Genomic DNA, 72089 nt, shown 5'->3' on the forward strand with positions numbered 1-72089 from the left:
GTCTGTTTTCAAAGTGGGTTTTGATAGGCGAGAGAAGGGGCTCTGAGAGTTGATTAGGGCCATGCCTGAGAAGGGGTCTCAGTCAACTGATGCCATTGTGGTCATTCCTGTCCCAAGCGGAAGGCTTTAGGTCACAATATGTCCAATACATCTCCCACCTATGATCCACTGGATCCCACCTATGATCCACTGGTCCCAATAAACCTTGGGACCCCCCAAATCACGAAGCCACATGGAAAAGTCAAGCTGGGAACTGCATTGGGCAAACCTTCCTCCCATTCTATTCCTAAATAAGATAGTTTTTCTAAGCTATAAGAAACCTTTTTTAAGCTTTAAAAAGGTTTTAAAAAGCTACATTCCTCACAATTTGCCCACGAGGAAATTCCTTGTGGAAAGAGGACAGGCAGAAGTCAGAGTCACCCCTCTGCTGACATGAGACAAGCGGGTATCTGATTGCTTCATTTGCCATGTTGTTTCACGGAGCCAGGCTAAGGCATGAGTGACTGTTCTTGTAAATTGCATATTTGGTGAAGGGCTAATCGGAAACTCGAAAAAATGCACCTGTTGTCTCTTATCTACCTATGACCTGGAAGCCCCCTTCCCTTCTTCTAGTTGTCCCACCTTTTCAGACCAAACCAATGTACATCTCACATAGATTGATTGAGGTCTTATGTCTCCCTAAAATGTATAAAATCAGGCTGGGCCCTGACCACTTCGGACACATGTCATCAGGACCTCAGGAGGCTATGTCATAGGCACATCCTTATCCTTGGCAAAATAAACTTTCTAAATTGATTGAGACCTGTCTCAGATACTTTTTGGTTTATAATCCTAACTTCTGACTTGTACTTGGGTTTCTGCAGACTAACTTCCAGATTCTTCCCAAGACTTTGTCTAGTTATTCCTGATTTTCATCAGGTGTCAAATATTCAAAAACCATTCATTTCACTGAAAAACAATTAGGATAAAAATAGTTGATATCAGAATTTTAAACTGCAATGCATTAGTTGAAAATAATTTTTAAAGAATATCTAGGTCAGTTTAAAAGAAAGGTCTATTTAATCTCAAAGAGTTTCTATGTAGTCAAGACTTTTATTCTAGGCCGGGCACGGTGGCTCACGCCTGTAATTCCAGCACTTGGGAGGCCGAGGCAGGTGGATCGCTTGTGCCCAGGCATTCCAGACCAGCTTGGGCAACACGGCAAAACCCTGTCTCTACAAAAAGTACAAAAATTAGCCATGCGGGGTGATGTGCAGCTGTAGTCCTAGCTGCTCAGGAGGCTGAGGTGGGAGGATCACCTGGTGGCTGCGGTGAGTTGAGATCACACCACTGTACTCCCATCTGGGTGACAGGAGTGAAGCCTTGTCTAAAACAAAACAAAACAAAACAAAACAAAAACTCTTATTCTACTTTTATCTAAATAGACACAAATTTTTTGAATCCTGATACTATTTCAAAGACCTTAAAGATTTCACTAACTAGCTAAATCAAACTTAGGAAAATATTATTTGGTTTTCCAATGAACATTTCTCTTATTTAGACCCTTTCTGTTTCTCTCAATAGGGTTGAAGAGTTATCCTTATCTTTTTTTTATTGGGGCTTCAGAAGAGAGATGAGGTTTCATGGAGTAAACAATACAAGGATATAAGGACCTCATATAATCTCACATATCTGTTCTCCATGAAAGCCATTCTTAGCATGAATTTGCCATTCTATGTTTGAGCCTCATAAAAGGCAATGCATCATAAATATGCACTTTTTGGGCAGCTGGAATGTACTTAACTTTAAATGGGAAACTCAAGAAAACAGCTAGGAACTCTTTATGCCAGGATAGGTCAAATGTACTGGCAATAGATCAAATAAAAATATCTGAGTAAATGCCTTCCAGATAGAACATCACCCTAGTTCTTCAGCACTTTACAAAGTAAAGACCTGTTCTCAGTTCACATTCCCTTAATTCCCTGTCATTTCTCCCCTGGTCTTCCAAATATGTTTTTTTAAATTATGATTCCATTTATAAACACAAGATCGTATTTTGCTTCTCTAGGAAAAATTGAGAGCCTTCTCTGAACCATAAAATTATCTTTCTCCAAAATGTATTCAAATCAGGCATATTGAAAACTGTTTTGTGCTCATGTTGTGAGGTTTTTTAGGGAACCGCACAGAAACTCTGAGCACTAGTTGGTGCCTTATGTTCTAAATGAGGAAACTGAAGCCAAGGGCCTGCAGGTGGCTGGTGACAGTGCACAGGGGTTCCGCTCAAGTCACATGACTCGTCAGCCAGTGAGTAGGTCTGGGTGACAGTGAGTAGGTCTGCGTGACAGTGAGTAGGTCTGGGTGACAGTGAGTAGGTCTGGGTGACAGTGAGTAGGTCTGCGTGACAGTGAGTAGGTCTGGGTGACAGTGAGTAGGTCTGCGTGACAGTGAGTAGGTCTGGGTGACAGTGAGTAGGTCTGGGTGACAGTGAGTAGGTCTGCGTGACAGTGAGTAGGTCTGGGTAACAGTGAGTAGGTCTGGGTGACACTGAGTAGGTCTGGGTGACACTGAGTAGGTCTGGGTGACAGCAGGCAGGGATGAACATGCCCTCCATAAGCTTTCAGACCTTCTTCAAGGCCAGAGGGAAAGCATTCATGGAAATATAATTATGTGACACCCCCCAAAATTTTTTCACAAACTTTCCTGCCTATAAGCGACAGGTCCTACCACTGGAAGGCTCCCTCCAGACAAAACCACGCTTTCCTTCCGGGATGTGACCTGCTCTGCTTTTGCTGACTGTCATGCAGCCGCTAGACATGTCACTTCCTAGCTCTCCATTTGGGTCTGTGTCCCAGGATCTAAAGAAAGCTAAAAAGAGGCTGGGCGTGGTGGCTCATGCCTGTAATCCCAGCATTTGGGAGGCCGAGGCTGGCGTATCATTTGAGGTCAGGAGTTTGAGACCAGTCTGACCAACATGGTGAAACCCTGTCTCTACTAAAAATACAAAAATAAATAAACAAATAAATATAAATTAGCCAGGCATGGTGGCACGTGCCTGTAGTCCCAGCTACTCAGGAGGCTGACGCAGGAGAATCGCTTGAACCCGAGAGGTGGAGGTTGCAGTGAGCCGAGATCACGCCACTGCATTCATGCCTGCATCACGAGAGACTCCGTCTTAAGAAAGAAAGAAAGAAAGAAAGAAAGAAAGAAAGAAAGAAAGAAAGAAAGAAAGAAAGAAAGAAAGAAAGAAAGAAAGAAAGAAAAAAGAGAAAGCTAAAAGAGCTTATTTTTTTTTTGTTTTAAAAAATAGACTTTTAGTGTTCACAAGTGAGGAAAAAAAAAAAAGCTTGGCCTTAGCAGGAATCCTGTCTGCATAGGCCTCTGAGAGCAGCCTTACCTGAAAGGAAACTGACTCCACAGGAGCCAGGCACTTCGGAGCGGTCTGTACTTTGCTTCCCACCCATCCTGTCTCCCCCAGCAGCCAAAGTCTCCTCCCCCCACTATATTGCAAATCAATGAATCCATTAGACTTTCCATGTTTTCTTTTTAGACTTTGGGATTCAAGGTAAGCTGGAATTAATGGTTAACAGCCGACAGGTGAAAGTGTGGTTAAATGCAGCTTTGGCTAGCAGGCACGTTGTGTGACCGCTAAGGCACACAGACAAAATCAAGCTCTACAGCTGTCTGTGTGTATGTCACTTGTTTGAATATGAATTAAAATTAAAATATAAATTCAATGTATTGAGAAAGCAAGCAATTCTCTCAAGGTATATTTCTGACATACTAAGATTTTATTTATTTATTTATTTATTATTTTTTTTATTTTTTATTTTTTTGAGACGGAGTCTCGCTCTGTCGCCCAGGCTGGAGTGAGTGGCGCGATCTCGGCTCACTGCAAGCTCCGCCTCCCGGGTTCCCGCCATTCTCCTGCCTCAGCCTCCCAAGTAGCTGGGACTACAGGCGCCCGCCACCGCGCCCGGCTAATTTTTTGTATTTTTAGTAGAGACGGGGTTTCACTGTGGTCTCGATCTCCTGACCTTGTGATCCGCCCGCCTCGGCCTCCCAAATTGCTGGGATTACAGGCTTGAGCCACCGCGCCCGGCCTGATTTTAACGACTTTCACAAATATGCTGCACCGAGAGACAATGTTACACAACACTGAGAACCAGTACAAGTAAATATTAAAGTTAAGTGACCATTTCCTACACACGCTCATTCAGAGGAGGATGAGGATCAATTTGGAAGAAGAAAAACACCCTTATTAAGAATTGCAGCAAATAAGCAAACAAGGTCTTTTCAGGTACAGTTTCAGAACTTATTATTTAACATTCCTCTCAAGCAAATATGCCTTGAAATGCTTTTTGTAAATCATAGGAATTTAAAAACACTTTACAATAGAGAATGACGGATTTTTAAAATGTGTCTGATTGAGCTTTGTAGTGATGTTCAGCTAATATCCATAACTAATTTGAGAGGAAATGGGGAACGAAAGAAGAGCAACAGTGTCTACTCAGTGACAAGTGTTTTATGAGTTAAAAAGGCATCCAAATGCAATACTGAAAAATCGGAAGTCTTGATTTGTCTCACTGATGACTCCGTCTTTCCTAGAGCCTGTTCAATGCTTAGTGGGGATAAATAGATTCATAGGTGACCAAGACAATCTATTAATGTATTAGCCACAGATTTTTTTAAAGAGAAAATTTTCTAAGTAGGAAATCATTCATAGCTCTTTGAAAGATATAGGGAGAGGCCTCAAGGAAAGAAAGGAAGGAAAAAAATTGGGAAAGGAAACAAAGACGAAAAATTGGGGTGGGGAGAGCGGCCAGATGGTGGCGGTGGGAAGGATCTGATCCTAGCAAGCAGCGGGGCGACTGGGAAGGAGGGAGGAGGGGAGGGCCTGCTTCCCTGTGGGTTCAGCTTCTGCAGAAGCTAGTGTTGAACGATACACACACAGCCACACTAAGGAATGCTCCAGGATTGGGAAAGATAACATTCAACATTAAGTTAACTACTCCCCTCTCTCCCTATTTCTTGTAAATCTTAGTGTCAGTAAACTAATTCTAAATTTACATTTTATATTCTAAAAGCATGCACCTTTTTCTCATTGTAGGATGATTTTCTTATATCAAATGGTACATTTCATTCTATTTACGTCAGTTTCTGGTGGTAAGTAGAGTGTTATCTTAACTAGGGGCTGGGAGAGGGAAACCGCACTACAGTCTCCACACATGTGGGAGAATCCCACACTGATTATGCCAGGGAAGGAAATAAAATGGTTTTCTTTACTTCCTGATTAAGGCTCCAGAGGTTTTCAAAGCAGGGTAGGAATTGAGGTGGAAAAATTGTTTGTACTGGTAGGAATCTGTGTCTTTATGTATACCGTATCTATATCCATGCCTACGTACATCATTCATTTAAATGATATTTAAAAGCAATATTAAAAAGAAGAAATCTTGACTTGCCTCACTAATTGGTTGGTTTTTCATAAAGCAGTCAGTTCAATGGAACATACACACACACATAAAATAGGAATTTTGTACTGAAAAATGTTATGTAAATATTCATACATAGTTTATGCATTTCAATAATTTAACTACCCTGTTAATTCTCCACCATATGTCACATCTGCTAAATCTGTTTATAAATTACTTAGCCAATATTAAGTAGAATATATCAGTACAAGTATTGTTTAGTTCCACGACCATTCTTTACTTAAAATGAAAGCTGAAGCATTCTTTTAGAAAAATAGCTTATGTATACATGTTATATTTAATTTCTGATACTATTGCTAGCATTTTAAGCACAGCAAATTCTTCTTTTTCTGGCATATGTGAAAAAAGGCAAATCTAGGTGAAGATATTAAAGATAAATTCCACTTAATATATTAAATTACACAGTTCATAAGTTCAATGTTCTCTGTGACAAGATTACTGCTCAAGTTATACTATTCCTTTGTTATAATTATCCGGAAATTGTATTGTTATTTCATTGATAAACATGTCAGCGCTAAATAATTGGATATATTTTGAACACTGGACCCAATAACTGCATGAACAATTGGCCCCCGAATCATGAGTTCTACATCCATGGGTTCAAACAACCTTGGAGTGAAATATTTTTTAAAAAATTGTACTCAACATGTGTAGACATTTTTCTTGTCATTGTTCCCTAAACAACACAGTATAACAACAATTTACATAACATTTACATTGTACTAGGTATTATAAGTAATCTTAAGATGATTTAAAGTACACAGGAGGCTGTGAGTAGGTTATATGTAAATACTATGCCATTTTATATCAGGGACTTGAGCGTTCATGGATTTTGGTATCTGCAGGAGGTCTTGCAGCCAATTCCTCACAGATATCAAGGAATGATAGTGTACATATATAGGTCCTTTATACATGCATACGGAACATTTACAGATATTGACCACACACAAGCCTCTGAAACAAGTCTCAACAGATTTTAAAGGGTTAAAATTATACTGAACATGTTATTCAATCACTGTGAATGGGAGCTAAAATAATAATAAGGGAACTGAAAATCCCCAAATGTTTGAAAATTGAGTATACCTTTTTAAATTAATATGAGTCAGAGATGAAATCACAATGGTAATTACAAAAAGAATTGTACAATAATGAAAATACAGTATATCAGAACTTGGAGATGTAACTGAATCAGTGTTGAGATCAAATGTATAGATTTACATGTATACATTAGAATACAGAAAAGGTAAAAATTAATGATATAAGATGACCAGAAGATAGAGAATAGTGACCTAAGTTCTAAGAAACTAGAAGGCAGAAAGAATAAATCGCAGAAATTAATTAAATGGAAGACAAACATATTTGAGAGATCAACATAATCCCTTTCCAATCCATTTTATAAGGTCAGTGTAATCTTAACACCAAAATCTCATAGGAAAATTCTGAGGGGAAAAAAAAATCACAGGTCTTTTATCTTATGAACATATGTAAATATCCTTAACAAAATATTATCCAACTTAACCCAGTGAAATGTTAAACAAATTAAAGGATGATTACAGTGTGACATTGTGACAACATTAGGCTTATTCCAGGAATGAAAAGTTGATTTAACATTCAAAATCAATAGATGTGTGACTTTGGGGTATATACCAAAAAAAAAAAAGAAGGGAAAACAGGACTCACACAGATATACCTGTACACCCATCTTCATAGCAGCGTTATTCACACTAATCCAAAGGCGGAAGCAGCCCATGGCTTTATTGACAGGTGGCTGCATAAACAAAGTGTGGTACATACAGACAATGGAATATTACTCAGCCCTAAAAAGAAAGGAAATTCTGACACATGCTACCACATGGATAAACCTTGAAGACATTATGCTAAGTGAAATAAGCCAGTCACGAAAGAACAAATACTGTGGGATCCCATTGATATGAGGTACCTAAGGTAGTCAATTTCATCAAGATGGAAACTAGAACAGAGGTTGCCAGGGGCCGAGGGGTGAGGGAAGGGGTGAGAGTTGGTGTTTAATGGGCACAGAGCATCTGCTGGGGAAGTTGGAAAGTTCTGGAGGCGGATGGTGCTGATGGTTACGCAGCAATGTAAATGCACTTAGTGCCACAGAACTGTACACTCAAAATGGCTACGTGGCACATGGTATGTTATCTGTCACAATAAAAAATAAAAATAATTTTAAATATTAATATGTGCAGAAAAAGGCTACGTGGCACATGGTATGTTATCTGTCACAATAAAAAATAAAAATAATTTTAAATATTAATATGTGCAGAAAAAGGCTTGCTAAAATTCTGTTGTTGATCAAAACTCTTAGTAAGCTGAAAATGGAAGCGAACTTTCATCAACCATTAAAGGGCATTTTAAACAAAAGCAAACAAAAATCCAAACCAAAAGTTTTCAAAAAACATAATACATAATAGTCGAATATTGAAAGCTTTCCCAAGGGATTGAGAATAAGACAAGAATACTTCCCATTGTTTCCATTTTATATTATAAGGAGGTACTAGTTGGTGCAGTAGGGATAGGAAATAAAAGGAAAATGATTAGGAGGAGCATAAGCTCTCATTTTACACAGATGATATGATCGTGTACCCAGAAAAATCCAAAATTAACCATCACATAAATTATTTGAGCCAATTAATTAAATTAGTAAGAAGTCTAGATACAACGTCAATATACAATAGCAAGCCCTTGCTAGTTCGCAAAACAGATTAACTAGTTTTTACTGACACTAGAAGCTGCATGTGGATTTTCCAAAATTTTTAAAATGTTTATATGTTTAGGAGCTGTAAGTGCAGATTTCTTACATACATATGTTATGCAGTGGTGAAGTGCTGGCTTTTAGTGTACCCATCACCCAAGTAGTGAACCAACAGGTAATTTTTCAATGCTCACCCACTCCCATCCTCCCACCAGGTGGCATATTGAAAATCAATTTGTCTTGTAAAATTAAATAATCCAATTAGGAGGGGGATATATTCTAAGAAAATCAGTGCATGGTGCACACACACACAGAGCACGTGTGTGTGCACGCGTGCACGCACGTGTGAGAGAGAAGGACAGAGAGAGAAACTGAGTCTTGCTCTGTCGCCCAGGCTGGAGTGCAGTGGTGCAAACACAGCTCACTGCAGCCTCAAACTCCCAGGCTCAGGAGATCCTCCTACCTCAGCCTCCCGAGTAGCTGGGATTACAGGTGGAAACCACCATGCCCAGCTAATTTTTTTTTTGTATTTTTTATAGAGACAGGGTCTTGCCACGTTGCCCAGGCTGGTCTTGAGCTCCTCAGCTCAAGCAATCTGCCTACCTTAGCCTCCCAAAGTGCTGGGATTACAAGCACGAGCTACTGCGCCCACGCCACATGATTAAATATAGAACATTTACTTGATTCGTCAATTAATATTCTTCTTAAAAGTAGTATTTTAAAGTAGCAAGATTGCTTTCCCCCCAAAGATGGGGATTTCCATGGTGGGGTTTCCAGATTATTCTCAGTGGGGTGAGGATGTATGTTATCACACTCCCGGGCCATCAGATGCTGTCAGAAACTGATCACTCTGGAGCCTTCATTTCAAACAAGCACAGGGTTTGGACGAAGAGACGCAGTTAGGAAAGCAAAAAGCAGAAGGCTCATTCCAAACCGGGATGAGATCCTGAAAAGCAGCAGCTTTTGCCAGTAAAGATCCTTGAAACGATTCAATCACTCTCAAAGCACTCCTCGTCTCCAAGACAATGACTCATAAGCACAATTCCATTGAAGCCAATGTACCATTTTGTGATTTTCGTTTCCAGCTGAGGCTGTTCATTCAGAAAACTCACATAAGTGTTCCTTGCCTTGATTTCCAAATTCAGGTGTATTTCCTGTTAAGTAGAGCTACTTGCCTTGCCTGTATGAGATTATTACCTAATTAGATATATGCCCAGTAAAATCCAAAATAAAGCATGCCATGTGTTACATCACAGAATGTGTGACTCGGTTGTTCAAGGACATCCACTTTGAAGGAGGGGACATTGCTACGGTTTTCACACCAAGCGCCAAGCACTGCCAGGTGGTCTGCACTCACCACCCACGATGTCTGCTCTTCACTTTCACGGGGGAATCTGCATCTGAGGATCCTACCCAGTGGTAAGTGCTTCTGTTTCCACATCGAGGAGACGGATTTTTACAGGGAGACTGCTGTTCTTAACACATCTCCATCTACCGTTTTACACAATTTAACATTGACAACTGGAAGATCAATTGTCTTTCAGTAGAAATATTATTACAGAAAGAAGGGATGGTGGTTAGGCAGTTCAGAAAAGAATAAATATGCCTCCAAGTGTAGGCTTTCCAGCCTCTCTTATAGTCTCAGTATTAATGGTATGTTTCTTCTGTTTGTCTCAATTTTTATGCTTCTTAAACATTTCACACTTTGCTTTTCTATCAATTATTAATTTTTGTTGTGCTTTAAACTGGAACTTCTCCCAACTATTTTATTAGAAAAAAAATTAAATATTTAAAAAGATAATTTGAAGAAATAGTACAGTACCATGATCCCTTGCCACCACCAAGACTGCAATGTTTGCTATATTTGTATAGCAATATACAATACACAATATAATATATAATACAATACACAATACCTATATTTGTACACATGCTTAACCATTTGAAATAATTTTAAAACATGACACTTTACCCCAAATACTTCACCATGCATTATCCTACACAAAAGACATACGAAATTTAACAAGAATTCCTTTATATTACTTCAGTTTTCCCTCAAATGTAATTTATAGTAATTAACCAGAATCTTACCAAGAGTTACACATTGCACTGGGTTGTTTGTCAGGTTGAAAATATTTTGAACAGTCCGCCAACCATTTGTGTTCCCATCCTGAGCTTGAAAGTGTAATAATAAACCTTTCTGTAGAATTAAGTTTTCAACATCTTTGTGTATTATTGCTGCATTCACAAGCATTTATATAACACCCTGAACTTATAACATTTACTACTCCAGAATCTAGAACAGGGTTTGGAAAATGCCTTCTTAATAAAGCAGAGTAAATATATTAGGCTTTGTGGGCAAAACCCGCAGTAAAGCCAAGGATATTATATAAGTATTTATGTCACCACTTAAAATGTAACCATTTGAAAATATAAAAATCATTTTGTAGAGCTAACAGGCTAAACAAAAACACAGATTTTTGGTTGCATTTTACCAACAGGCCATAGTTCACCCACTCCTGTTTGTTCCTGTTAGGAAGGAGTATTACACGTAGTCTCTTAAGTGTAGGGATGTTGAAGTAAAAAGCAAACTCAGAATCTTGCTCAGAAAATATTTGTTTTGGCATGAGATAAAGTAGTTTGTTTCCTTCTCTTTGGCTTTCTGTGTGCTGACTTTTAAGACCCATTATTTTAAAAACATAAATTCCTATTCAGTAATACGTATTTTTTAAAAAACAGGTTTACTTGTGTCCTGAAGGACAGTGTTACAGAAACACTGCCAAGAGTGAATAGGACAGGAGCGATTTCTGGGTATTCTTTCAAGCAATGCTCACACCAAATAAGCGGTAAGATATGTTGTTAGAACCGACAAATACCAGTTGTGATGTATACATATCAGATATGGTTTTATGGCAATGAAATAAAACACTGCTATGTGGAAATAAACCCCCTTAACGAAGTTATTTCAATGTAGAGTATAAACTAGCATACATGCATGCCTGCCCTCCAACACACTAAAAATTTCCTTACCTCATAGAAAGACATATCTTACTACCTCACTTCTCATCATTTATTTATATTGTTTCTACTTCCCAGCCTAAAATCTTAAATGAAAGGTTTTTTTTTTTTTTTTTTTTTTTTTTTTTTGCGACAAGGTCTCACTCTGTTGTCCAGGCTGGAGTGTAGTGGTGCAATCACAGCTCACTGCAGCCTCAACCACCTGGGTTCAAGTGATCCTCCTGCCTTAGCCTCTGGAGTAGCTGGGACCAGAAGCATGCACCACCATTCCCAGCTAATTTGTTAATTGTTCCTAGAGACAGAGTCTCACTGTATTGCCCAGGCTGGTCTCAAACTCCTGGCCTCAAGTGATCCACCCGCCTCGGCCTTCCAGAGTGCTGGGATTCCATGGTGCCCAGTTGAAATTCATTATTAAACATATTAATCCAAATCAAAAGGAGCAAATATAAAAGTTGAAGTGACACTTGTCTTAATAGTGAGCAGATACTTGAATGAGTTAATTAGTGAAATAATCAGTGCAGTTAAGGAGAAGAGAGGCAAGGTCAGAAAATCAAAATGTGAATTTATGAGTCTAAAATTGTTACAATACAAGAAGGACATTGGCATTCTTTTACTGCTTTCATTCAAGAATAAGAATTTTGTAGATTAATGTAACAAAAGACTTCTGAGGAAAGGTGGGTGAAAAAGTTCAGGGTGAGTCAGGAGGGACAGTTGCTGAGGTCAGCGCTTCTGGATCTGGAAGGTACTCACGTTGTCTGCTTTTATTTCCAGCTTGCAACAAAGACATTTATGTGGACCTAGACATGAAGGGCATAAACTATAACAGCTCACTTGCCAAGAGTGCTCAAGAATGCCAAGAAAGATGCACGGATGACGTCCACTGCCACTTTTTCACGTATGCCACAAGGCAGTTTCCCAGTCTGGAGCATCGGTGAGTGAGCCTCGGCATTCGAGTGGCCAGTGACAAACAGAATGGTGATTTACTAAAAAGTTTTTGTCATCAACTTTATGCCAGAATTAATTTTGAATCCCTAGAAGGCATTTCAATAAAAGTACTCCTGGTTTTCTTCACGAAAAACACACTTAAAGCCTAATTTGGATGCATTTCATTTGTGGTAAGGAGTTTATCTTTTAATAACACTGTCAGAAAAATATATACACTTAGCTAATTTCAAAAGTGCTACACTTTTAAATTGGCAATTTTGAAACAGCTACAATTGGTCTGATTGTCAGTGCCCTTCCCAGTCTAAAAAATGTTACAGTCTAACAGAATAAAAATAAAAACCTACTCCTCTCTCTCTCTCTCTCCCTCTAAATAACAGTTCCTTACCTAAGACAAAATACTCATGTAAAAAGTATTATCCTGCTGCATACTGGATTTTGAAATATTTCAAGGATAAATCTATTGTGTAAGGATTTAAAAATGATCTGATCTCTAATGACCAAATCTGTGTCCTCATCTTTAAAAATTTCCATGGGAAATAGATTATTTTGTATATTCAGAAATATACATTATACAATATACAATATTATGCAATATTGTATACAATATACAACATTATGCAATATTGTATACAATATACAACATTATACAATATTAATTTGTATATTCAGAAATATACTGAGATAATTTAGATTTTCATAGTAAACTGCATTTATCTGGAATCAACAGAAAAGTGAAAAACATTCTAATTACTAATATTTGTGGGTTTCTTTCTTTTTTTTTTTTGACAAAGTTTCGCTCTTTGTTGCACAGGCTGGAGTGCAATGGCGCGATCTCGGCTCACTGCAACCTTAGCCTCCTGGGTTCAAGTGAATCTCCTGTCTCAGCCTCCTGAGTAGCTGGAATTATAGGTGCCCACCACCATGCCTGGCTAATTTTTGTATTTTTAGTAGAGATGGGGTGTCACCATGTTGGCCAGGCTGGTCTCGAACTACTGACCTCAGATAATCCTCCCGCCTTGGCCTCCCAAAGTGCTGGGATTGCAGGTGTGAGCCACCGCACCCGGCCTAATATTTCTGTTTTAACATTGGATTTTAACATTCTGCCCGCCACATTAACAAAGAGGAGTAAACGGAAAGCAAACAAAGCATCAATGAGTTATTTCAAAAACAACAGTGATTACACACACACACACACACACACACACCCCAAACCCCTAACTTAGTCATTTGACTTGCAACGCTTGTCTCTAGCTCAGCTCAGATGACAGCTTTTATGTCTAAGACTTAACGGAATGTGAACTGCAAGCCAAGAAAGTGGAGGCTTCTAAGCAAGATAAAAAAAAGTAAAATCATTAAAAGTAAGAAGGACTTGGCCAGGTGCAGTGGCTCACTTTGCGAGGCTGAGGTGGGCAGATCACCTGAGGTCAGGAGTTCGACACCAGCCTGACCAATATGATGAAACCCCATCTCTACTAAAAAAGAATACAAAAATTAGCCAGGCGTGGTGGTGGGCGCCTGTAATCCCAGCTACTCGGGAGGCTGAGACAGGAGAATCGCTTGAACCTGGGAGGCAGAGGTTGCAGTGAGCCGAGATCGCGCCATTGCGCTCCAGCCTGGGCAACAAGAGCCAAACTCCGTCTCAAAAAAAAAAAAAAAGTGAGAAGGGCTTGAGAAGTCATTCACTCATGCAGTCTCCTTCTTCATGTGGCCACTCTCTCAAGCTGTCACTGTACTGAAGAAGAAATAAAGTTACACGGTTCACAGGTGCTTAGTGGCACTGCTAGGACCACGCCCAGCCACTCAGCCTCCCAGATGGATGCTTCAGGGTCTCGCAGGTCCTCTCTCCAAAGGGGACTTTCTTCTCGTCTCATGTTTTCTCCTCCTTGCACTTGGAAGAATAAGACACTTTTCCTTTTTCTTTTTATTCAGTAACATTTGTCTACTGAAGCACACCCAAACGGGGACACCAACCGGAATAATGAAGCTCGATAAAGTGGTGACTGGATTTTCACTGAAATCCTGTGCACTTTCTAATCTGGGTAACTATTGACTTCTTGATGACGTAGTGCAACCATTAAACATGCTGATGATCAGGACAATAGATCTCACTCAGGATACCAGCTTATGCTCACAATGGAACGGACCCAAAGACCTTTACCTTCTTCATGTGATAGATTTCATCATGTCTTGTACAGTTAGATCCTCTATTTAAATTTCAAGTTTAAAATAATCATGTCATTTTCTTCTAAATAAAAAAAATTTAAAAGATCTTGGGATACACTTACATTTTTTAATATGGAATTTACAAATGCTGTGACTGGAATTTTCCTGATAGCGGGTGAACTGAGTTCCTAACACAGTTCTTCTGTTGCGCAGCTTGTATCAGGGACGTTTTCCCCAACACGGTGTTTGCGGACAGCAACATCGATAGTGTCATGGCTCCAGATGCCTTTGTCTGTCGCCGGATCTGCACTCATCATCCCGGTTGCTTGTTTTTTACCTTCTTTTCCCAGGAATGGCCCAAAGAATCTCAAAGGTAAGGAGTTAACAAGTAAGGATAATTTGTTATCTTTTAAAAATAGCTGATCAAAATCCATCATTAAAAACTCCAAGTAACTAAAAATTTACTCTAAATGTTAGTATAGGATAAAAATTGCAAAGAATTTCTAGCCGCTCTCCCATTCTATTCCCCACCTACTTAGCACAAACCCGACATTACCGAGGACTCTTTTTTTTTTGAGACGGAGTCTCGCTGTACTGCCCAGGCTGGAGTACAATGGTGTGATCTCAGCTCACTGCAACCTTTGCCTCCCGAGTTCAAGTGATTCTCCTGCCTCCGCCTCCTGAGTAGCTGGGATTATAGGCATGGGCCACCATGCCCAGCTAATTTTTTTTTTTTTTTTTTTGTATTTTTAGTAGAGACAGGGTTTCACCATGTTGGCCAGGCTGGTCTCGAACTCCTGACCTCAGGCGATCCGCCTGCCTCGGCCTCCCGAAGTGCTGAGATTATAGGGTTGAGCCACCATGCCTGGTCAATAAATTTTAAAATAAATATTATTTTACCTAAATAAATTTTAGGTACAGGTACAGTTTTGTTACATGAATATACTGTGTAGTGTGAAGTTTGGGCTTTTGCTGCTCCACCCTCCCCTATCCTTCCAACTGTCTGAGTCTCCAATAGCTTTCATTCCACTCTCTCTGTGCCTGTGTACATTTTATTTAGCTCCCACTTATAAGTGACAACATGGAATATTTGACTTTCTGTTTCTGAGTTGTTTCACTTGAGATAATAGCCTCCAGTTCTATCCATGTTGCTGCAAAAGACATGATTTTATGATTTTTTATGGCTAAGTAACATTCTATAGTATATTCTATACACCACATTTTCTTTATCCATTCATTTGTTGATAGACTCTTAGGTTGATCCATATCTTTGTTATTATGAATAGTGCTGCAGTAAACATGTGAGTGTAGGTATCTTTGAGAAATAATGATTTTTTTTCTTTCTTTTCCTTTGGACATGTACCCAGTAGTGGGATTGCTGGAGGTCTCCACCTTGGCAAAGGGAGAGTTGTCTAATTCTAAATGAAATGAAGAGATTCCATTTCCATTTCATGACCACTAAAAGACAATTCAGTCCAATGCTTTGTTTAAAATAATTGAACCAGGAGCAGAAAGAGCTGAAAATGTCAGTGAAATGTCAAACCCAAAGTGGAGAGAGAGAGGTGGAAATGAATGTCTCCATCAAGTGGGTTAGGATGGTGGTGGAGGGAGATTTGAGAATTGAGTTCCTGTTTCCTTACCAATGGAAATTAACACAGGACATCAGAAACAGCATGAAAAAATTCTTTGATTATCAAAAGGACATTAGCTAAGGTTGCTGTCCCTCTTTTATTTATTTATTTGAGACAGGGTCTTGCTCTGTCACTCAGATTTGGGTGCACTGGGTGTGATCTCAGCCCGCTGCAGCCTCCACTTCCTAGGTTCAAACAATCCACCTGTCTCATCCTCCCAAGTTGCTGGGACCACAGGTGTGCACCACCATGCCCAGCTAATGTTTGTATTTTTGTAGCGACAGGGTTTCGCCACGTTGGTCAGGCTGGTCTAGAACTGCTGGCCTCAAGCAATCCATCGGCCGTGGCCTCCCACAGTGCAGGGATTACAAGCCTGAGCCACCATGCCCAGCTTGCTATTCTTCATTGACAACATTCACTTAAACAAACAAACATCCATAAAATTAAGTCAGTTTTAAAACCTAGCTTGTATATATCTTTGAATTGGAACTCTCAGAGCCTTCAGCACTTGCTTGATTGGCCTCCTGTTGATGAAAATATGTCCTCCAGACAATTCAGCCAAGGGGAGCCCCGTGTGCCTTGCCCATCACACAAACCTCGCTTTCCACTGAGTGAGGCTGTAATTTCAGAAGTGCCAGGTTTGTCACATGAAAATATATCTGTTACCATCACCTACTGAACAAATTTAGTAGAATTTGTTTGGTGCCTATTATGTATCAGGCATTGTTCTGAAGACTGGGGATACCATTTAGTGAACTAAATAGATGAAAACCTTGCTGATTGGACCAGAGTGGAGATGAGAGAGAAGTGACCAGATTGATATGTGTTACAGCAGAGAGCCAATAAGATTTACTGATGGATTGGATCATGGATTGTGAAGTAGTCAGTGATAGCACCGAGACTTTTGGCCCAAGAAACTGGAAAGATGGAAATGCTGATGACAGAGATGTGGAAAGTTTCACAAGCAGCAGAGTGTAGGAGAAGCAATGCCCATGACACATCTAGAGGAAAGGGTTGAACCGACAGCTGGAAATAGAAGTCACATTCAGGAGAGAGGTTTATGTGTACATCTGTGTTTATGTGTCGCCAATATACAACTGATATTTTTTTTAAATCTGGTGAAATTATCAAAGAATTAAATGCAGACAGGGAAGAAAGTAGGTCCAAAGATGGAGCCTTGGGGTGTTATAAAGTTCAGAAATAAGAAAGATGCCATTGTCACTTGTAATTTTGTGTTCGTCACTGCTCTTTTTCTTTGTCTTATTCCCTTACTGACCAATTCCTAGACTAGGAATAACACATTTGATCTTTAATACAGAATGTGATAGGAATATGGCTTCTATAAGCCAAAGCTTGGCAATTTAAACTTAAATTTATTAAAATTAAATAAAACTGGCTGGGTGCAGTGCCTCATGCCTGTAATCCCAGTACTTTGGGAGGCAGAGGCAGGTGGATCACTTGAGGTCAGGAGTTCGAGACCATCCTGGCCAACATGGCGAAACCCCGTCTCTACCAAAAATACAAAACTTAGCCTGATATGGTGGCGTATGCCTGTAATCCCAGCTACTCAGGAGGCTGAGGCAGGAGAATCACTTGAACCCGGGACGTGGAGGTTACAGTGAGCCGAGATCGGGACACTGCACTCCAGCCTGGATTACAAGAGAAAGACTCTGTCTCAAATAAATAAATAAATAAATAAATAAATAAATAAATAAATAAAACTAAAAATTCACCTTCCCAGCTGTATTGGCCACATTCCAAGTGCCCAGCAGCCACATGTGGTTGGCGGTTACTGTATTGGATGGCATAGACATAGAATATTTCCATCACTGCAGAAAGTTCTAGGGACAGCCTTGCTCTAGACTGTGGTTTTGTCTACTTAGGAAAAGTCACTCTTTTCCAGGAAGATGCTTCCAGGGTGTAGAGTCAACGATGTACTTCACTCATCTCCTTATAAACCTGTTGCAATCCTGGATAGGAGGTTTCTAGATAGCATGAAGACTCTTGAACCTTTAAGACAGGCTGGGAGTTTTGAAAGGAAGAAAATGGAAAGAGAAGATACTGGGAAGACTGACAATAGAGTAAGCTCAGAAAATTGTTATGGAGCCAGGTGATTTAGTTAGAAAATGTGTCTGCAACCTAAGGGTCATGGAGTGTGACTCTGTGGTTTATGAGTGTGACTCTGTGGTTCATGGGTGTGACTCTGTGGTTTATGAGTGTGACTCCGTGGTTCATGGGTGTGACTCTGTGGTTTATGGGTGTGACTCTATGGTTTGAGTGTGACTCCGTGGTTTATGAGTGTGACTCTGTGGTTCATGTGATTCTGTGGTTTATGAGTGTGACTCTGTGGTTTATGGGTGTGACTCCACGGTTTGGGTGTGACTCTGTGGTTTATGAGTGTGACTCTGTGGTTTATGGGTGTGACTCCATGGTTTGAGTGTGACTCCGTGGTTTATGGGTGTGACTCCATGGTTTATGGGTGTGACTCTGCAGTTTATGAGTGTGACTCTGTGGTTTATGGGTGTGACTCCATGGTTTATGGGTGTGACTCTGTGGTTTATGAGTGTGACTCCATGGTTTATGAGTGTGACTCTGTGGTTTATGGGTGTGACTCCATGGTTTGGGTGTGACTCTGTGGTTTATGAGTGTGACTCTGTGGTTTATGGGTGTGACTCTGTGGTTTATGAGTGTGACTCTGTGGTTTATGGGTGTGACTCTGTGGTTTATGAGTGTGACTCTGTGGTTTATGGGTGTGACTCCGTGGTTTGAGTGTGACTTTGTGGTTTGAGTGTGACTCCGTGGTTTATGGGTGTGACTCCGTGGTTTATGAGTGTGACTCCATGATTTATGAGTGTGACTCCATGGTTTATGAGTGTGACTCCGTGGTTTATGGGTGTGACTCCATGGTTTGAGTATGACTTTGTGGTTTGAATGTGACTCCGTGGTTTATGGGTGTGACTCCGTGGTTTATGAGTGTGACTCCGTGGTTTATGAGTGTGACTCCATGGTTTATGGGTGTGACTCCGTGGTTTATGGGTGTGACTCCATGGTTTGAGTATGACTTTGTGGTTTGAATGTGACTCTGTGGTTTATGGGTGTGACTCCGTGGTTTATGAGTGTGACTCCATGGTTTATGGGTGTGACTCCATGGTTTATGAGTGTGACTCCATGGTTTATGAGTGTGACTCCATGGTTTATGGGTGTGACTCTGTGGTTTATGAGTGTGACTCCATGGTTTATGGGTGTGACTCCATGGTTTATGGGTGTGACTCCATGATTTATGAGTGTGACTCCATGGTTTATGAGTGTGACTCCGTGGTTTATGGGTGTGACTCCATGGTTTGAGTATGACTTCGTGGTTTGAATGTGACTCTGTGGTTTATGGGTATGACTCCATGGTTTATGCGTGTGACTCTGTGGTTTATGAGTGTGACTCCATGGTTTATGGGTGTGACTCTGTGGTTTATGAGTGTGACTCTGTGGTTTATGGGTGTGACTCCATGGTTTATGAGTGTGACTCCATGATTTATGTGTGTGACTCCATGGTTTATGGGTGTGACTCCATGGTTTATGAGTGTGACTCCGTGGTTTATGAGTGTGACTCTGTGGTTTATGGGTGTGACTCCATGGTTTATGAGTGTGACTCCGTGGTTTATGGGTGTGACTCCATGGTTTATGAGTGTGACTCCGTGGTTTATGGGTGTGACTCCGTGGTTTATGAGTGTGACTCCATGGTTTATGGGTGTGACTCCATGGTTTATGGGTGTGACTCCATGGTTTATGAGTGTGACTCCATGGTTTATGGGTGTGACTCCGTGGTTTATGAGTGTGACTCCGTGGTTTATGGGTGTGACTCCATGGTTTATGGGTGTGACTCCGTGGTTTATGAGTGTGACTCCGTGGTTTATGGGTGTGACTCCGTGGTTTATGAGTGTGACTCCATGGTTTATGAGTGTGACTCCATGGTTTATGAGTGTGACTCTGTGGTTTATGAGTGTGACTCCATGGTTTATGGGTGTGACTCCGTGGTTTATGGGTGTGACTCCATGGTTTATGTGTGTGACTCCATGGTTTATGGGTGTGACTCCATGGTTTATGAGTGTGACTCCGTGGTTTATGAGTGTGACTCCATGGTTTATGGGTGTGACTCCGTGGTTTATGGGTGTGACTCCGTGGTTTATGAGTGTGACTCCATGGTTTATGGGTGTGACTCCGTGGTTTATGGGTGTGACTCCATGGTTTATGAGTGTGACTCCATGATTTATGAGTGTGACTCCATGGTTTACAAATAGTACTTTCAAAATAGGAAAATCTTCACAATTAAGTGCCAGCATGAGCTGACTTTACTTTCTCTAGGTGCTGTAAAAATGTTTTTACGTGTCTGATATATTTCTACTTCCCTTTTGTTTTTGTTAGAAATCTTTGTCTCCTTAAAACATCTGAGAGTGGATTACCCAGTACACGCATTAAAAAGAGCAAAGCTCTTTCTGGTTTCAGTCTCCAAAGCTGCAGGCACAGCATCCCAGGTAAACTGAGTTCTGCATTCTGGCTGAGAGTGACCAGCCCCGAGGAGGCTGATGCATGCTGAGGGAGGGTCTCGCTCTGACATGTGGTCTGCTGTCTAGTGTTCTGCCATTCTTCATTTTACCATGACACTGATTTCTTGGGAGAAGAACTGGATATTGTTGCTGTGAAAGGTCACGAGGCCTGCCAGAAACTGTGCACCAATGCCGTCCGCTGCCAGTTTTTTACCTATGCCCCAGCTCAAGCATCTTGCAACGAAGGGAAGTAAGCCATGTGAAGCGCTATGCAGATACCCTTGTCTCGTCTGCCTGTGAGGCGCATTACGTTTATACCATTTTGTTTCCAACTGCAGGGGCAAATGTTACTTAAAGCTTTCTTCAAATGGATCTCCAACTAAAATACTTCGCGGGACAGGAGGCATCTCTGGATACACATTAAGGCTGTGTAAAATGGATAATGGTGAGTATAATGTCACTTGAAAAAATACAGCTGAAGGAATTATTCCATACGGAATCCATCACAACCAAGACTATCAGGTCCAGCCGCAGAGGGGAGAACGTTCATGAAATAAACACATTTTGCCATTTTCCGTTGTTTTCACTCCTACCACCCAAGCTGACCATGTTTTAAACATAAATACTGGGGCTTGACCAAACTGTACATTGCCTAGTATTAACCAAATATATGTTTTAATTTGACACATTTATACACCTGGCATTTCTGTTTTCTTTCTTTTTTTTTTTTTTTTTTTTTTTGGAGACGGAGTCTCGCTCTGCCGCCCATGCTGGAGTGCAGTGGCCGGATCTTAGCTCACTGCAAGCTCCGCCTCCTGGGTTTACGCCATTCTCCTGCCTCAGCCTCCCCAGTAGCTGGGACTACAGGCGCCCGCCACCTCGCCCGGCTAGTTTTTTGTATTTTTTAGTAGAGACGGGGTTTCACCATGTTAGCCAGGATGGTCTCGATCTCCCGACCTCGTGATCCGCCCATCTCGGCCTCCCAAAGTGCTGGGATTACAGGCTTGAGCCACCGCGCCCAGCCTTCTGTTTTCTTTCTTTCTTTCTTTCTTTTTTTTGAGACAGAGTCTCACTCTGTTGTCCAGGCTGGAGTGCAGTGATGTGGTCAGTGTTTACTGCAGCCTCTGCCTTGAACTCCTGGACTCCAACAATCCTCCCACCTTAGCTCCCTGAGTAGCTGGGGCTACAGGCGTGCGCCACAACACCCGGCTAATTTTTTGTAGAGATGGGGTCTTGCCATGTTGCCCAGGATGCTCTTGAACTCCTGGGCTCAAGCGATCCTCCCGCTTTGGCTTCCCAAAGTTCTGGGATTATAGGTTTGAACCACTGTACCCAGCCACAACTGGCATTTCATAATGAGACCCAGACTCTGCCAACACTCCTGTGATCAAGGCCAGTAATCTTTCCTATTATCCTTTGTAAGGGAAATATCGATCAATACTTTGGTTAGTCAAATTACTCATTTTCTTCTAAAAAATGTGTATCTGTTCAAGAAATACTGGCACACCTCCTTTTTAGAGGTCTTTATTCAGATTCCATGCAGGGTTCCAGAGACTTAGGAATTGGCATAGGTTAAGGTAAAACTTTACTAACAACAATGAGTGTGGTAGGGTGGAAATAAGAGTGTTTAGATTATACAAGACCTATGGTAACATAAAAGTTGCAAGAAAAATCCAACCAGCAGTGTTTCCATCCCAGTGGCCAGTTTCTGAGTATAGTCGCAAGAGATGGTTTGTAGGCAAATAGAATTGTCCCAAGGGACAAAATCCCCAACAGGAAAGAATGCACCACAAGCACTCCTGCCTAAATTACTGTCATAACTTAGGATGGCTTTACTATATACTGATTTACAGAAGCTGTATGTTCTTAGACTGTTTACTGCTAAATGTCCAATATTCCAATACACTGTAAGATGCAACTGAGATTTAATGAATGAAATGCAAGTGATAATCATGCTTTGTCATAGTTTTAGAAGCACAAAAACCTTTTGTGTCAGATTATCTGCTGTACTGAGAAGGCGAGTCAATCCTTCATTTCTGAGAACTTGTTTTGTAGAACATAAAGATGTCATATTGGCCGGGCGCGGTGGCTCAAGCCTGTAATCCCAGCACTTTGGGAGGCCGAGACGGGTGGATCACGAGGTCAGGAGATCGAGACCATCCTGGCTAACCCGGTGAAACCCCGTCTCTACTAAAAAACTAGCCAGGCGGGGTGGCGGCGCCTGTGGTCCCAGCTACTTGGGAGGCTGAGCCAGGAGAATGGCGTAAACCCGGGAGGCGGAGCTTGCAGTGAGCTGAGATCCGGCCACCGCGCTCCAGCCTGGGCCACAGAGCGAGACTCCGTCTCAAAAAAAAAAAAAAAAGGAAAAAAGATGTCATATTGCCTCCAACACTGATATCCTAACTAGTAAACTGCGCCCTCCTAGAGCTCAGAGGCGCTCCGATGAGAATCTTTGGATGGCTCAAGCCTCCTTAAAAAGCAAGTCGATTAAGTCGTATCCCATACATTGTTTTCCTCACCATAAATTTCCCTAAGACAAGAAGGAGCATTCAGCACCATTCTGCTGTCTTTCTTCTACTTCTGAGCATTAGAAGGGACGCTTAGCGGATGTTGTTGTTAAGTAATGTTGACATGATTTAAAAAATGGGAACGAGCACGTATACCTTAATACATTGCAGACTGCGTTTCCCCCTTCCTTCTTCATTATGGTTTTCTCATTGGATTTACAGACTCTGGCCTGTAGAAGTTACAGAATATACCAGATAAAGATTGATAGCTGCAGGAGAAAATGTAAGATAAAGGAAAATAAACTTATGTCTTTTCAGTGCACCTTTGGAGGGAGTGAATTAGATAACTAGGTTTTTGCTGCACTGTATTTGATGAAATAACTCCCTAATGTGAAAGGGAATAGCTACGTGAGATGTTGATGGTGTCTTGTCTGCCATTGGTCTACAATGTAACTTAACTTTCTGAAGATAGATAGCAGCACCATTAAAACAAACATTTCTTAACACAAAATATGATTCTAAACACGTATTTTCAGCCTTTCGTTTAAACTGAGAATCAAAATAGGATGAACATCAAGGCCTCTCACCTGTACTTAATAGGGTCTTGATTGAGTTATTTCTAACATACACTAGTTACTGCTTACCTATTAATTTTCCTAAAATTTACCTTTATGACACTTCCCACCTTGCGAACTATAAAGGCTTCCGAGAAATTCCAGAATAGAGGGCCCTCCAAAACAAATTTTCACCCTACCAGCTCTAAAATGAGAGCCTCTGTTCAGGCTTCCAAAGACACAGCCTGCTCGTTCTCACCTCAGTTGCTGTTAGCTGCTGTTTCCTTCCAAACTCCTTCTCTCTTCCTCTCCTTCTATTTGAAATCCACGCCAGAATTATACGCTCATTTTCCTACCATGGAAAAAAAGGCCTAGAAAGGTTATTTTATACCCACAAAACTAGTGAGTGGATCTTCTAGGATCCGGCTTCTCATCAGTGATTCTTCTGTTAACTTAGACTCCTCCCTTAGCTTGGGACACGGAGCCTCTCTGAGCACCTGAGCCTGGTTATTCTAAGTGTGATCTGGGCACGGCACATTGGCATCGCCCAGGAGGTTATTAGAATTTCAGGACCCACACAGACGTTACGGAGTCAGGATCTGCAATTTAAAGGCTATGCAGGCGACCCATAGGCACATAAAAGTATGAGTCGCATAGGTGTGTGCGTGTGTGTGCATGTGTCTAGAATACTGCTGTCTACGAACCCCCACTCCCATGCCATCTGTGTTCCATGTGTGCGTGTGTGTGCGTGCGTGTGTGTGCATGTGTGTGTTCGTGCATGTGTCTAGAATACTGCTGTCTACGAACCCCGACTCCCATGCCATCTGTGTTCCATGTGTGCGTGTGTGTGCGTGCGTGTGTGTGCATGTGTGTGTTCGTGTGTGTGTCTAGAATACTGCTGTCTACGAACCCCCACTCCCATGCCATCTGTATTCCGTGTGTGCGTGTGTGTGCATGTGTGTGTGTGCATGTGTGTATGTGTATGTGCATGTGTGTGTCTAGAATACTGCTGTCTACAAACACCCATCTCCCATGCCATCTGTGTTCTGTGTGTGTGTGTGTACGTGTGTGTGTGCATGTGTGCATGTGTGTGTGCATGTGCATGTGTAAGTCTAGAATACTGCTGTCTACGAATACCCCACTCCCATGCCATCTCTTTTCCTTGTGTGTGTGGGTACGTGCATGTGTGTGCACGTGTGTGTGTGCATGTGTGTGCACGTGTGCGTGTGTGTGTCTAGAATACTGCTGTCTACAAACACCCCATTCCCATGCCATCTCTGTTCCTTGTGTGTGCGTGTGTGTGTGTGTGCATGTGTGTGCATTTGCGTGTACACACGTGGGTGTGCATGTGTATGTGTGTGTACGTGTATGTGTGTGTCTAGAATACTCTTTACTAACACCCCACTCCCATGCCATCTGTGTTCCATGTGTGCGTGTGTGTGCATGTGTCTAGAATACTCTTTAACACCCCACTCCCATGCCATCTGTGTTCCGTGTGTGTGTGTGAGTGTGTGTGCATGTGTGTGCACATGAGTGTGCATGTGTGCGATTGTGTGCATGCACGTGTGTGCGATTGTGTGCATGTGTGTGCGTGTGTGTGTGCGTGTGTGTGTCTAGAATACTGCTGTCTATGAACACCCCACTCCCATGCCATCTGGGTTCCGTGTGTGTGTGTGTGTGTGTGTGTGTCTAGAGTATGAACACCCCACTCCCATGCCATCTGGGTTCCATGGCAGGCTGGGTCAAGGTTCCAGCCTGGAGGATGGGTTCTTGTGTTGGGCATCCAGTAAGTAGAAAGAGAAGGAACTGTTGTTTCTAGGCAGCCCCAAGAGTAAAGAAACACAGGATGAACCTATGTCAAAGTCCCTGAAAAGTACCAAGGACCCCAGAGAATCCCAAACTGTCAACAAGGCCAAAGGTCAGAGGAAGTTCGCAGATCAGTCTTACTTTGGACGTGGATGGAGCAGGAGTGACTGGGAGTCATGGTCAGCAGAGTCAGGGGAACAGGGCAGGAACTAGATAATGGCTGCAGCCTGAGGGCAAGGTGCTCGCCTTTTCTTTCTAAGAGTAGTTCTCAAACGCCAGCAGGGCTGGTTTAAACACAGAGGGCTGAGCTTCCAGGCTGGAGTTTCTCATTCACTGGATCTGAGGTGAGGCTGAAGAATGTGCATTTCTGACAAGTTCCCAGGTGACACTGTTGGTCTGGAGACTGCACTCGACAACCACTGGTTTAAAAGAACCATTCGCGTTATCATTTGAAGAAGGATAAGACAGCCTCGTAGTACCACACAAGAGGGCCACATCCTTTGGGGTGTGTAATTACAAGATGAATTAGTTACTTCCATTTTTCATGTGCATGTTTTGCTTTGGCAACTTGATTATAAAGTCTCTGGAACTCAGGGTCATGATAAACTGTTGACTTGAGGGAAGGTTTTCTTCTTCTTGTTCCTGAAAGAGCACAATTACTGGTGGAAAGGAAGATGTAGGAAGCTGCTCATCGCAATGCTTCTGTTGCAGAGTGTACCACCAAAATCAAGCCCAGGATCGTTGGAGGAACTGCATCTGTTCGTGGTGAGTGGCCATGGCAGGTGACTCTGCACACCACCTCACCCACTCAGAGACACCTGTGTGGAGGCTCCATCATTGGAAACCAGTGGATATTAACGGCCGCTCACTGTTTCTATGGGTCAGTACCACGGCTGCTTTTATTAGTTCATCTTCTTCACGCATTTATAAAAAATATTACTAGCATATCAGGAAATACTTTAATCAATTAAATTGTCTTATTTGCAAAATTAATTCCTTCAGTGGTAAAAAAGGCAGAAAGGAAGAGTCCCTCATGGTCTCCCAGCATCAGAACAGGTGCAGGTACACGGCCGCTTGACTGCCTGCAATTCTGCTTCCCGTTTAACCACATCCACATCCCCAGGGGCCTTCATGTTATTCCCTGCAAGAGCATACCTCCTCCCTGTGTGCCTCGCTCTGTGCGCTGCGCCCAGAACTAAACTCACAGAGGATTTACCACTCTCGGAATCAAATTTCTAATATGTGTGTGTGCGTGTGTGCGTGTGTGTGTGTGTGTTTAAATACAGAAAAAGGCCAGGTGTGGTGGTTCATGCCTGTAATCCCAGCACTTTGGGTGGCTGAGGAGGGAGGATCACTTGATGCCAGGAGTCTGAGGTCAGCCTGGGCAACACAGTGAGACCCTGTCTCTAAAAATTATTTAAAAACGAGTCAGGCCTGGTGGTTTGTGCACCTGTAGCACCAGCTGCTCAGAAGGCTGAGGTAGGAGGATTGCTTGAGCCCAAGAGTTCAAGGGTTCAGTGAGTTACTACAGTGCCACTGCGCTCCAGCGTGAGCAACAGAGCGAGACCCTATCTCTAAGTAAATAAATAAAATACAGGAAGAGTTCAGTAGGCATCCTCAAACTGGGTTCCTTACTTAGGTCACTTTCTGCACTGGCCAAACATAAAGGCTCCAGCTGGGGGTATATATATTCCAGGGAAGTTAAGTCAGCCAAACTTTCTGTTTGCTACTTTAGTATCCTCCGAGTTGTTTCCAGACACAGTTTTGTGTGCTTTTTAGTTTTAGTTTTCTTTTTTAATCAGTCTGCAGCACACTCATATTAAACTCAAGAACACATGTGAAATCAAGAGTCCCCGTTACCTGTCACATATGGGAATGGAGTAGCAGAGAGGCCGCCTGAGTTTCTCAGTGTCACAGCTAGTCACTGGCGAGGGTGAGACTAAGTCCAGTGATCTTCGTGTGTGTGTGTGCTTGTGTGTGTGTGTGTGTGTGTGCCTCTGTGTGCCTGTGTGTGTGTGTGTTGGAGCATGGAGGGGGTGCTCATTCATTTTTTGTGTATAATGGATTTTCTTTATAGGGTGAATATGTTTTTTATCCTGAAAAATCTTAGGAAAAAAATCACTTTTTTCCACCTAAATGTCCGTCATTGGCAGAAAATATTAGTAATAGTTAAATAGTCACACACTTCACAATGTCTGGGAATTATTTTCAGTAAAGGAAATTTCTTTTCCTCTGCTGTTTGCTCCTTAGGGTAGAGTCACCTAAGATTTTGCGTGTCTACATTGGCATTTTAAATCAATCTGAAATAAAAGAGGATACATCTTTCTTTGGGGTTCAAGAAATAATAATCCATGATCAATATAAAATGGCAGAAAGTGGGTATGATATTGCCTTGTTGAAACTGGAAACCACAGTGAATTACACAGGTATGGAGAATTTTATCTGGAAAGTTATCTCCAATGGTGAACTGGATAAAATGTTTAACGCTGCTAGATTTACGACCTGAGCCTGCCAGTCTCTCTGTGTGTTATCATCATGGAAGCGAGAGGGCCTGGAACACGAGCTTCATTCTGTTAAGGCTGACACACGTTCCTGGCGATTGAAACTTATTTGGGGAATGTGGGTGAAGAGATACGTTTTCCTGAGGCTTCTTCAGGTGCATAGAATGACACAATTTCATAATACATTGGAATAGTAAAGATAATTTAGTCTAAAGATAATTTAGTAAAGGTAATTTAGGGATGAAGGATTGAAGGTTAGGACAATTAAGCAACTTGTGCAGGATCACAAACTGAGTTGGATGAGGAGTTAGTGGCCAGGGTGGGGCTTGTCTCTCTCTCGCCCCCTCATCCTGGCGCTTGTGCGATATTATGCTGAACCTGAGGGAGGAAAATATACGAAAACAAGGCAAAAAAAGAATATAGTAAACAAAGAAAACACAGATAATGTACAGTGGAAGAAGAGTCTCTTCTGGAAAAGAGGATCTATTTTGCATCTCATATTTAAACCATGATTTTTTACATTTAGATTCTCAACGACCCATATGCCTGCCTTCAAAAGGAGATAGAAATGTGATATACACTGACTGCTGGGTGACTGGATGGGGGTACAGAAAATTAAGAGGTAAAAATGATGTTGTTATATGTGCTCCAGCCTAGAAAGGAAGAACGGAAACCTTTCTGCCCTGTCAAGTCATGTAGCTGAAGCACAAGTCGAGTCACACTACTCAGCTGCAGGAAGCGGATTAATACCGATGGAGAGGCAAAAGTCACCCAAGTGAGGCTGGTGCCTCGTCTGTTTGATTGGAAATTTTAAATGTGACTACATCTCTTTAAAGACTAATTATATTTAATGAAGTTTAATGTGAAGCCTAGCACTTTTCAGTAAATGTTCTAGCCTGCTATCCAATTACTTTCTCTGGGAAGTCATTCCAGTTAGAGTCATAATTAATTTTGGAACTTAATTAACATTAACAAAATGGTACATGCAATAGTGGGAATAATGTTTTCTTCATACTTGCAATTATAAAAGGTCCGTGAAGTAAATCTAACATTTTTTCCTTCTAGATTTTTATATAGGCATGATTGTTGTTGTTGTTGTTGTTGTTGTTGTTGTTGTTGTTGTTTTTGAGGTGGAGTCTCGCTCTGTCGCCCAGGCTGGAGTGCAGTGGCGCAATCTCGGCTCACTGCAAGCTCTGCCTCCCGGGTTCAAGCAATTCTCCTGCCTCAGCCTCCCAAGTAGCTGGGATTACAGGTGCCCACCACCACCCCAAGCTAAGTTTTGGTATTTTTAGTAGAGACAGGGTTTCACCGTGTTAGCCAGGATGATCTCCATCTCCTGACCCTGTGATCTGCCTGCCTCGGCCTCCCAAAGCGCTGGGATTACAGGTGTAAGTCACTGCGCCCGGCTGTGATTTTTATTTTAAATATATGCGGCCGGGCGCGGGGGCTCACGCCTGTAATCCCAGTGCTTTGAGAAGCCAAGATGGGTGGATCACTTGAGGTCAGGAGTTCAAGACCGACCTGCCCAACACGGTGAAACTCCATCTCAACTAAAAATACAGACATTAGCCGGGCATAATGGCAGGTGCCTGTACATCCCATGTACTCCGGAGGCTGAGGCAGGAGAATTGCTTGAACCTGGGAGGCGGAGGTTGCAGTGAGCCGAGATCGCGCCACTGCACTCCAGCGTGGGCAACAAAAAGAGACTCCGTCTCAATTAAAAAAAAAGTGTGTGTGTGTATGTGTGTGTGTGTATATATATGTATATACATTTATGTGTATTGTATATGGTTATTCCACAAACAAACCAAAAAATTTTTTTCAGACAAAATACAGAATACTCTCCAGAAAGCCAAGATACCCTTAGTGACCAATGACGAGTGCCAGAAGAGATACAGAGGACATAAAATAACCCATAAGATGATCTGTGCCGGCTACAGGGAAGGAGGGAAGGATGCTTGCAAGGTAACGCAGTGTTCTTAGCCAATGGAATATACACAAATTGGAATGCTTAATGTATTTTTTTTTTTGAAATGGAGTCTTGCTCTGTCACCCAGGCTAGAGTGCAGTGGTGTGATCTCTGCTCACTGCAACCTCCACCTCCAGGTTCAAGCGATTCTCCAGCCTCAGCCTCCTGAGTAGCTGGGATTATAGGCGTGCACCACCACACCTGGCTAATTTATTTTGTATTTTTAGTAGAGACGAGGTTTCACCATGTTGGCCAGGATGGTCTCGATCTCTTGACCTCGTGATCCACCCGCCTTGGCCTCCCAAAGTGCTGGGATTGCAGGTGTGAGCCACCGTGCCCGGCCGCTTAATGCATTTTGAAAAGCAGTCTTCTGCCAATGAGCAGGGAACACAGTGTATTTGCTTGACTTGGCAAAAATGAGGAGACTGACTGGAAGAACGCAAGCACCCGGGTTCTCTGCAGTATATTAAGAGTCCAAGACAGCATTTACACAAAATCAGCCTGAGCAAGATGTGCTGAAGACGGGAAGCGTCTGAGTTGATCTGTGCACCTTTTCTTGTCTCCCCTTGTTCTAGGGAGATTCGGGAGGCCCTCTGTCCTGCAAACACAACGAGGTCTGGCATCTGGTGGGCATCACGAGCTGGGGCGAAGGCTGTGCTCAAAGGGAGCGGCCAGGCGTTTACACCAACGTGCTCGAGTACGTGGACTGGATTCTGGAGAAAACTCAAGCAGCGTGAATGGGTTCCCAGGGGCCACTGCAGTCCCTGAAGGACAGAGGATTTGCTGGGAGAGGGCGTTGAGCTCATTGTGCCAGCTTGCTTCCTCCACAGTAACACGCTGAAGGGGCTTGGTGCTGGTAGGAAAATGCCAGAAGAAAACAAACTGTCACAAGCTGTTATGTCCAAAGCTCCCGTTCTATGATCATTGTAGTTTGTTTCAGCATCCAGTGTCTTTGTTTCTGATCACGCTTCTAAGGAGTCCAAGAATTACCATAAGGCAATATTTCTGATGATTACTATATAGGCAGATATATCAGAAAATAACCAAGTAGTGGCAGCAGGGATCAGGTAGAAGAACTGATAAAAGAAACCACCATAAATAGATTTGTTCAATGAAAAATGAAAACTGGAAGAAAGGATAACAAAGACAGTCTTCACCATTTTGCAGGAATCTACACTCTGCCTGTGTGAACACATTTCTTTGTAAAGAAAGAATTTGATTGCATTTACTGGCAGATTTTCAGAATAGTCAGGAATTCGTGTTATTTCCATTTTAAAACATGTTTAAAAAAATCAGTTTGAGTAGACACAAGCTAAGAGTGAATGTGAAGGTACCAGAATTTCTGTATGGAAGAGGGTGACAAGCAGCAATGTACCTGGAAGTGGTACCTTAGGACCAATCTTAAAGATACACTTTCCTGAAAAATGATTTGTGATGGATCGTATATTTATTTAAAATATCTTGGGAGGGAGAGGCTGATGGCGATAGGGAGGCAAGCTGAAGCCTCCATAAGACAAGCTGCTACTGCGACTGTGGCCCCCAAAGAGCTACACCGCATATTTATTTGACAAAAGTCACCATTGACTACATCCGTACTACAGAGAAAAAACAATTTGGGCACAAATGGATGGTTACAGTAAAGTCTTCAGCAAGCAGCTCCCTGTATTCTAAGTACTGGGCTTTTCTGTTTGATGCAAATATTTATCTCATTATTGCTGTGATCTAGTCCAGTAACCTAGAATTTGATTTGTCACCACATAGCTTTCAACCTGTGCCAACAATTATACAATTCATCAAGTGTGAATTTTTTTTTTTTTTTTTTTTGAGACGAAGTCTCACTCTGTTGCCCAGGCTGGAGTGCAGTGGTGTAACTTCGACTCACTGTAACCTACACCTCCTGGGTTCAAGCGATTGTCCTGCCTCAGTCTCCCAAGTAGCTGAGACTACAGGCACACGCCACCATGCCCAGCTAATTTTTATATTTTTAGTAGAGACGTGGTTTCACTATGTTGGCCAGGCTGGTCTTGAACTTCTGACCTTGTGATCCACCCACCTCAGCCTCTCAAAGTGCTGGGATTACAGGCGTGAGTCACTGCACCTGGCCTTGGAAAATATTTATTGAGCACAATTACTTGAGAGCATCATGCTGAGCTTTGAGGATACAGTGGTGAGCAAACAGATATGTCCTGGCTTCATGAAGCTTATACTCTAGCTAACATGAACAACAAAATAAAATAATCACACAAAATATAGAAGTTCAAGCTGAAATGAGCGGCTGCACCGGATTCTATCAGATGAGAAAGGACAGTTTTCACAAAGTTCAAAGACTGGGGATACAAAGGAATTTGTCCTGAGAAAGACAAAACAAAAACAACAAACAAAAAACCCAAAAGAGTAAAATGACGGTAGGGTATAACGGGGCCAGATCCAAAATGCGGACAGGTTCAAACAAAATTGGAACTGAAAATCAGAGTGCCTTCAAGAGTAGCAAACGATATTATCTTGTTACCTGCTAATTACCTTAGTAGACTGGAAGCAACACTTCACACACAAGAGGGTTGGGATGTAATTTCTGATAAGAAGAGGTGTTTCTGTGAAGTCTTTCCTGAGAACATATTATTTGAGAAAAACACATATTGTTGTTTTTAGCATTTCACTTTGTATAAGTCTTAATTTTTGAAGAGCGGGTATATGCCCATGATTTGTTAATGAAAATACTATAAGATATAAAATATACAATGAGAAGATCTCCTCTTCTGTGCTAGGAGAGTGCACATTCTACACACTGCGTAGCACCTTTCTGACTTCCGTTCTGTCTGGGCACAGTTCTGATTGCCATGCAGAGGGCTCCCTCTGTCTGGGGATATTTCTCACGGGTACCGAGAGAGCCTCCTCTATCTTGGGGTATTTCCGATGCGTACAGAAGGGCTGCCTCTGTCCACTATGGAAGGCTGGTGTTCACTGCGGGGATTCCGCACTTCGTTTAACCAGAGTCCCCTGTGGAAGGACACTTGGGTTGTTTTCAACCTTTCCCTCTTTCACACATGTGCAGGAACATTTGTAGGATAAAGTCCAGAGGTAGAATTACTGAAGAAATTTCTCTTCAAAAATTTGTAGCCATTTTCTCTCCCACCAGCAATGTAAGAGAAGGTCACATTCCGGCTACCGTAACACCACAATTAGGAATTTTTGACAATCTGATAGGTGGGAAAAGGTAGCTCACTGTAGTTTATTTTGCAGTTCTCTTACTATGACAAATTAATATAAATTACATTATGCTAATTTGGTGTATAAAGTCACCAAATTGTTCACCACTTCATTTTTTACTTAAATACTAATTTGGTATTTATCACGTAGACAAAAATAGAGTATGCTCCTTGCAGTCATATAAAAACGGTAAGAGTTCTTGCCAAAAGAACAAAACAAACGTTCCGAGCTTTTGTTGTTCAACCTTGGGAGTGGCTCAGTGTGGCAGACCTAGTGGCTGTCCAGCCTTCTCCCTGTGTGTTAGGGACATAAATTTGGGGTGCAAGTGGCCTCATCTCCAGGGGTGGATCCTGATTCCCACACATTCCCTGATGGAATCGCATCCTCGTTGCCCCGGGAATCGGTTCCTGGTGGTACAGGCCAAGGCAACGGGTACACACCTTCACCCCGCCAGAGCGACGGGCACGCGCCTTCACCCCACCAGACGGGCACGCGCCTTCACCCCACCAGACTGGCACGCGCCTTCACCCCCCAGAGCGACGGGTACGCGCCTTCACCCCCCAGAGCGACGGGTACGCGCCTTCACCCCGCCAGAGCGACGGGCACGCGCCTTCACCCCACCAGACGGGCACGCGCCTTCACCCCACCAGACTGGCACGCGCCTTCACCCCCCAGAGCGACGGGTACGCGCCTTCACCCCCCAGAGCGACGGGTACGCGCCTTCACCCCCCAGAGCGACGGGTACGCGCCTTCACCCCGCCAGAGCGACGGGCACGCGCCTTCACCCCACCAGACGGGCACGCGCCTTCACCCCCCAGAGCAACGGGTACGCGCCTTCACCCCCCAGAGCGACGGGTACGCGCCTTCACCCCCAGAGCGACGGGTACGCGCCTTCACCCCGCCAGAGCGACGGGCACGCGCCTTCACCCCCCAGAGCGACGGGTACGCGCCTTCACCCCGCCAGAGCGACGGGCACGCGCCTTCACCCCACCAGACGGGCACGCGCCTTCACCCCCCAGAGCGACGGGCACGCGCCTTCACCCCACCACAGTGACTGGCTCCGAGTCAGCATCCCGGGCAGAGGTTGAGGATTTGCATGTCCTGTCGGAATAAATGCTTTCTCTTTCCCTTCCACGTGAATGCGGAAGCGTTGGCCCTGGGGGCGGTGGCACTAATCGTGAGAAGCCACCCGAGGTCCCTGATGCCCAGACAGAGGGGCTGAGGTCTGCACCAGCTCTGGGCTTCCCTCTCCCGCAGCCACGGCCGCTTTCGTGTTTGAGCCGCGGGTTTCCCACCACCTGCGGGAAGCGTCCCGTGTGCTGGGGCTCGGGTTATTGGTCACACCCCCGAGTCAGGGAAATGTACCTGACATTGATGAGGCACGCGTTACCATAGTGCTCTAGGGGACAGAGTTTTGTTTTCTTTTTTTTTTTTTTCCGATTTTAGAAGTTGGAAATATTCTTGAATAGTTTTGATCCTAAACCCTCAGAGAGTCTGTCTGTGACCCTCTCCAGAGCTGCCTCCCTTCTGACGTGAGCGGTGCTCTCGGCCAGCGGGCGATGAGGCCACGCTGGTGATGGACGCTGCGGTTCTCACCTGCGGCACCCTGGGCACCAGTGGCTGGTTATTGCTCTACACTCGAAAGAGGGAAACTAAACTTTGGAAGGAGAATCAAATGTTTAAGATATTTAAGAAAGGCTTCAGAAATAATACATTTACATTATACATGACCCACTCATGGCCTTACCTGTGGGCCTGTCTCATGAAAGCATTAGAGGAAATGTTCCCCATTTTGCTAAGGGGCATGTCTCCATCTCACCTGCTCCGGTCCACTTCTCCCCTCATCCTGGCTTTTCTCTGTGATTTTCCACTCCATTCACCGGTCCTATTCAGGATGGGTCTTTCCCAGGCCAGGTGTGGTGGCTCACGCCTGTAATCCCAGCACTTTGGGAGCCGAGGAGGGCGGATCATGAGGTCAGGAGATCAAGACCATCCTGGCCAACATAGTGAAATGCCGTCTCTACTAAAATACAAAAAATTAGCCGGGCGTGGTGGCGGGCGCCTGTAGTCCCAGCTACTTGGGAGGCTGAGGCAGGAGAATGGCAGGAACCCGGGAGGCGGAGCTTGCAGTGAGCTGAGATCAGGCCACTGCACTCCAGTCTGGCCTACAGAGTGAGACTGTGTCTCAAAAAAAAAAAGAAAAAAAGAAAAAGAAAAGAAAAAAAATAAGAAAAGAAAACGGAAAGAAAGAATGGGTCTTTCCCTTGGCTCGTGTGAGAGGATTTTCAACATTCCAGCCAGCAGTGTCCCAGAGCTCACGTGTATGGAATTTCCCGACTGCACAGAGGCTCCGCCGGCCCTGTGTGGTCAGGGCAATCCTCTCTGTGAATGTCCTTTCCACAAGACATCTCTGAGGCCACCTGTCACCTGGGAGGGCTTCCCTTTGTCCAGGCAGAGGTGGCGGCCACAGTCTCATGGATTCCTGGCGCGCCCTGTGGGCCCCACCCCAACTGTCCCACCTGCTTCCCGCTTGTTGTATGCAGATGTGTTCATTATTCACAGCAGGCCAAGCTTCTTTTAGAACATTTCTTCCTTTCCAAGGCAATCCCACGAACTACAAATAACTGTTTAGAGCAATTCTTCAGTGAGGAACGTCCGTGTGTGTGTGTGTGTGTGTGTGTGTGTGTGTGTGTGTGTTTGAGAGAGAGAGAAAGAGAGGGAGAATGAAAATGAAAGCGATTATTTCTGATACCCGAAGCGCTCGGGCACTCCAGCTTCACTGCCTCGCTGGTCCCTGGGTTTCCTCACCTTTAGATGCTGTGTTACTTTCCTTTGGGTTCTGTAACAAATTACCACAACCCACCAGGGTGGCTGAATAGCCCAGATTTCTCCCCCTGGCTCTGGAGGCTGCAACGCCGGAACCACGGTGTCGGCAGAGCCCAGCTCCCGTCCAGGCCTCGCCTCTTCCTCGTTCCTCGGCTGCCTCCTTCTCCACTTGGGCCTCTCCCATGTTTCTTCTCCCTTTCTCGTAAGAAAACTAGTAATATTGGTTGAGAGCCCAAACTGCTGTTTACAGTGTGTACTGTATGTGGCACACAGTACACAGCTTACTGTCGTTTTCCATTGAATTCTAACTTTCAGAGAAGAGACTATATTCAAGCTGCCTCCCACAATAACGGACACACGCAGTGTTCAGCAAACTAGTTCCCTCTCCTTTGCCCTTGGGTATCAGGCAATTGTCTTTACAAATGTAACAGTGTATGGTGGACTCACTGGTGGAGAGAATTGTTTGGGTTTGTGTTTGTCTTACCTTATCTATCCAGAGAGGGGTCAAAGTTTATCTTATATGTACGGATGCAGCTTTCCTACTGCGCCCAGCACTCCCCAGGAAACATGCGCACGCTTTGTAGCCACCGGGAACTTTCAAAGGACGATGCTGTGCACAGGTGGCAATTTTCACGTGCTGTGATGATTGTGTGGATTCCTTCAATGCCCAGACACTGTCAAAACGGCAGTCAGAATGGCTCCCAAGAGCGTGGTTGGGAAGGCACCTTTACAAACAATACAGACTAGAAAACCTTTGTCATCCACGGAAAACACTATCAAACACAACACAGAAGTATGGGTTTTGGGGTTTGGGGTTTTTTTTGATAGGTTTCTGCTGCTACCATTTGAAATAATTATCTTCACTATTAGAACAAGAAAGCAGTAACGAAAATATCAAGACAAAAAGTGACTTTCTCAGAAATATTTATATACTTGAGCAAATTAATATTTGATTTGGATGAATCTGAATGTATTTCTCAAGAAATTGCTTCATTAAAAATAAAACTGTGGGCTGGGTGTGGAGGCTCACCGCTGTAATCCCAGCACTTTGGGAGGCCGAGGCGGGTGGATCATGAGGTCAGGAGATTGAGACCATCCTGGCCAACATGGTGAAACCCCGTCTCTACTAAAATACAAAAAATTAGCCGGGTGTGGTGGCGGGCGCCTGTGGTCCCAGCTACTCAGGAGGCTGAGGCAGGAGAATTGCTTGAACCCGGGAGGCAGAGGTAGCAGTGAGCCGAGATCGCGCCACCGCACTCCAGCCTAGGGGACAGAGTGAGATACCGTCTCAAAAACAAACAAACAAACAAATAAAACAAACTTTCTCAGAAACAGAAAACCAAATGCCACATGTTCTCACTTCTAAGTGGGAGCTGGACGTTGGGTACTCATGGACATCAAGATGGGAACGTCCTGTCACCTCCAGCAGCTTCCGGCCCAGCACTGGGGATTTTAAAAGGGGAGATGAAGGGAGGGGCCGAAGGCTGAAAAACTACCTATTGCGCGTTATAGTCTCTGCCTGGGCAATGGGATCAGTAGAAGGTTAAATCTCAGCGTTACACAATACAATGACCTGCATGCATGCGCCCAGAATCTAAAATAAAAATAGAATAAATAAATAGAAGAAATAAAGGCATTAAAAATAATTTTTCAGCAATATATATATACATATAGATAGATATTTCATTGTGCTTGTTATTTGGCAAGAAAAATCAAGATAGGTCTATTTTTCAGATTTGAAAGTTAGTTTTTAAAATTCAGATTCCATTTTATAAATGAGCAGTTTGTGATGTGATGGGCAGCCTTTAATATTTTATCTGACAATCAGTAGATGGATTTATCAGCATGTTTATGGCTGTGCTGGTGTCTGTAAAAATAGTATACAGCTAATTTTTTTTTTTTTTTTTTTTTTTTTTTATGAGACAGAGTCACTCTGTCGCCCAGGCTGGATTGCAGTGGCGCAATCTAGGCTCACTGCAACTTCCACCTCCCGGGTTTAAGCGATTCTCCTGCCCCAACTTCTGGAGTAGCTGGGATTACAGGTGCATGCTACCATGCCCAGCTAATTATTTTTTCTGAATTTTTAGTAGAGACGGGGGTTTCACCATGTTAGCCAGGAGGGTCGGCTGCTGGTGTTGCTCCAGTATACAGCTAAATTAAAGGCTTCGATTCTCAGTTTGCTCATTCTAATTTAGCTGAATTCTGAGTATTATGCATTTGTATCTGAGGTTCCAGGCTTCTCCCTCATCCTTCTCGGGCTGTTAAAACTCATGTTGCCAGGTGCAGTGGTGCATGACTGTAGTCCCAGCTACTCAAGAGGCTGAAGCAGGAGGATGGCTGGGGCCAGGAATTTGAGACCAGCTTAGGCAACATATGGAGACCTCCATCTCAAAACAACAACCACCAAAAAATAAAAAATAAAAAAAATTTTAAAAACCCCTCACGTGAAGAGTTCTTTCTGCTACCCTTGAAGATCAGAATAACGTAAGCTCAAAGCTGCTCTGGTATCCAGTCAAATCTACTCCTTCATTTTTTTGCATTGACCAAAGTGCTAATGGTCAGGAAGTAACGAGACCAGTGGAAGATGTTATTTGGCACGTTGATTATTGGGGACCTATTGGGGACCCCTAAGCTGTTAGAGCTGAAGGAGACTAGCAATCATTCCACAGAAATGAAACTCCAGGTGGGGATGTGACCTCTCCCAGCTCACAAGGCCTGTCAGGGCAGACGCTGAGCCCAGGAAATGTAGGTCTTTTGTGCGTCTTCAGTTCTTCAGGGGACAATTTAAATGAGAAGGAAGTTGGGTAGCAGAGTCCATGGAATAGCAGTTCCTCTATCAGGCCTGTGTTTCTCTTTGCTGCTACTTACATATGAGAAAGAAACATGTTCCTGAGATGCTACACTTATCACTTAAAGGCACTTTTCATTGTGTTGCTGTTGGTCTGTGCTCACTGCTGACAGCAATGGCAGGCTGCCATCCTCGGAGTGAGGACCTGTGGTTCTCCTTCCTGCTTCCTCTGAGCCCCAGCAGCTGCCAGTACGGCATCTAGGAATAGTGGATGTGGACATAATTAGGAGTTTCTTGGGCAGCCTAGTTAACAATCCCGCAGAGGGCATGATCATAAGAACGTCAATCATGTCGTTATCATTTAATTCTATCCAAAAAGAGTTAAAATGGACATTCTAGAGTTAAGTGAACAGCTTGTTAAATGAATAACATAGACATAAAATCCAGTGGGTCCAACCAGCAGTGATTACTATAGTTAATAATAATAATATCATCTTGATTAACAAGAACAGGAGATAGAATACAGATAAGACTATCGCCATATTCACGTGTTTCAGGATCCTGCGATGCGCTGTGCACCATGCAGCGGGCTTTGCTTCTCACCAGCACTGTGCAATAAGATATTATTATTATTCGCTTTATAGCATAATCCATGTGTTTTACAGGTGGAAAAGAGAGACAAGACAAACCTGCTGGTAAATATTTCAACCCAGTTCTCCATTTTCCCACTAGATGGCACTTTTATACCTCTCTGGTCCATTTTACAATCACAGCAGATGGGCAGAGTGCACTTAATTTATAGTATGTTTAAACAAATCCTATGTATATATAATATCTGGGAACATTAAATCAAATAAACGGCTTCCATTCAAATATGCTTTCCTTTTCCAATATAACAGTTGTAAATATCTGGTCCCTGGACAGCCCGTTCGCCTTTCCACCAGATGCTCCAAGGCCCGCTCTGGGCCCTTGCTCCTGCCCTGACCACCCAGCCTGAGCCCCGGGGCCAGGTCCACGGTGCCCGTGCGCACTGCCTTCTGCTGGGGCTGGGCTCAGGGCTGCTTCGCCCCTCGCCGGCTTTCTCTGCGCTGTTGCTGCCCTCCCTGCACCCCCACCCCGGCTCACTCAGCTCCTTCACCTCTTCCTTGATGAACTGGGGAACAGCATCCCCAACCTTGATCCACAATGTATTAAGGCTGTGTTGTACTTTTAAAACAAACAAACATAAACATTTGAATGCTGAAGGCTTAGTGATAACAAAAATAAATAAATCTACCCACTCCCCCACACATCACAACGCACACACGACACACGCATATATAAAACATACATCCACACACGAAACACACACATAAAACACATTCGCACACGAAACACACACACATATAACACATTCACACACGTGAAACACACAAAACAACACATACAAAAAACACACACACAACACACAAAATACAAGCAAAACACATACACATGAAACACGCACACAACACACAAAACACACATGAAACACACATGCACGTGAAACACACACATATAACACATTCACACACATGAAACACACAAAACACAAACAAAACACGCACACAACACACAAAATACACACAAAACATACATGAAACAGATGAAACGCACACAACACACAAAACACACATGAAACAGACATGCACATGACACACACACGAAACACACATGAAATACGCACATCGAACACACATGAAAGACACACGACACACACACATCGGGAAGCGGCGATGGACACGCTCACTCCAAGACCCCAGGCCCCCGCGGAGGCCTCCCGGGCCCATGTCCGCTGCCAGCCAAGCCTAAGCCCGCTCTCCGCGGGGCCCACGGGGCACCCACAGGTTCTGCGCGGCTGAAGCTTGTACCATTTTGTGACTGTGACATAGGAAGCCTCCTGGGGACAAACTTCGGTCAGCCTTTGGCTGTCCCCTTCCTGTGCCCAGAGAGAAAGGCTGAGGTACGAATCAGCCCTGACTGGGGACAGTGTCTCATAAACGAGTCAGCTGGTCAGGGACTCAGAAAGACACGGGAACGGGGACCAGAAAGCCTGGGGGACGGAGCCCCGCGGCGCCCACCTGTGACCACCAGAGGGCGCCGTGCCCCCGCCCGCAGCGCCCCCTCCCGCAGCACCTCCGCCCGCAGCACCTCCGCCCGCAGCCTCTGCCCGCAGAACCTCCGCCCGCAGCGCCCCCTCCCGCAGAACCTCCGCCCGCAGCGCCCCCTCCCGCAGAACCTCCGCCCGCAGCCTCCGAAGGGCTGGGCGCTGCTTGAAGCTCCAACGCACTCCCTTCTCAGTCCCACTTTTGCCCTCTCTTCACCTTGGAGCCCCCAAGTTTTCAAAAGAGACTGGAGTCCCGTCTCAGCCTGAGCACCGTATAACAAAATTAGGGTTCAACCCCACTAACTGGAGGTAACCGGAGGTAACTGGATCATGTGGGAGGCCCAGGTGTGCAGAGCCCCTGGGAAGTTACAGCATCTCCACCTAGGCGTGGAGACCTGGGCACCCCAGCCCCGCTGGGCATCTCCACCTAGGCATGGAGAACTGGGCCACCCCAGCCCCGCTGGGCATCGCGTGGGCGTGGAGACCTGGGCACCCCAGCCCCGCTGGGCATCTCCACCTAGGCATGGAGAACTGGACCACCCCAGCCCCGCTGGGCATCGCATGGGCGTGGAGACCTGGGCACCCCAGCCCCGCTGGGCATCGCATCGGCGTGGAGACCTGGGCACCCCAGCCCCGTTGGGCATCGCAGGAATGGGCTTCCAGTGCCTCCTCCGTGTGGCCATTACACCATCAAGCTAAAACCACCTCCCATGGACTATATATGTATAAAGAAAACAAAGGAGACCCCTTCAGAAAGTGAGCTCAGATGACGCCCCTCTGCTAAGAGGTGCCTGCTGGGCAGGTATTTCTTTGGGTGCCACATACTTTTGGGGAAAACAAGGCCTTAGCAACTCGTATTTTTATTCACAAATAAGCCATTAAACTGTTCATTGAAGGAAGAGAGTGTGGCCTCTATTAGAAAATACAGAACAAACATTTACACAAAAGTGTTATTTTGGAATAAATTTCAGTTCGAGAGCTCCCTTTTTAAAGTCACCCTAAGCATACCGGTTGCTACACAGAGCAGGATTCAAACATCAAAATTACTCAAAACTCTTAGAGACAAACCAGTTTAATTCATTGTCCTACTCATTATCCAATTTATCCAACAGTAATCGAGTACACGGTGTAGGCAGGCGTGTCTGAAGGCATAGAAGTCTCTGCCTGGGCATTAACAAAATGACTGGAAAAATCGGACAATTGCATCTTGGGGCATTGATATCTCTTATCTGCACATTAGACTTAGTTTTATGAGTAACAAAATTGAGTTGAGACTCTTAACTGATGTTCAGATTCACAGCCAGCACTCCCCACACATAAAAGGAAACGCCCTGTGTCCGGTGGGCAGACCCACGCAAGCCCACCCCCAAAGCCCGGGGACACACCCCCAAAGCCCGGGGACACAGAGGGGCTGAGGAAAGAGGCTGACAAATCCAGACTCTCAGAAAGGAGCACCGAGTAGGGACTTATGCCACAGCTGCCGTCCAGAAAGCTAGCTTGCTTGCTTGCTTGCTTGCTTGCTTTTTTCTTTTTCTTTCTTTCTCTCTTTCTCTCTTTCTCTCTCTTTCTTTCTTTTTTTCTTTCTTTCTTTCTTTCTTTCCTTCTTTCTTTCTTTCTTTCTTTCTTTCTTTCTTTCTTTCTTTCTTTCTTTCTTTCTTTCTTTCCCCTCCCTCCCTCCCTCCCTCCCTCCCTCCCTCCCTCCCTCCCTCCCTTCCTTCCTTCCTTCCTTCCTTCCTTCCTTCCTTCCTTCCTTCCTTCCTTCCTTCCTTCCTTCCTTCCTTCCTATATGGAATCTCGCTCTGTTGTCAGGCTGCAGTGCAATGGCGCAACCTCAGCTCACTGCAACCTCTGCCTCCCGGGTTCAAGTGATTTGCACCAGCCTCCCGAGTAGCTGGGACTACAGGTGCGTGGCGCCTCACCCAGCTAATTTTTGTATTTTTAGTAGAGACAGGGTTTCACCATGTTGGCCAGGATGGTCTCAATCTCTTGACCTCGTGATCCACCTACCTTGGCCTCCCAAAGTGCTGAAGTGCTAGGACTACAGACGAGAGCCACCATCCCCGACCTAGAAAGCGTTCTTTTTACAGCAGCTTTTATAAGACTGGTGCACCAGACCCTCTTGCGAAACTGCTGCCCAGTGAGGAGGTTGAATCAGCATCTTTATAGGGGTTGTCTATGCCACAGGCATTGTTTGTTTGTAGGGGTTGTCTATGCCACAGGCATTGTTTCTGAGGAACTAATTGGTGTGCAGGGGTCCAACAGTCACTTCAAGATGGCTGACTCTTGCCATGCACTGATCTCACCACTCAGAAAACACTCAAAGGCCACTTTCTGGGGCACACATGAAAGGTCTCTGCTCTTCAGCTGAATCGAAGCATTTGATATTGGCTGTTTGTTTTCAAATCTGTTCAGGTCAATTTAACTGTTATTGTAAAGAAGTAATTCACTTATAGTTACATAAGCCCAACCTGAAAGAATTCCCAAGAACCAAAGCTGGAAAAACTCGAGTGGCAGAATGAATGATCTCGTATTGGATTACATCTGAAAGTAAAAAATCAATATCCCATGAGTTCATACAGATACAAAATGACTGAGTGAATAAAACAGTGAGAGAGAAGAGAGAAATCTCCCATACAGGATTCCAAATAAGTTACACCATTACTCCTCTCTCAAGGACACGGAGTTTAACTCTCTACCCTCACTTAGGGAACTGCTTCCAAAGAGTAGAGCATGGATAGGAGGGAGAAGGTGATTTAAAGAGGAGAAACAGGCTATCGGTGAGCTAACATCACCAATGATAAGTCACATTCATAGCATGCACTGTTTAACAAACAGATTTATCGATATATAGTCATGTATACCCAAACTTCCATTTAAAACTATGATTCGGGCCGGGCGCGGTGGCTCTCACCTGTAATCCCAGCACTGTGGGAGGCCGAGGCAGGTGGGTCATGAGGTCAGGAGATGGAGACCAACCTGGCTAACATGGTGAAACCCCGTCTCTACTAAAAATACAAACAATTAGCCTGGCATGGTGGAGGACACCTGCAGTCCCAGCTACTTGGGAGGCTGAGGCAGCAGAATGGCATGAACCCGGGAGGTGGAGGAGGTTGCAGTGAGCTGAGATGGCACCACTGCACTCCAGCCTGGGTGACAGAGTGAGACTGCGTCTCAAAAATAAATAAATAAACAAATAAATAAATTAAATAAAATAAAATTATGATTCAGTGATTTTTAGTATATTTCCAGAGTAGTGTGATCATTAACCTAATTTTCTAACATCTTCATCACTCCCCAAAAGAAACCTCATACCTATTAACAGTCATTTACCCATCTATCCCAGCGCCAGACATTCACTACTCTACTTTTGGTCTCTGTAGATTTGCCTTTTCTGAACATCTTACGTAAATGCAATCATACAACATGGGGTCTTTTGTGACCTGTTTCTTTCACTTTCACCTTGTTTTCAAGGAGCAACCATGTTGTGAAGCCTGTACTTCATTCCTTCATATTGCCATATAATAAAAAGGAATTGCCCTTGTGTAATTAAACACATCCTATTTATCCATTCATCAGATGGAAATGTGGGTTTTCTCACTTTTTGGCCATCATGAATAATGTTGCTATAAATATTCATGTATGAGTTTTTGTGTGGACACATGTTTATCTTTCTGTTGAGCGTGTACCCAGGAGCAGAATTTCTGGGTCGTATGGGAACACTATGCTTCCTATTTTGAAGAATGACGTTTCTGAAAGCAGCTACACCATTTTACGTTCCCACCGGCAACGTCTGAAGGCTCCAGTGTCGCCACATCCTGGCTCACAATGATTATTCTCTGTCTTTTTGATTCTAAGGCCACCGTAGTGGGTGTGAAGTGGTATCTTATTGTGGTTTTGATTTGCATTTCCCCAATGATTAATGATGTTGAGAACGTCTTTATGTGTTAATCAGCCATTAGTATATTTTCTTTGGAGAAATATTTATTTACTTATTTTCTCCATTTTTAATTGGGGTATTTGCTTTGTATTACAAAGTTGTGAGTTCTTTACATATTCTGGATGCAAGTCCTTGTCAGATACATGATTTGCAAATATTTTATGCCATACTATGGGTTATCTTTTCACTTTCTTGATGGTGTTTTGTGAAATACAGAAGTGTTTATTTTTGATGATGTCCAGTATATCTATTTTTTTTATTTTGTTGATTATAATCTTGAAGTTGTGTCTAAGGAACGATTGCCTAATCCAAGGGCACAAAGATTTATTCCTGTGATTTCATCGAGGAGTTTTATAGATTTAGCAGTTACGTTTAGGGGCGTGATCCACTTTGAGTTCATTTTTGTGTGTGATGTGATACATTGAGTCCAAATCCATCTTTTCCATGTGAATTCCAGTTGTCCCAGCACTGGACCCCTTGTCAAAAGTCAATTGACCATAAATGTGAGGGTTTGTATCTGGACTCTCAATGTTATTTCATTGATCTATGTGTCTGTCATCATGCCCGCTCCACACAGTGTTGACTGCTGGAGCTTTGCACTAAATTTTGAAATTGGGCAACATGAGTCCTCCAAATTAATTCTTCTTTTTTTAAATATTATTTTGGCTATTTTGAGTCCCTTGAATTTCTACATGAATTTTTGGATCAACTAGTCTATTTTTGCAATAAAAGACAGCTGAGATTTTGATAAAGATTAATTTGTGGAGTGTAGCCATCTTAACAATATTAAGTCTCCTGATCCATGAATGTAGAATATCTTTCCATTTATTTAGATTTTTAATTTGTTTCATATCTTAGCATATAAATTTTGTACTTCGTTTGTTAAATGCATGCCTAGACATTTTATTTTTATGCTATTAAAATGCATTTTTTCCTTAATTTTCATTTTTGTATTATTTATTGCTAGTGTATATAAATAAAATTATTTTTGTATATTGACCTCATATGCTGCCTCATGCTGAAGTGGTTTGTTAGCTGTAGTGATTTTTCTGTGGATTCCTTAGGATTTGTTTATATATGTGATCATGTCATCTGAAAATGGAGGTCGTTTTAACTGTTCCCTTTTTTTTTCCTTTGTAATTGCCCTGGCTACAACATCTAGAAAGATGTTGAATAGAAGTGGCTAGAGCAGGCATTGTCTCATTCTTGATATTAGGGAGAAAGCATTAGTCTCGCTCCAGTAAATATGATGTTAGTTGTGGGTTTTTCATAGATGCTTCTAGCCAAGCTGTGAAAGTTTCCTATGTCCAGTTTGCTAAAATTTTAATCAAGTTGAGGAAGTTTTCCTCCTATGTGTAGTTCGTTAAGCATTTTTATCATGAAAAGGTTTTAGATTTAGTAAATTACTTTCTTCCATCTATTGAGATGATTGCCATAACTTGTGTCTTGTTCTGTGAATATGATGCATTACATTGATAGGCTCTTGGATGTTGAACTGACCTTACATTACTGTGATAAATCCCACTTGGTCAGTGTCTGATCTTTTAATATGGGATGGAATTAAGGTTGCTAATAATTTGTCGAGGATTTTTTTAGTCTCTAACGGTTATCACTGTGTGATTTTTTTTCTTATGATGTCTTTGGTTTTAGTGTTAGGGTGATACTGGCTTTACAGCATGAGTGGGGAAGTGTGCTCTTCTGTTGTATGTTCTGGAAGAGTTTGTGGAGAATCAGTATTAATTCTTTGAATGTTTTGTAGAATTCACAGTGAACCCCTCTGGGCCTGGGATTTTCTCTGTTAAAGTCTTAAAATTAACAGTTCAAGCTTATCCATGTCTTCTTGAGTCAGTGTCAGTAGTTTGGGTTTTTCTGGGAATTTGTCCATTTTATCTGAGTAATTTGTGGCATGCACAATTTTTCAGAGTATTTCACTATAATCTTTTATGATTGTTCGTGGTATTCCCCTATAATCTTTTTTATTTCCACAAGGTCATAGATGATGTCCTCTCTTCCATTCTGGATTTTATTAATTTGATTGTTCCCTCTCTCTTTTTCCTGGTGAGTGTCACTAAAGGTTTGTCGATTTTATTAATCTTTTCAAAGAATTCACATATGTTTTTTTGATTTTTCTATTTATTCTTTCCTTTATGTCTACTGTAATCTTGTTTCCCTTTTAATGAACTTTTTTGACTATGCAAAGACCAGTTCCAGTGAGTATGACAGGGGAGCCCTGCCACAGTGTTACCCAGGGCCCAGGTGGGTATGACAGGGGAGCCCTGCCACAGTGTTACCTAGGGCCCAGGTGGGTATGACAGGGGAGCCCTGCCACAGTGTCGCCCAGGGCCCTGTTCCTGTGGGTATGACAGGGGAGCCCTGCCACAGTGTCGCCCAGGGCCCAGGTGGGTATGACAGGGGAGCCCTGCCACAGTGTTGCCCAGGGCCCAGTTCCTGTGGGTATGACAGGGGAGCCCTGCCACAGTGTTACCTAGGGCCCAGGTGGGTATGACAGGGGAGCCCTGCCACAGTGTTACCCAGGGCCCAGGTGGGTATGACAGGGGAGCCCTGCCACAGTGTCGCCCAGGGCCCAGGTGGGTATGACAGGGGAGCCCTGCCACAGTGTCGCCCAGGGCCCTGTTCCTGTGGGTATGACAGGGGAGCCCTGCCACAGTGTTACCCAGGGCCCAGGTGGGTATGACAGGGGAGCCCTGCCACAGTGTTGCCCAGGGCCCCGTTCCTGTGGGTATGACAGGGGAGCCCTGCCACAGTGTCGCCCAGGACCCAGGTGGGTATGACAGGGGAGCCCTGCCACAGTGTCGCCCAGGGCCCAGTTCCTGTGGGTATGACAGGGGAGCCCTGCCACAGTGTTGCCCAGGGCTTTGCAGATGGTTTGGAATTTCCATCTCATCGCACCTGAATGCCTTTATGAAGGTATGTTCTGTGGCATAATTCAGATTCCGGAGCCACAGTAGAAGAGATTTCACCAGATTTGTATTCACATTGCTGAATCTCAGTCCGTCCATCTCTGGTTGGAAATAGAATACGAAGTACCTTCGTGATACTAGCAGTATACAGGCACTTACACTTTTGAAATTAGGCAATGTGAGTTTTCCAACTTAATTCTTTTTTTCCATATAATTTTGGCTATTCTTATTCTTATTTTACAGATGAGAAGACTGAGGCACATAGAGGTTAAGAATTAGAGAAGAAGTGAGTAAGAGGTAGCGAGTAGGCTAGAAAATCAAATCCATAGCATCTGCTCCTGAATCTACACTTTTCCCCACTACCTGAGGAATCAGCTAATAATGGCTTCTGAATCAAATCTGACCTGCTGTCTGTCTTTGCAAATAAAGTTTTCCTGGAACACAGCCATAGCCATTCATTGACACATCATGTATGGTTGCTTTTGCTCTATAACAACAGAGTTGAGTAATTGAAGGCAAGATCCTGTGGCTCACAAAGCCTAAAATATTTGCTAATTGGTGCTTTTCCAGAAAAGTGCACTGATCCCAGCACTGTGCTATTCTGACTGTCATTCCAATCATACATGCCTCAAGGCCATTTTGAAAACAAATAACGCAACTGATGAAATATGCCTAGAAGAGTGTCTAGCACACACATAGACGTGTGTGTTTGTATATATATAATATATATACGTGTGTGTGCGTGTGTGGATGGGTGGGTGTGTGTGTATCAAGGTCCTTTCTCTGACAGTCTGCCTATCAGTAATTCATTGTATCATAAATCATTTCTGTTTTGGTTCTAGAGATTAAGTCAAACCCGCTAGTCTGCTTTCCTTTCTCATTTTGGGTCTCATTGGAGCCCCATTCAGCTCTTTCCCATCAAGAACACATAAGACATGTCTGCCAAGGTGGGGAGGGATGAGGTCACGATTCACACTCCAAGGAGAAGGAAGGAAAGGCTGATTTCCAGAGTGAGACTCTGGTTTGTGGCAGAGCCAGTGACCTGACCAGAATGAAACGACACCGTGAATTTTCATTCCAACAAAGGAGAAAGAAATCCAGTATAAAACTAGCTTTGACTAGATTTTGCTGCAAAACAGAAAATGATATTGAGCTAAATAATTCAAATTCTTATTCAGAACCTAGAGAATGTGGGGGCATTCATTCTCTCCTGTCAAGAGCCTGGTAATGCGATTTCAGCTGCCCCACGCTCCCCTTGCTTCCAGCCTCCCATGTGGCCAGCCTGGGAAACTGCCACCACCTCCACATCCTGCCCAGATCTCACCTGCTAGAGCACGGGCGGCAGAGATCCTCTCCCCAGCACATCACTTTTGGTCCATCAGAAACAGAACATTAGAGACGACTCTCAATACTGCTCATGTTAGAATAAAGCCAGCTTCTTTGCTATTAAAAAAAGGTTGTACAACTCGCGTGAGGTTTGCCAGCGATGCAGAGGAGGGGGTTTTGTTGTTGCAGGGCTAATACCTTTCCATTTGTTTTTCCTCACGGAATTTTCTCCAGCACTCCCATGTAGCACTGCGTGCCCCGCCCCAGCCCCGCACTACGCAATGCTTTGGTGCTCCAGGGTTGCCGGTGGTTCTGCAGGGTCTGCAGTGACACAGGTCTCTCTGCCTGACGCATGGGGTCCTTGTGGGTCTCAGCCATGTTCTTCTCCCAATAACTGGTCAAATGCAGAAGTGAAAACAAAGCATTTCAATATTTATTGAATTACCCTATTTGCTAGCCCGCCCTTTCATTTTCAGTTTATTTTTACACATATTTGATATCTATTATGTGTAGGGTACAGAGCTAGGTTCTGAGAGGAAAACAATAAGGAAAAAGCATTCCTGTTTCTGATAAGTAGTATTCTCTATTGAGAAAGTGGAATGAGAACAGAAAGAAATTCACAAATAATTGTAATGCAAGCAGAATCACATTGTTCCCAACACTGTCCACAGAAGGGTCGCTGGGCTTCTTTCTCAAGGGCCTCTAGCCGGGCTGTGGGATGTTACTGGAATAGACGTACAGCATTCTTTGATTCATTCATTCACTCACTCCCCACCTCACTTGCTTCTTAGCCCCACCCAGCCAAGCCAAATCTCCTTCTGTCTCTTGAAAGTGTTACACTGCTTAATCTTTGGGGCACAGCATCTGTCATTGCTTCTGCCTACTCCTTTACAACCATATGCACCTGCTTGTATTTTTTAACTGAGTCGTCAGTCATCTCCTCCACGAAGCCGTCACAGGCTTTCTCAGGATGACCCCCTCTTCCATGATGCATTGTTGCCTGGTCCGTGCCCCTCTGTAGAACTTGCCACATTGCATTATGGCCAGAGGCTTGTGTGTGTCCCCACTAACCCTGAGCTCATTGTTCTACCTACTCCCTGCACTTAACACCGTGTTTGGCTCCCTATAAACACTGAATAAAGGTTTGCTGATTGTTGCATACAAGAAAGTGTCCAAAAATCTGGAGCAGCAGATATTAATGCAACCAAAACAATAAGATCTTGGCTATTTTGCAGAGTCCATAGCTCTGAGAGCCAGGGGAAGATAACATACGTTGAATTTCTGTGGATTCTATTTTTTATGTATTGAGGCAGATGTGTACATGTTCCAGAGAATAGTGGGGGTATAAAATTGGACATACCTCAGCCAGCTCGTAGAAAGCTAACTAACAGCCAGGTGATTCTGTAAGATGAAACTACCTCTTGGGCAAATGTACATGGCCTTTGATTTAGAGGCTTCTAGAAATTCTTTTGGCTCTCCATAGACTAGACATTAGCACCAACTCTCAACATTTTATCTTACCTCAGACAATATTGCTTTAATTACTTCTAGAGTGGCATTGTCTAGTAGAACTTTCTGCAGTTATGGAAATATTATTTAATTGTGCTGTCCAGTGTCACTAGCCTCATGTGGCAGTTGAACCCTTGTAAAGTTACTACTGCAACCAAGGAACTGAATTTGCTTTAAGGAAATTTAAATTTAAATGGGCCTCCTGTGTCTAGCAGCTATCCTATTGCGCAGCATAGCTCTAGAAACTTGGGCATATTATACCATCCTATCTATGTCCACTAAACTTCGTGACTGTGGATGCTTGTGAGGTAATAAGCTGGGCCCTGGAAGTTAAAATTATTTTTGACATGGAGGTAGCGTGTGATAAGTGCACTGATGGTAGCTAGGGCTGCATTCAAACTTTCAGAGGCACCAAAACCCTCATGATGCCAATCCTTTGGCCACTGCCTGCTCCTATGCTGTATGGAATTAAATAGATTTTTTAAATTTTACACACACACACACACACACACACACACACACACACGTTTAACAACAGCCTATAAAGTATAACAAAATCCAATAAAGTTTTAGTTTTTCCTGTGTTTTAGCTTTTTCCTCTTCAATGCATTTTTAAATTATCAAATGTAAAATTCTTTAAGAAGCGAAGTGTTCCTGCTTCGCTAGTGCGCGAATCGCCTGTGATGCCAGGCTAGACTGGCACTCTGGCACTGATACTGCTCAAGGCAGAGCAGAGAGCTGTGGAGTGAAATTCACCAGACGGGGAAAAACTTCATCTCAAAATACCTCCAGGGCCAGGGGTGGGGTGAGGAAAGAGGTTATAGAAAGCCAAGGTTCTGATTAAAATGGAAGTGGTTTCTAGAGAGGCTAATACAAACATCCATTTATCATCTCTCAAATGCACAAAACTCCAAGGAACCACAGCTGTGCTCTCAAGTGGATTTCTTGTCTGCCAAAACTTATTTTGGACAAACTTGACGTGGAAGCCTGCCATAGAAATGAGAGGAAGACAAGCTGCTGGGGAGGGCTGGAAGGAAGATCCAGCTTCATACATGTACCTGGAAACAGAGGCCCTCTGAGGAGCCCCTGGGCACTTAGGAAATACATTTCAAGCCAATGAAATTCACTACTTGTAGGAAAATAAATCCAGAAAATTCCCCGAGTCAGCTATGGCAGGGCTTGGCTAAGAACGAGATACTTGTGGCTTCAGTACTATACCTGAGCCTTCAGCTCTGCAGCCCTGCAGTGTTCCAGCCCCGAGACTGGCCTGGACAGTGTCTAGCTGGGGCCGGAGGAGCCCATCCCAATAGGTCAGTGTGCAATGCTGGGGGGAAGGAAAGAAGAGGCCAGTGGCAGTCACAGCCCAACATAAACCACAGCTTCAATTCTGGGTGAAATGTGACAGGGATCAGGGTACCTTGCTCCAATGAGGTCAGCCTGTTGAGGGTAGGGAAGAGAGAGGGGGTTCAGAGAAAGAGGGGAGATGAGAGGAAAAAAGAAAAACTTCATTACACAATTTAACTACATTCTGTGCAAATATCCAAAACATAAGTTAAAATATTTAAATCTGCTGTAGCCAAGTCTGAGTTGTTGTTCATTACTATAGAAGATCATTTGGACAAAGCTTATGTTTCATGGATTCCAGTTTAAAGCTAGTCAAATCCTGTCCCCGAACTCATTCCAGCCCACTGTATCAGTTATACTAAATATCATTTTAAACTTTATCCCCAGGCCAGGTTCCGCAGAAACACTGTAAGATGGCGACTCGCACACAGGAGATTTGGGGACATGCAGTGGGGACCAACGCCTGCAAAGACATTGTGCTGCAAGAGAGGGACTTGGGACAGAGCCCCAGTCAACCCCACAGGGTGCTCTGAAACTGGAGGGATCCAACCGAGTTGTCCCAAACTAAAACAGGAGGCCTATGCTATTGCTCATCCCAGCAAGGGAAAGAGGCATGAACTGGGCTTGATCCTATCTGCTGAGAACAATTCCTGAAGAGAAACCTAGCTAGAAGCCATTGTCAGTCACCACTGCAGGAGAGATTCTGGCCTCAGTTCTGAGCGGGGATCTGGGCAGTGCAACACGGTAGGCACCATGTTCGGCTTCACATGCCCCTGTGGTTCAGACCCTGGCCATAGAACCAGCTGCTCGCAATGGAAGAAATGTTGAGATAACTGGTTCCACACGCTCTCCTAACAGAAACCCGGGCTCAGAACGATTAAGCGAGTTGTCCTTGGGCGTGCCGATGGTTGTCAGACGTTCTTTTCCATCGGAATCACCTGGAGGGTTTGTTATTACTGGGCTCCATCCCTGGAGTTTCTGACTGGGTAGATTTGGGATGGAGAATTGGCGTCTCTAACAACTTCCCAGGTGCCTCTGCTGCTGCTGGCTCAGGAGCCACACTCTGAGAAGCCGGGGGAGCAGGTGACCAGGCGCCTCTGCTGCTGCTGGCTCAGGAGCCACACTCTGAGAAGCCGGGGAGCAGGTGAATGTCGGGGAAACATTCTGCAAGACAGGAGTGGCAGAGGCGACCTTCTCATGGTGGAGAAAAGGAACAAAGCACACGAGACAGTCCTGGAAGTGCTTCCTGCCAGTCCACTCGCTGTAGAATCAGTTGGTGTGGGAGGAGTGAAGGCATGGGGCCAGGAGCTTGACGCTCTGAATTGGAATCTTCCGTCTACCGTATACTGACTGGGTCATCTTGGGCAACTTACTGAACCATTCCATGACGTAGTTCCCATAAAACGGGGATGGTGATGACAGTAGTTACCTAAGTCACTGTGAGGATTAAGTGAGTCATAGAAAGTACATTTTGAGGAGTGCTTGGCATATTTTAGGTGTACAAAGTATCGTATTAGAGAAAAATCAGCTGCTCTTTTTGTTCTTCTGATGGATTGCTAATGAACCAATATCCATGAAGGAAGAAAACCAGTTGAAGCTTTTTGTGGTTCAGGAGAGGGGCAGCCGTGTCTCTTTGGACAGAATTTGTACTTACTCTAAGGCATACAAAACAGTGCCAAGATAATATATTTTTAAATGAGCTTAAAAAAAAAAGAAAAACTTTTAGGCCAGGCACGGTGGCTCATGTTTGTAATCCCAGCACTTAGGGAGGCTGTGGTGGGCGGATCACCTGAGGTCGGGAGTTCAAGACCAGCCTGGTCAACATGGTGAAACTCCATCTCTATTAAAAATACAAAAATTAACCAGGCATGGTGTTGGGCACCTGTAATCCCAGCTACTCGGAAGACTGAGACAGGAGAATCACTTGAACCCGGGAGGCGGAGGTCGCAGTGAGCCGAGATCGTGCCATTGCACTCCAGCCTGGGTGACAAGAGCAAGACTTCATCTCAAAAAAGAAACCAGACAAACAAAAAAAAACCCTTTAGATTTACAGAGAAATTACAAAGACAGTGCAAGAGTACCCATGTATCTCCAACTCAATTTCCCTTATGAGTAACACTTTACATTATGTGCATTTGTCACAATGAATGAACCAATATTGGTACATGATTATTAACTAAAGCCCATACTTTACTCACATTTCCTTATATTTTTCCTAATGTCCTTTTGCTGTCCCAGGATCTCATCAGGAATACAACATTATAAGTAGTCATTATGTCTCCTTAGGCTCCTTTTGCCTGTGACACTTTCTCCAACTTGCCTTGTGTTTGATGACCTTGACAGTTTTGAGAAGTGCTGGTCAGATATTTTGTAGAATGTCTCTCAGCTTAGGTCTGTCTGATGTTTTTCTTATAACTGGGCTGGACAATGGGTTTTTGAGAGGAACATGGAATGCCATTCTCACCTCATTAGATCAAGGGTGCACGCTTTCAACGTGACTTATATCTATTGATGGAGATCAGCTGGCTAAGACAGAGCATGCCAAGCCTTTCCACTATCAAGTTATTCTTTTTCCCCATTTCCATACTGTGCACTTTGGAAGGAAGTAGCTGTGCCAAGCCCAGCTCACATGTAAGAAGTTGGGAGTTATGCTCGACTCCTTTAAGGGTATTTACATAAATTTGTTGGAGTTCTTTTGCGTAGAGATTTGCCTACTGTTCACCATTCATTTATTTACTGAATTATTCATTTATATCAAAATGAATTTATAGATACTTTGGATTATGCTTTGGGTTATAATCCAATGCTACCTTATTATTTTTTAGCATATTCTTATTTTCTGTCACTACAAAATGCTCCAAAATGCTCACTTATACATTTCCTATCCCAGTCCTAGAATCAGTCTTTTCTCTTAGGAGCCCTGGTTCCCTTTTATTGGACAATAGTATTCAAAATCAAGATCTGGACACTAGATGTGCTCACCGATGCAGGGGAATTGTTGCTTCTAGGCCCTCTCAGCTGACCGAGAAAGGAAATTCAAAATGAAAAGGAAATGTATATACAAATGTGTTGTATATGTGTCAGCACCTACATATGTATATATGTGATGCTAATATATATACACATATCTGTATAAATAGTTCTAACATATGTATCTATAGTAGGGTAAATGTGAGTTCACAGTGATATCTTAGTTGTATTCTATTAGCACAGGATGGTTGTAGCCTCCTCCCTTGGTTTACCTGTACCCTCAACTCCAATAGCAAGAAAAGTGGCTCTCAGCACTCACTGTTTGTTTATTTAATTGTTTGATACTAGTATGCACGGGTAATGTTTCAGAATTATTAACCTGCACCTGATGGGAAACATTTTACCAAACCAGAGACCAGAGCTCACACACATCTATATGCTTTCAGTCTTTGCAGACCCCACTGGTTTCCAGAGTTATTTCGCCCATTTCAGGGAGGTTGTTTTGGACACTCGTAAAGCAGAAAGATTCTTTCATAATCTTCTTTATTTCATCCTGGTGTTTCCTGACCTCCTAAATATTTTTTTAAATGTGTACACACAGTAAGTCTCACTTGTTGTGGTCTAAATTTCAATGGGGTTTGACAAATGCAGTGTCAGGCATTCACCATCATGGTATCATACAGAATAGTTTCACCACCAGAATATCCCCTGTGCTTCTCTTGCTTCATATCATACACACTTCAAATGCCTGGCAACCACGAATCTCTCTATAGTTTTACCTTTTCCAGAATGTCATACATTTGGAACTATATAGATATAGCCTTTACAGACAGACTGCTTTCACTTAACAATATTTGTTTAAGATTCATCTGTGTCTTCTGTGAGGCTTACTAGCTCATCCTTTTTATCACTGGGTAATATTCCACCATATGATGTACCACAGTGTTTGTATCCACTCATCTACTGAATGAAATATTGGTTGCTTCCAGTTATTTGATGATTTTGAGTAAACCCCTATAAACTTTTGCATGAACATTTTTGTGTAGACCCCAGTTTTCAAAGCAGTTGGGAAAATACCTAGGCGCACAGTTGCTGGATTGTGTGATAAGACTATGTTCAGTTTTGTGAAAAAAAACCTGCCACCTTGTCTTCCAAAGTGGCTGTATCATTTTGCATTTTTATCAGTAATGAAAGGGAGTTCCTGTCGCTTTGCATCCTCACCAGCAATTGGTATTGTCATTTTTAAAAATTTTAGCCATTTTAGGCCGGGCGCGGTGGCCCACGCCTGTAATCCCAGCACTTTGGGAGCCTGAGGCGGGTGGATCACCTGAGGTCAGGAGATCCAGACCAGCCTGCCCAACATGGCAAAACCCCGTCTCTACTAAAAATACAAAAAATTAGCCAGGAGTGGTGGCAGGTGCCTGTAATCCCAGCTACTCGGGAGACTGAGGCAGGAGAATTGCTGGAACCCGGGAGGTGGAGGTTGCAGTGAGCTGAGATCATGCCCCCTGCACTCCAGCCTGGCCAACAAGAGTGAAACTCCATCTAAAAAAAAAAAAAAAAAAATAGCCATTTTAATAGGTATATAGTGGTATCTCATTCTTTTTAAATGTGTATTTCCATAAGAACATAGGATGTTGAGCATCTTTTCTTATGCTCATTTGCTGGTGAAGTGTCCAGATCTTTGCTCATTTTTTTTTAATGGGGTTGTTTGTCCTCTTATTGTTTAGTTTTATACATTCTTTGTATATTTTGGATGCAAGACCTTTATCAGATATGTGTTCTGCAAAATTTTCTTCCAGTCTTTGGCTTGTCTTTCATCCCTCAACAGTGTCTGTTTGTTTCTAATTCTAATTTGATTTTATTTTTTAACTTATGTTTTAGTTCCAGGGATACACGTGCAGGTTTGTTATACAGGCAAATTGCGTGTTGCAGGGCTTGAGTGTACAGATTATTTGGTCACCCAGGTAATAAGCAGGGTGTGCCGTAGGTAGATTTTTGATCCTCCGCCTCCTCCCGTCCCCCACTCTCAAGCAGACCCTGGTGTCCAATGTTCCCTTCTCTGTGTCCCTGTGTACTCGTTGTTTAGCTCCCACTTATAAGTGAGAACGTGCGGTATTTGGTTTTCTGTTCCTGCATTAGTTTGCTCAGGATAACGGCCTCCAGCTTCATCCATGTTGCTGCAAAGAACATGATTTTATTCCTTTTATGGCTGAACATTATTCCATGGTGTACGTGCCATATTTTCTTATCCAGTCCACCATTGATGGGCATCTAGGTTGATGCCGTGTCTTTGCTATTGTGAATAGTGCTGCAATGAACATATGCATGCATGTGTCTTTATGGTAGAACGATGTATATTCCTTTGGGTATATACTCAGTAATGGGATTGCTCAGTCGAATGGTAGTTCTGTTTGAAATTTTTTGAGAAATTGTCAAACTTCTTTCCACAGTGGCTGAACTAATTTACATTCCCACCAGCTGTATATAAGCATTCCATTTTCTCTGCAACCTCGCCAGCATCTCTTCACAGTGTCTTGTGCAAAGTAGAAGTTTTTAATTTTAATGAAGTCTAACTGTATTTTTTTGTGTCATGGTTGTATTTTTGGTGTTGTATCCAAAAACTCTCAATCAGAATCAAGGTCATATAAATTCTTTTATGTTTTCTTCTGGAAGATTTACAGCTTTTGCATTTTAAAATTAGGCCTATGTTTCACTTTGAGTTAATCTTTGTAAAAGACATAAATTTTTGTCTAGGTTTAAAGCCATGCCCCAGTTATTACCCTGTGGGGACAGGTTTGGCTAGCATGGCTCTGAGAAGCCAGAGGACAGCATGAGGACCTGTGGCAAGAAGGAAAGACAAAGGAAAGATGAAGGAAACGACACTGGAAAATGTAGCTGGAAAGGAGACAGGGCAAACTTTGTAATTTGTCTCAGGCTAGCTCTGTAAGAGTGGAAACACATTCACTCATTTTTAATAATGTAAAATTTGGACCATTGAAAGATTCAAATAGTGGCTGTAGGTGGTCAAAAAGGAGGATTCTGGCACTTTTGTTAGTGAAACATTATCCATATCTTAGTTGTTGCATCAAAGGACACATTGAACTGGGCTGTGGCAACCGCAGCCTCCCCTTGTGCCCAATCCCCTCTCCGCATGCGTGATCTGCTCGGGGGGGGGATTACTCCATTGTGGAAGGTGCTCACGTGTGGGAGCCCAGCACCTCTCTCGGCCTGCCTTTGTGTTCTCCTAACTCTATCAGTAGTAGAATAAATAAAGTAGAACTTTAACCTTCAGATTACTAAAACAAATGTTTTCTGTGTTACCGTTTCTTTAAATGTGAATAAAAGCCTCCTTCCTTCCTTCCTTCCTTCCTTCCTTCCTTCCTTCCTTCCTTCCCTCCCTCCCTTCTTTCCTTCCTTTCTTCCTTCCTTTCTCTTCTCCTCTTCCCCCTTCTTTCTTCTTTTCTTCTTCTTCTTCTTCTTCTTCTTCTTCTTCTTCTTCTTCTTCTTCTTCTTTCTTCTTCTTCTTCTTCTTCCTCTTCCTCTTCCTCTTCCTCTTCCTTCTGCTTTTCAATTTTATATGGTGCTAAGACAATATCACAGGACCACCCTATTCGTAAAGTGCCATCACCCAAACTTGTCATAGGATTGCTTTAGAACTGGGTTGTGATGATAAAATAGCAATGTCTATCATGCCTTTCTTGTGAGCCTGGTGCTGTACTGATTTGTATAAAGATGATCTCATTTAATATTCCCAATAACCTGCAAGAGCTGATGGTGTTTTCCCTGTTCTATGAATGAGGAAGCCGAGACTCTGACGGGTTAGGTGGCTTGTCTGTGGGCACTCCCTCAGTAAGGAGCAGGGCTGGCTGGCAGGCTCGCTCTGACCCCATCAGCAATACTCTCCACTCCCCTGCCACGGTGCCTGCTGCCGGAGGGGTCTCCAATCACTCAGCTGAATTTTAATTTTTTTTTTTTTTTTTTTTTTTTTTTTTTTTTTTTTTTTTTTTGAGACGGAGTCTTGCTCTGTAGCCCGGGCTGGAGTGCAGTGGCCGAATCTCAGCTCACTGCAAGCTCCGCCTCCTGGGTTTACGCCATTCTCCTGCCTCAGCCTCCGGAGTAGCTGGGACTACAGGCGCCCGCCACCTCGCCCGGCTAGTTTTTTGTATTTTTAGTAGAGACGGGGTTTCACCGTGTTAGCCAGGATGGTCTCGATCTCCTGACCTCGTGATCCGCCCGTCTCGGCCTCCCAAAGTGCTGGGATTACAGGCTTGAGCCACCGCGCCCGGCCTGAATTTTAATTTTATCTTACGGATGAAGAGTCAAGTTTGAGAGTGTACTGAACAGAATTTTTTCACGTACAGTTGGTACTATGAATTGTAACTATGTAAGATTGAATTGAGAGCTGACAGGGGAGCTTTGCGTGGCAAAAATCAGAAGTGAGGAAATTAAGACTGGGCTGGAGCTAATGTACGGTGACGGAGACTTCTAAGGCTCATCCGTATTTCAGCCTCCTCTCCGTCTGGGCTTCTCCTGCCCCCCGATTCTGCTGCAATTAGGCAGAGCTATACTGCTATTTCTGACGAATGAATGGTGGTGAAAAATAAAGTAGCTTAAATATAGCTTAATAGGCAGGAACATTTATTTACTTATTGGTATAAAATGTGTAGAAATAGGCCAGGCATGGTAACTTATGCCTGTAATCCCAGCACTTTGGGAGGCCGAGGCGGGCGGATCAGTAGAGGTCGGGAGTTCCAGACCAACCTAACCAACATGGAGAAACCCTGTCTCTACTAAAAATACAAAAAGAGCCGGGCGTGGTGGCGCCTGCCTGTCATCCCAGCTACCTGGGAGGCTGAGGCGGGAGAATAGCTTGAACCCGGAAGGCGGAGGTTGCGGTGACCTGAGATCACACCATTGCACTCCAGCCTGGTGGACAAGAGTGAAACCCCATCTCAAAAAAAAAAGTCAGGAAATGTTGCCTCCTGTTGTGACGATCACTTGGATTCATATGGAGAAATCTCACTCGGGATTACCCGGGGGCTAGGCAACTACAAAGGTGCCCAGACACACAGAGGATTTTGCACACATGAGAAGTCAACTTGTTCGGTTTTAAACCACAGAGACTTGAGGGTTGGTGGTTCACGTGGCATCACCTGGCCTTTCTGGCGCCTGGGCTCTCCATTAGCCTGTTACCTCCAGTTTAGGTGATGGGCACACTGTGACATGCTCCCTCCCCGCCATGCTCACAGTTTATCTTATATGATTTTGAAATAATTCAGATTTCTCTGGAAAGGCTCCTGTCGTTTACTTCAGTCTGGAGGTTGAAGATCCTCCACAGAGCAGGCACCAGCCACAATTTTAAAAGGTGTTCCTATGATCTCTCATTTCCTGCAGAGGGAAGGAGTCGGGTTTTTGTGTTGTGCCTACTGCAGGGAAGGGGTTGGAAATGGATTCTCTCACCGGGGTTATTGAGGACCTGGACCGAGGCTCAGGTGTTTCTGGGCACTTTAGAAATCATTCTGACTTTTCTTCAGCATTGAAAATAAAAAAAGGAAGGTGTTATTTCAGCTCATACACTGTAACAAAATTAGTGATATTTAGCTTTCCAATTTACCCCATTTTTTGAGGTAGCAGAAATTCAAGCTGTAACACCATCAACACCTGTGAAGGGATTTATTGGTAGGGATGGAGTTTATTATAAACTGAATCCTTGTGTTGAGTGGAGTGGGCTCACATTCAACAGCTACTGGAACAGTCATGGAGGTCACATTTCACTAAGTCATAAGCATTCCAGTAAAACAAATGTAAGGCTGGGTATGGTGGCTCATGCCTATAATCCCAGCACTTCAGGAGGCTGAGGCAGGAGCATTGCTGGAGCCCAGTTAAAGACCAGCCTGGGCAACATAGTGAGACCCTGTCTCTACAAAAAGTAAAAAATTAACTGGGTATGGTGTTGCTCACCTGTAGTTTCAGCTACTCAGGAAGCTGAGGCAAGAGAACTGCTTGAGCCTAGGAGGTCAAGGTCACAGCAAGCTATCATCACACGAGTGCACTCCAGCTTGGCAACAGAGTGAGATGCTGTTTCAAAAACAAATAGGTGCATATATTTGCATATGTACATGCATCTATGTGATAGATGCATCTATTTTATATATATGAATCTATTAATATAGATGCATCAATTATACATAAAAATAGAAGCATCAATTATACATACATAATATATATGCATCTATTTTATATATAATATATAATAATATATATTTATATGTAATATATTATATATAAATTATATATAAAAATTATATATGCAAATTTTATGAATATATTAAATATACATTATATAAAGATATATTACTATAGATAATATATTATATAAATATATATTATATATTATATTATATAAATACATATTAGTTATTGTATGTAATACATAATACATTATTATGTATTTATAATAAAATATTATATAATATATAATAGATGAATATATATTTTCTATATATGCAGATATATATTTCAGGGCTATTTGGGTAAAAGTAAAAGTATAGAATTGATTCTCAATGAAATTAGCATTCTTAAATAAAATGGTAGAATTAACCACTTTTCTGAATTACATCATTATTTTCACATTTTGAAGCATTTTACTTTTCAGCAATTATTTGCACGGTCGGAATCTAGAGGAAACGCAGAGAATATGGGATGCCATCCTGGCCTGAAATTGCAATCCCAAGAGCACTGACTGCCAGATAATCAGTGTGAATGAGAAGGAAGACTTCTACTCAAATTTAGAACTAGATTAAAATTATAGATCGATCTATAGATAGATAGAATTAGATTAGTTTATATGCATTAATATGTATATATAATTATACAGAAAATGTGGTTATTACATTTTAGAATAAAGTTCAATTATACACTTGTGTATATACACATGTACACATATATATACACATATGTGCCATAATAAGCATTTTGAATATGTAGGTAGGAGAAAAGAAAGAAATGAGTAAGAGAAGGAGGGAAAGAGGGAAGGAAGGAAAACTAGATTATACTAGAATGAAAGACATCAAAATATTAACAATGGTTATCGATGAATGGTGGAATTATATGCACTGTTTTTTAAAAAAAATACTGCATGATATTTAATAACAATACATTGTTCTAATAATCACTAAAGTAAAACAACAATGAATGTAAATTAAAAGAACATGAACGGTACTAAGTTCATATCTAAGCATACTTTAAAGAAAAAGAAAAAGTTATTTTATTTTTTAAAATAAGCTTTACTTTTTCATTGAGAAATGCCTCTCATTTGTAAAAGTGTACTCTTAACTTCTGATTTCCATTTCAACACACAAAGAGCTTGACGTCATCCCTCACATCCTAACAACAGGAACAAAGCTGAATGAACTGAACATCAGCAACTTTTCTTGGATCCGTCAGAGAATTGAGGTCACTGGACGTGCCACAGCCTTAAAATTGGAGAGGCAGACAGACAAACACGGAGAATTATAGCTTACCAAACTCAGCCCAGGAGCAGAAACCACCACTGAGCCAGCACTGGGGTAGGAAAACTTAGACTGCAATTAACAAATGTCTGAAAGCGCTTGAGCATTAAAAATGCCAGAAGGGGGCCCGGTCTGTGGTGGGGGCACACTTTTGTGAGTTTTACCTCCAGAAGCTCTATGGTTCTCATGGTGAGAAAAGAAAAAAATCCCCTCTTGCTTCCCAAAGGGAGCCGTTTTGAGACATGCCCAGAGCATTCTGTGCTCCTTAACAAGACCCATCTTCTGAATTTGTAAGGGAAGGCAAAAGACGCAGATGACTAGACACAATATTAAAGGAAAAGAACCAAGCTGAAGAGCTGATATTACCCAACTTCAAGACTTACCGTAAAGCTATGGTAATCAAGACAAGGTGGTATTGGTGAAAGAACAGACAAATCGACCAGTGGAACAGGGTAGAGAGCCCACACCCACACAGATCCAATCAAGCAATCTTTGAAAAGGGAGCAAAGACGTTTCAGTGGAGAATGATAGTCTCTTCAGAAAATGGCTCTGGAACAATTGGATATCTGCATGCATACGAATGAATTAGAGTTTTCTTACATATTTCACAAATAACTAAAGATGAATCGAAAGTCTAAATGTAAAATGTAAAACTATGAAACTCCTAGAAGATAATAGGAGAAAATCTAGGTGGTCTTGGGTATGACGATGACTTTTCAGATACAACACCAAAAGTATGGCCCGTGAAAGAAAAAAATTATGTCAGACTTCTTAAAATTAAAAACTTCAGCTCTGCAAAAAACTCTGTTAAGAGAATGAACAGACATGCCACAGACTAATAGAAATCATTGCAAAAACACACACTTGATAAAGGATTTGAATCCAAAATACACAAAGAACTTTTTTTTTTAGAGTGAGACTCTGCCGCCCAGGCTGGAGTGCGGTGGTGAGATCTTGGCTTACTACAACCTCTGCCTCCCTGGTTCAAGCGATTCTCCTGCCTCAGCCTCCCGAGTAGCTGGGACTACAGGTATGTGCCACCACGCCTGGATAATTTTTTCTATTTTTAGTAGAGACAAGGTTTCACCGTGCTGGCCAGGATGGTCTCGACCCCCTGACCTTGTGATCCTCCCACCTTGGCCTCCCAAAGTGCTGGGATTACAGACAAAGAACTTTTAAAACTTAACAATAAGAAAACAAACAATCCAATTACAAAATGAGCCAAAGATCTGAACAGATACCTCACCAGAGATATACAGATAGCAAATAAGCATATAAAAAGATGCTCAACATCGTATGTTATTAGAGAAATGCAAACTAAAGCAACAAGAAGACACCACTACATACCCATCAGAATGGCTAAAATCCAAAACACGGACACCACCAAATGCTAGAGAGGACATGAAGCAGCAGGAGCTCTCATTCATTGTTTTGTCCTTACAAAACGAAACAGTCTCTCACCATATAACATGGAAAATGCATGTGTGGGTATTTATCCAAATGGGTTGAAAACCTATGCATATATAAAAGCCTAAATATAGATTGTATATGCTCTATTCATAATTGCCCAAACTAGAAAACACCTGAGACGTTATCAAATAGGAGAATAAATAAACAAACTGTAGGACAAGGTTGTAATGGAATATTATTTACCAATAAAAAGGAACAAACTATCAAACCATTAAAAGACATGGGAAAATCTTAAAGGCATATTGCTAAGAGAAAGAAGCCAATCTGGGCCACGCGTGGTGGCTCACACCTGTCATCCCAGCACTTTGGAAGGCAGAGGCAGGTAGATCACGAGGTCAGGAGATTGAGACCATCCTGGCTAACATAGTGAAAGCCCGTCTCTACTAAAAATACAGAAATCAGCTGGGCGTGGTGGCAGGTGCCTGTAATCCCAGCTACCCGGGAGGCTGAGGCAGGAGAATCCCTTGAACTCGGGAGGCAGAAGTTGCAGTGAGCTGAGATCGTGCCATTGCACTCCAGCCTGGTGACAGAGCGAGACTCCATCTCAAAAAACAAAAAAAGAGAAAGAAGCCCATCTGAAAAAGCTACATGCTGTATAATTCCAATTATGACATTCTGGAAAAACCAAAAGTATGGAAACAGAAAAAAAAAAAATCAGTGATTGTCTAGGATTTCTGAGGAGGAAGGAAGGGATGGATGGGTGGAACACGGGGTTTTCAGGGCTGTGAAATTATTTGGTGTGATTCTATAATGACGGTTTGTATGTCATTATACATTTGTCAAAACCCATAACGTGTACATGTAACCAAGAGTTAGCCCTAATGTAAAATGTAGATTTTAGCTAAGAATTATGTAGCAATATGTTCATCAGTTTTAACAAACGTCCTCCACTAATGCAAGATGTTAGTAGGAGAACCTGGAAGGGGAGGAGAATAATACATAAGAACCCTCTGTATTTTCTGTTTAATTTTTCTACAAATCTAAAACTGCTCTATAAAATCAAGTCTACTAAGTTTTAAAAGTGTACGCCAGTTTGGAAATAAGTCCTACTACATAGAGCATGATGGGTGAGCCTAAACTCTAGGTCCAGACTGCCTGAGTGACCTGGAACAAATGAGGTGTGGAAAATAGCAGGAATAGTGTCTGGCCACAGGGCTGGTTTGAAAGGGCAGATGAAAATCTATGGGGAGCAGTTGGCCGAGTGCCTCCAGATAATTATAACATTAGATAGAGTTCTTGCAAGATAATTTCTACTAATAAGAACTACTCAAAATGGGACTGGGCTCTCTTGTAAAATAGTTTCTGTCGCTCAAGTATTCAAGCATGGACTGATGGATTAATTCAGTATTCTGTATTGGATTTGAAAAGAAACACAGCCTTATAAGGATGATCAAATAGTATGTTCTCTAACGTGCTGGAATTTTAGGATTGTCTGAAAGAAGGTGACATGTAAAACCACGCAGGAGATTGTAAAAACCAAACATTCAAGACATTGTTTGTGAAGATCATCTTTTTTTTACTGCCCATTTCAGCTCATTGTCAAACAAATTTCTCCAGAGGCTTGGAATTATATAGGATCAGCATTGGAGAAAACGGTGCTCATAAAATCAGCCACACTTTACAGATGCAGAGTAAGAGGTGCTAAGAGATTGAGTTTCCAAGGTGGCAAAGCTGATCAGTGATAAAGTTGAGTTTAAGCTGTTGCTCTAAACCTCACTTCAGGACTCATTTTATTACATATGATGCCATTATTACTATTAGTCACAGTAACAGTTTCAAAATCTTAAAGACCCCACATTTTTGAAACCAAGACAATTTGGTGTTTCTTTCTGGAGTGCCTCCTCAAAGCTCCACGGTCATCACCTTTTTGGGAGAAAATGTTTCCAGCTGCCACTCTTTGTAGAAGTTGCTCCCATTTGCTGTTCTATGTCCACAATGCTGCCAATCAAAATTTTACAACACGTGGGCGATGACATTTACTGGCTAACATTATAATAGCACCTTCATGCTACACAATTTTCAAATCACTATTGTATTACCTCTTTGTAATAGGCTTATGAAGTTGACAGGACAGAATTTTATTTTAATCTTCATTTTATAGATGGCAAACTGGGATTCAGAGAAGTTTCATGACTCACCTACATTCATGGAACCAATCGGTGTGTGAAGTGGATTTCACATAAGTCTTCTGGCTTCTTAGTCTGGTACGGCCTCACTTGCTGTTGCTATTTGGAAATAAGGTGTTACAGAAGCTACTTCATACGCTTGATTCAAAGTCATTTGCTTGGCTAAAGAAATAATGTCTTAACAACAATTCTTTAAAAATATTTTGTAATATTTGATATAGGCAAAAGAACATAAGTAAGCTATATGCTACCTATTATGAAACATAATAATAAAATAAACACCTGTGAACTCACCCTCTCAAAATACCTTGAAGCTACCTGTGTGTCTTCATATTATTACTTTGTCTCTCCCCCAAAGGTAATGCTTATCATTACCTCTTTTAAAAACTGTTTTTTTTTTTTTAGGTTAGCACAACATTATCTGTATCTCTAACATTATATTGTTTAGCTTTGTTTGTTTTTAAGTTACATTAAATATTTTTCCAGGCTGTATACTGTCTTCAGCAAATTGCTCTTTTCATTCAATATTTAAGATTTTTTTTTTATGTAACAGTTTATCCATGTTCTGCTAAATCATATTCCATCATGTGAAATACCACAAAATATTTATGCATTTTTTTTGCATTTGGGCTCTCTTGTAAAATAGTTGCATGTCCCTCAGGTATTCAAGCATAGACTGACGGATTAATTCAGTATTCCGTACTGGTTTTGAAAAGAAACACAGCATCATAAGGATAATCAAATAGTATGTTCTCTAATGTGCTGGGATTTTAGGACTGTCATTTGGGTGGACATTTGGGTTGTTGACAACTTTTTTCTGTTGCGAACAACGATAAATGGAATTTTCGTGTTTGTCTCCTGCGCACACATGCAAGTATTTACAGCTGGATATGAAATTGGTGGGTTAAGGACGAGACAAGTATTCAAACTCATGAAATGCTGCCATACTGGTTTCCAAAGCTGTTATGACAATTTGAGTTATCAGATATTAATTTTTTCCAATCTACGGTTGATAAAATAATACGTCATTGAGATCTCAGGACGTATTTCCTGAGAAGCTAATGAGGGTAAATTACTTTTTGTGGTGATTTGTAATTTGGGCTTTCTTCTCTGAAACAATTATTCGTGTCTTTTGTCCATTGTTGTTTGTTTCCTTTGCTAGGTAGGGATTTTTTTCGGTCAAATGTAATGTATGCATGTATCCTCTCCCAGCTTATGGCTTTCCTTTTCATCTTCTTTCTAAAGTTTTTTTTTTTTTTTTCTTTTTTTTTTTTTAAGACAGAGTCCTGCTCTTGTCGCCCAGGCTGGAGCACAGTGGCGTGATCTCAGTTCACTGCAGCCTCCGCCTACCCGGTTCAAGCAATTCTCCTGCCTCAGCCTCCCGAGTAGCTGGGATTATAGGCAACCGCTACAACGCCCAGCTAATTTTTGTATCTTTAGTAGAGACACGGTTTTGCCATGTTGCCCAGGCTGGTCTTGAACTCCTGACCTCAGGTGATCCACTAATCTTGGCCTCCCAGAGTGCTGGGATTACAGGCGTGAGCCACCACACCTGGCCTAAAGCATTTTCATGTGCTCAAATATTTCATATAGTGAACAGTCTTTTATAGGTCATATTAAAAATCCTTCTTCACTATTAAGTTTATAAAATTGTTTTTCTAAAACATGTAAAGGGTTTTGTTTCCCATTTAAGTCTTTAACCCCTCAGGAATTTACTTCAGTATACGGTAATAGTAGGGATCCAGCTTTTCTCACACGGATAACCAACTGTCCCCACGCGATCTTTTGAAAACCTGATCCTTTCCTCAGTTCCAGGCAATGTCACCACCTCTTTCTTATTTCAGTTTTCTAGATCTTTGAGGGTCTATTTCTTGGCTTGTGATGTCGTTCCTCTGTTCAGTTTGTGGATCCTGCTGCCTGTGCCTTAACTAACATTGCTTTACAGGCTATGTTGATATCCGGTAAGAACTGCTCTCACAGATTCTCAACAGAGTCCTGTCCCTTATATGTTTGCTATTCCATGTTAACTTTAGAATCATATTTTTGTCAGGTTTGTCAAAAGCAGCAGAAGAAAAAAAAAGAATCTGTGGGGCTTTGACTGGAATTGGATTGAGTGTAGGTTATACTATTGATTGTACTGTCGCAAACTTGGTAATATTGATTCTTTCTATCCTTGAACATATTATAGAATCTCTTCATTTCTTTTGTCTTTCTTATTATCTTTCAATATAGTTTTTTTGGTGTGTTCTCCATAGTGGTCTCAAACATCTCTCACTATTGTATTTCTGGGTGTCTTGCTTTTTAAATGTTTTACTTGTGAAGCCACACAGGCCTGCTGATTTCTCTGTACAAATAATTTTGACTATAGATTCAATCATTTTAATGGCAAAAATACTTGTCTTAATAGAATATCTGAAGAGACTAAGAGGTTAAAAATATTTTTCTGCAGAGAGGAATTGAATTTTCTTCTGCTGGGAGCCAGGGAGCACATCTGACCTGGAGCCACTGCAGCACCTTTGTGGGGTCCCACTCCCCTGCCCACGGCCCTGCTGCCTCTGAATTGCTGCTGGCATCTGGCCCTCAGGGAAACCAAGCTTTTCTGTGAATAATACCTAGTGAATGATATTTTCTGTGACTAATACCTAGTGATTGATAGATATTTTTATGTGAATAATACCTAGTGAATAATACTTTATGTGACTAATACTTAGTACTTAGGGCCCTGATTTTAATTCAAGTTATTATAATAAAAATTTATTTTCTTTATTTTGTAATTGGCCCCTTTGATATTTCTCTGATTTCCAGCCAGCTCAGAAATGCACAAGAGAAAAATAAACATGTTGTACGGAGGACGTAGATGCTTTTCAGTGAAAGGACACTGTAGAATATCCAGCCTGACCTTCTGTCAAAAATAAACATCTTCAGACTGACTCTTAGGTAGCCAATCGGCAGTTTGCATGGCGCCCCACTCCTAACAACAACAACAAAAACAACACATTTTGCATCACGCTGAGCATGATGAAGGGTAGCTGAGAAGCATTCCTTTTTATTTAGAGATAATCACTGCCTATCTTAAAGAAAGATCTTTCTTGATTTGTACTGTTGCTTGGTTATTTATGATGTTTCAAGTGAAAAATAACATGGTTCTATCTACTAATTTGTAGCTTGGTTTACATTAACACACATGTACATTCACACACACACACTCAGAGTCCATCAAATAAGTGGAAATATCCAAAGATTATTTGGGGGAGTATCACTCATAGGAAATACATAGACTTGAAATACAAGTAGATGTTTAATTGCATCAATGAGTAAGCCACCCCTGGCAATGCCACTGCCCCCCAAGTTTTTTACGCAACTACCACTCAGAGTGGCACAATGAAAATATCTCAATGCAGCAGCAATGCTATGGAACGCTTACCACGTGTAGGCACCATATACAGTCACACAATTCCTATTGATGTATATGCTTACTTGCATTCACTGGAAGCCTTGCCTTGCTTGTCATTATTGAATTCCAGTGAGGTCTGCATGCGGCAGGTGTGCCCAGCTGGGACTGGCCAAGCTGCGGTTTGTGATTGTGCTCCCATCTTTCCGAGCCGTCTGCTCACCCTTATTTATGTGGACTTGAATATTTGGGCATGACTCTCAAGCATTTTTCCAAGGGCTCCTGTCACTCACCACTCTTGAATGTGAGAACTGCCTTGTGCATCACTATGTCAACCAGCTAGACTGGTACATGTTTGCTGTACCGAACTCTTCAGATGGGGCTGGGAGTAAAGGATACAACTTATCCCCTTTCTGGGCAAGCTTGGTTATTTATGATGTTTCAAATAAAAAATAACACGGTTCTATCTACTAATTTGTAGCTTGGTTTATATTAACACACATGTACATTCACACACACACACTCAGAGTCCATCAAATAAGTGGGACTATCCAAAGATTATTTGGGGGAGTATCACTCATAAGAAATACATGGACTTGACAAGTAGACGTTTAATTGCATCTCATCCTAAATGCCACAAACAGAGCTAAAAATTATTTATCAGCCTCATTAGAGAGTTGAGCTCTGCTTGAACAATGCGGCCTAAATAACACTCAGGCTTGTGTTTGCTCTGATTTTATACTTCATGCATGTAGAGTCTGGATTCCATTCTATCTAGTCTGTGAAAAGGTTTTCACCATTTACTCTTTTTCAAATAGCTAACATTTCTGGTGAGCTTACAAAACGTATGCTACGCTGTTACGTTTAGTAACACAACAAAAAGAAAGGGACTAGGCACCAGCCCTACAGGAACTCTGATTCTCCTATAAGAATTAGATACACAGGCCGGGCGTGGTGACTCACACCTGTAATCCAACACTTTGGGAGGCTGAGGCGGGTGGGCCACAAGGTCAGGAGTTTGAGACCAGCCTGACCAACATGGTGAAACCCCGTCTCTACTAAAATACAAAAATTAACCAGATGTGGTGTGGGCACCTGTAATCCGAGATACTTGGGAGGCTGAGGCAGGAGAATTGCTTAAACCTGGGGGGTGGAGGTTTCAATGAGCCAAGATTGCGCCACTGCACTCTAGCCTGGGCGACAGAGCAAGACTCTGTCTCCAAAAACAAAAACAAAAACAAACCAAAACAAAGAATTAGATACACAGTTGCAGGAGTGTAAAAAGTGCTTTGAAATATGTACATACAAAGAATCAGGACAGTAACCAAGAGTAATCACTTCTGCCTCAGCCAGGAAAGAATGAGCGGGGAAATTATATTCGGGCCACATAGGAGTTTTCCAGGAGGAGCACAACATGCACGTGTCACGCAGAGGGAACAGCATGATGTAGTGGAATTGCAACGAGAAAAGCATCAGTTTCCATTCTGGACTCATCGCTCTGCAGTTTTTGGTTAACAATCACTTTCCTTTGAGAGAATCATTTCTTCTTTGCAAATTAGGCACAATTACTTATCTCAGACATAGCATAGGACTGACTGAGATAAATTATGAAGTGCTTAGCTCAGCACATCACTCCTAAAAGGCAGTCAAGTGGAGGCAGTTATAATTTGCAAAGACAAATAAGTCAAATGCAGGAGGCTGAGGCAGGAGGATCACTTGGCCCAGGAGTTTAAGACCAGCCTGGACAACACAGCGAGACCCTGTCTCTACAAAAAATAAAAAAAGTAGCCTGGCATGATGGCTCACGCCTTTAATCCCAGCACTTCAGGAGGCTGAGGAAACATTGCTTGAGTCCAGGATATCGAGGCTGCCGTAAGCTGTGATCACGTCACTGCTCTCTAGCCTGGGTGACGGAGCAAGAACCTGTCTCTTAAAAAATAAAACATAAATTAGTCACGAGCAAGAAATAAAATGTTGGTCAATATTTTTCTTTTTCTTTTTTTGAGACGGAGGCTTGCTCTGTCTCCCAGGCTGGAGTGAGTGGTGCAATCTCTGCTCACTGCAAGCTCAAGCTCCGCCTCCCGGGTTCCCGCCATTCTCCTGCCTCAGCCTCCCCAGTAGCTGGGACTACAGGCGCCGCCACCACGCCCGGCTAGTTTTTTGTATGTTTAGTAGAGACGGGGTTTCACCATGTTAGCCAGGATGGTCTCGATCTCCTGACCTCCTGATCCGCCCGCCTCAGCCTCCCAAAGTGCTGGGATTACCGGCGTAAGCCACCTACCGTGCCCACCTGGTCAATAATTTTTAAAATATTTTCCAGTGAAGTCCATAGTGTCTAGAGTCTCATTCCTCCTTGTCTATTTATAATGTGTATTTGATCTGACTTTGAAAAGGTCTTTGAATAAATTGAAGAGTTTGAAGATGGTGAAGAGAAAAATGCTTTGCCCAACTTTACTGTTGTTTAATTAAACTTTTTGTTTTGAGATAATGGTAAGTTCACATGTAGTTTTAAGAAACAATACGGGAGATCCCAGGTACTCTAGTAAGTTTACCACAACGGTAACACTGTGCAAAACTACAGTAGAATAACACAATCAGGATATTAACATGGATGCAGTGGAGATACAGAACATCCCAGGGCCACAAGCATCTCTCATGTGGCCTGGTGATAGCCTAACCCACTGCCCACCTGCCCCCAGCCCTCCCGAACCCTGACAACCACTAATCTAGTCTCCATTTCTATCATTTTGTCATTGCAAGAATGTTATGTAAATGGAATCATCTAGCACAGGAACCTTTTGGGATTGGCATCCTCCCTC

General features: G+C 42.7%; 1 protein-coding gene across 2 annotated transcripts; it reads left to right on the forward strand.

Annotated features, from left to right (window-relative positions):
- Window positions 1-4142: 4142 nt before the first annotated feature.
- Window positions 4143-31241, forward strand: F11 (coagulation factor XI). Of its 2 annotated transcripts, none has more exons than XM_015139652.3 (15): window positions 4143-4276; window positions 5087-5142; window positions 9441-9603; window positions 10924-11030; window positions 11974-12133; window positions 14077-14186; window positions 14524-14683; window positions 20358-20467; window positions 20567-20729; window positions 20818-20924; window positions 26058-26226; window positions 27597-27772; window positions 28374-28469; window positions 29673-29812; window positions 30392-31241. In XM_015139652.3, the coding sequence occupies exons 2-15, from the start codon at window positions 5088-5090 to the stop codon at window positions 30551-30553; spliced, it is 1878 nt and encodes a 625-aa protein (XP_014995138.2). In that variant the 5' UTR covers window positions 4143-4276; window position 5087; the 3' UTR covers window positions 30554-31241. The 2 variants fall into 2 exon arrangements, with proteins under 2 accessions (XP_014995138.2, XP_014995139.2); XM_015139653.3 differs by having other exon boundaries at window positions 20615-20729.
- Window positions 31242-72089: the final 40848 nt, after the last annotated feature.

Source organism: Macaca mulatta, chromosome 5 (genome assembly GCF_049350105.2).
Source record: "Macaca mulatta isolate MMU2019108-1 chromosome 5, T2T-MMU8v2.0, whole genome shotgun sequence".
In the NCBI taxonomy this organism is placed as follows: Eukaryota; Metazoa; Chordata; class Mammalia; order Primates; family Cercopithecidae; genus Macaca; species Macaca mulatta.

Bases quoted from the DNA above. Each gene is read 5' to 3' on its own strand.
- F11 (XM_015139652.3), top strand. From the start codon at position 5,088: ATGATTTTCTTATATCAAATGGTACATTTCATTCTATTTACGTCAGTT. The intron at 12,134-14,076 runs GTGAGTGAGCCT...CTTTTTATTCAG, and splicing joins TTTCCCAGTCTGGAGCATCG to TAACATTTGTCTACTGAAGC. The intron at 20,925-26,057 runs GTGAGTATAATG...CTTCTGTTGCAG, and splicing joins GCTGTGTAAAATGGATAATG to AGTGTACCACCAAAATCAAG.